The sequence below is a fragment of the Pelobates fuscus genome, chromosome 3 (assembly GCF_036172605.1).
Source record: "Pelobates fuscus isolate aPelFus1 chromosome 3, aPelFus1.pri, whole genome shotgun sequence".
Lineage (NCBI taxonomy): Eukaryota > Metazoa > Chordata > Amphibia > Anura > Pelobatidae > Pelobates > Pelobates fuscus.
This window is the reverse complement of record NC_086319.1, coordinates 71,065,061-71,137,149: the sequence shown is the minus strand read 5'-3', so window position 1 is coordinate 71,137,149 and position 72,089 is coordinate 71,065,061. Positions and strand designations below refer to the sequence as shown.

General features: G+C 42.8%; 1 protein-coding gene across 1 annotated transcript; it reads left to right on the top strand.

Moving 5' to 3' along the window:
• Positions 1–34,917: 34,917 nt before the first annotated feature.
• SLC5A8 (solute carrier family 5 member 8) lies at positions 34,918–66,026 on the top strand. Its single transcript, XM_063447174.1, has 15 exons — positions 34,918–35,713; positions 38,260–38,325; positions 45,667–45,718; positions 46,666–46,733; positions 48,050–48,204; positions 49,709–49,849; positions 50,228–50,357; positions 50,854–50,942; positions 51,639–51,751; positions 57,973–58,040; positions 58,689–58,775; positions 61,597–61,790; positions 62,461–62,564; positions 63,232–63,326; positions 65,476–66,026. Exons 1-15 carry the CDS (start codon positions 35,363–35,365, stop codon positions 65,614–65,616), a joined length of 1,854 nt encoding a protein of 617 aa, XP_063303244.1. The 5' UTR covers positions 34,918–35,362; the 3' UTR covers positions 65,617–66,026.
• Positions 66,027–72,089: the final 6,063 nt, after the last annotated feature.

The following is a 72,089-nucleotide window of genomic DNA, read 5'->3' as shown; positions in this document are numbered from 1 at the left end:
CACTGAACTTTCCTCATAGAGATTCATTGATTCAATTAATCTCTATGAGGAGATGCTGATTGGCCAGGGCTGTGTTTGAATCATGCTGGCACTGCCCCTGATCTGCCTCGTTGTCAGTCTCAGCCAATCCTATGAGGAAGCATTGTGATTGGATCAGGCTACCACTTCTGATGATGTCAGCAGACTGCTTGTTTTTTTTTTAGGCATACAGCATGCAGATCTACAGCTTCTGGCTTGAATACAGTAAGATGTTGCTATATTTATGGAGGCATGAGGGGACCAGGGGGGCGGGGGGGGGGCTAGATGGTGGTTTTAACACTATTGGGTCAGGAAAACATGTTTGTGTTCCTGACCCTATAGTGATCCTTTAATCTTTAAAGATATCTAACATTGTGAATTTAAATTGCTACATGAACATCTGCTTTGTACCTGGATATTTCTACAGCAGTTATATGTGGGACACATCAGGCAGGCTACATAGATTTCTCTTTTTTTAAGTCACTTGCACATTTTTTTTATCACTATTTCATGTAGTTTCACGTATTATTGTCTAACATATAGTATTGAATAAAGATGTAAATATTTTAAAAATTGTACCTTTTAACCTCTTAATTAAGTTGTTACTTCTCATGTGGGTAAATCTTTGGCAGTTGTAGAGAGTTGATATCTGTTTGCCTTTGGCACTTGGGTCCTCACTCTCAATATACCCGCTTTAAATATTCCTTTTTGTTGAATACTTTATTTGGATTATGCCGATTCCACCCACCTAGTCCATTTTTTTACTTTAGGGCCAGTTTGTCCTGTCCCTTGAGTCTCTTTTGACTTCTGTTGGCAGTAGTGAATACAGGGAGCAGCACCCAGTGGACACTAGGTAAGAAGTTAAACTAATAAATTTTGACTACTTACAATGGGAGGCATCAGGGTACTCCTGACACCATAACCACTTTACTGTGATGTAGTGGTTATGGTACCGGTAGTGTTACTTTAATTAAAAGGACAGGAACTGACTTGTGCTGTGCTGTCTGTCTTTGTTAATGTAAATCCTATCTGTTCAATTCCTTAACACCATGTACAAAGCATTGTTGATTTTGTCTTTCTTTATTCTTTTTGATTCTTTGACTTGCCGTTACCATGTCTTGACATATGCACCTTCGTTATTCGGCAGGTGCTACCTTAACTTTAACTTAAATAAACACTGACACCGTTTATCCTGTTGGAGTATAACGTCCACAGCTTTATTAATTATCAAATATAAATAAATTAACATTTAGGGTCATTGTCCAACTGACATTATATTACTATCCCCCCACACAATACCCTTGACAATGACCCTATCGTTTGAACAATAATTAACATTCAAATACCATGTAACTTGTAACGCACGGCCTACCAGAGAGGCCCCATAACCATATTGTTAACTGTAGGGGTGTACCCAGACACCCCTACCCCCTAGGTTCGTAGCCACCGAAGAGCTTGAACCTAATAACACTCACTTCCATCTGGCCTATTCCATCCTAGGCCTTGGCCTGTCCATTTCCAATTCCAGCCAAATCCTTACTTTAACACGCCCTGTTCCGCCATAGCACATGACTTGATCCCTTAAGGACATGTGCGCCCCCCACCACCTTGAAACAGGGCCAGGCTAATCCCATCTTGGAAACCCAGATTGAGAAGGTCACACCCTACGTATGACAAATGTACACCGTCTCTTCTAAAGTATCCAGGTAACATACCCTCCAGTTCCCAGTGACGCACCACAATGCCACCCAAACGCCGAATGAAAGTTGCCATGGACCTGTTAACCTTGCCTCTGCATCGCGCCACTGCAGCTGGATCCCTAGCATGTCGCCACGTGAAACGGGGCACCATTTCAGACCAAACCACCACTACGCCAGGGACCAGCTCCAGCAGACGATCCATATCCCTCTTCATCCTTCTGACCAGCTCCCGCAGCGGAATCAGACCCAGGTCGTTCCCTCCCCCCATGAATCACTACTATGTCCGGTACGGACCCTTGTGCCACTTTGCTAAACAACACGCTACTAAGGCAACTGCCAACTAAACCCCCTAAAACCAAATCATGAAATCGCCACTCTCTCTCGAAGAAAGCCCAGCTGTGTTCCACTTCTCCGAACTGCAGCCCTCTTCTGAGCCCAATAGACATACGAGTGCCCCAATATCCACACCTGTCGACCTGCAATGAGAGAAAAGTTAGAGCCATAGTACCGTGCGTTCGAGACTTTCCCGCTTCAACCACCGCCCCCGTTACACCAACCCATCAGGTCTCACATATGATCGGAAGCGTAAAGATTCCCATCTCCCTATACGTTTGATCTTCTCATCCCCGAGTCCCAAACGCGCCGCTTCCGTTGCGGCCCCAATTCGAAACAAGTGCGTCCCGAAATGCCTCGGCTCCAAGCCCAGCTTCTCTATTCCCAAACGGAACACCCTCGCAAACTGGAAACGTGACAATGACGTGCCGTCCGCGTGTAAGAAGAAGCAACCGCCCCCTACCGGGCGCAATGCCAAGTACTCTGCTCCTCGCTTCACCGGGGCACACCCCCGACCCCGGCAACTCAAACAATACTACCGAACAACCCTTTCCAAAGATATCGGTCTTCGATCGGCACAACCTGATCTGTACCCTGTCCCCGCGAACAGCCACGTCTGCGAGCTGCAACCCTCCCACGCCCACCTTGTTGGCGCTCACCAACTCCCCAATCTGAAAGGCCCCGAAGAAGGCCCATATGAATGCCCCTGCGAACAACGATACCTCGTACGGGGAGCTGCAAATTACCGGGAGTACACCCACCAACTTACGCAATAGCTCGAAGGACACCGGTCTCCTCGTATCCACAGACTTCTTCCCCCTCTTGAAACCCTTCACCACCTGTTGGACCATGAAGTGCTTCGTGCTGTCTACCCACCCGTTGAACTTAAACAGAAAAGCCAGGGCAGACAAGTGTCTGTCAACCATGGCAGGCAATGCCTGTTTAGCAAACAGCCGGCAAAGCAACCACAATAACGCATCCAACCGCTGCCCCTCCGAGAGATCACTACCAACCTGAACAACCGTCTCGTCTCACAACTACCAAACCTTCACATACGAGGACCATGTGTTTGGTGCCAGCGACTTCCTTATGTACTCCCCAAGCAAGCCATCCCGAGCTGCCACATCGCGTCCGGGCACTCCTGCCCCCGAGTCCGCGCGTCCGGCGCCGCCTCCTGGAAGCGTTCCCACTGTGAACGAGACAGAGAGTCAGCCACCACATTCTTGAACCCTGGGATGTGCCTAGCCCTGAACTCAATGTTGAATGACATACAACAAAGCACTAACTGTCGCAGTAAACGCACTACAGGTAGCGACGATGCGGTCAAACTGTTGATCGCTTGCCATATTGTCGGAGTAAAATACCACTTTCTTATTCGCCAGCTCCGCACCCCACAACTCCACTACCACCATGACAGGGAAGAATTCCAAAAAGTTCCTGATCAGAGGGCTTGCCTTCCACGTCTCTGGCCACACCTCCGCGCACCAAGTAAGCCCCGAAGCCAATGCTGCCGGACGCGTCTGTAAACAGCTCCATATCGTCCGACGACACCGCCGGTTCCCTAAAAATGAACTTCCCGTTAAAGTTGTCCAAGAACCGATCCCAGACCCCCAAATCTTCCTTCATATCGGCCGACACCCGTATGTAGTGCGATGGCCGATGCACTCCACTTGTCGCTAGGGCCATCCTCCTACAGAAGACCCGACCCATAGGGATCACCCTGCACGCGAAGTTAAGACTCCCTATTAGCGACTGAAGCCCCCTCAGCGTCACCTTTCTCGCTCTCCTCACCGTGTCCACCAAGTGCCTAAGATGCTGCAGCTTGTTGCCGGGCAGCCTGCACTCCCCGCGTTCCGAATCAATTTCCAGCCCCAAAAAGCTAAGGCATGTGATAGGACCCACCGTCTTATCTTCCGCCAAAGGCACTCCGAAGGCGTGTGCTACCCGCTGGAACACTCGCAGTACCTGCGCGCACCGCTCCGAGTCCCGAGGGCCAACGCATAAAAAGTCATCCAGATAGTGAACCACAGCGCCCCCCGCCGACTCCCTGCGCACCACCCATTCCAAGAAAGTACTGAACCTTTCGAAGTAGGCACATGAAATGGAACAGCCCATAGGCAGACACAAATCGACGAAGAACTCACCTTCAAAATGACACCCCAGGAGGTGATGGCAGTCTGGGTGTATGGGAAGCAGCCGAAACGCTGCCTCCACGTCCACCTTGGCCATCAACGCCCCGGGCCCAGATCTCCGAACCAGCTCGACGGCATTGTCGAATGACGTATAGGAGACCGAGCACAGGTCCGCATCGATGTCATCATTTACCGAATTCCCTTTCGGGTGAGATAAGTGATGGATCAAACTGAACTTGCCTGCCTCCTTCTTAGGGACTACCCCCAGAGGTGAGACCCGCAAGTCCGCCAATGGCGGGGTGGCGAATGGCCCCGCCATCCTCCCCAACAGGACTTCCTTGGCCAGTTTCTCCCGCACCACCCCCGGATGTTCCCTAACCGACTTAAGATTCGCACATAGAGTACCCGGCCCCGTAGCTTTGAAGGGGATCTTAAAACCCTCAGCAAAGCCCCTCCATAGGAATTCAGCAATTACCCGATCAGCGTATTGCCTTAGCCATGGCAACATCGCGCCTACTCTCACCGGCCAAGTGCCCCCCCTGTTCCCCCTCCTGTTCTTACGATACCTCCGCCTTTTCTCCTCCTCCTCTTTTTTGGCATCCTTTTTGTCTTCCTCCTTAAGATCCAAAAATTCCTCCAGGGGAAGAAGGGAAAATATTTCCACAAATTCCCCTTTAGCAATCTTATCTTTAACCTCCCCTTTCAAGTGACACCCAAGGGGCCCTGCGAACGACACGTGTACGTTCTGACGCGCTGAGTCGGTGATGTCCCCGCACACAACAGTTTGCTCCCCATCCCCCACCGGCGACTCAACCGGCGCAGCTGCGCTCCCCGACTCCCCCCCACTAGGCCTTTTCTCTCTGGTCATCGTCCTCCCAAACCCCGACCCCTGGATGCCCTGAGGGGACCAAACCCTATCAAACCTAAGCAATTCCCCTTCCCCTGACCATGAGTCTAGGAATGATTTTAAACTATGTATGAATGTCCCAGAGTGTGGTGTAGTTGAGGACTCACCACTGACGCCCCCGGCCGCTCCAGGCCGCGGGGTTGCTGTCCCTCCATCCGCCTTGTCAGGCTCTGGAGCATCCAAAAGTCGCCGACTCCTGCCCGCCTGGTCCCGCCTCGGGACCGCAGGTGTGTTATTCCGTGACCTGTAAGGAGAAGACAACCTGGGTAGTCTGTTCAAATGACTCCCTACCCGCCCTTCCTCCCTATGCTCTTCTCTTTATTCTCGAGCTCCCCTCGTCCTCGCTGCCTGACTTCCCCTGCTGTAAGCTCTATCCTGCCGATCTCCGAAGCTCCTCTCCGATGAACCCGATGCACTGCGCCTCCTGCTCCTCCTCCACTCATCAGATCTGGACCTCCTCCTCCTCACCCTGTCGCTGAACCTTGACTCGCTCTGCCCCAAACGGGAATGGCTCCTGTGGCCTCCCGCCACGCTCCTGTCACTGCTGCGCCTGGCGCTGACACTGCGCCGTTCACCTCTGCACTCCCCTAATGCCACATCCCTGCCGGATGGCTGAACCTGGGAGCAGCCCGACGGGCCCTCCGCTGCCGCTCCTGCCCACGCCTGTCCCAGCTGACCCTATGGTCTCTTCATGGACCGCAGAGCCTGGCCTCCCTCTGGCCATCCCGTCTGACCTTGCCCTGACCTCTGATGCCTGGCAGTCTGCTGCCTCCCTAGCTCCAGATGTCCCCTGAGCTATCCGGCCGTCCCTGCTGCACTCCCTCCCTCTTCCATTGCGCCCTGCATTGGCTCCACTTTCCGCTGCTCCTCTGTGCTCCCCGCTGTCCTGGTCCCCTCTGATAGTCTGTGGGACCGCCTGCGCGTAGGGGCCAGCAGCAGCAATTCCCCCATGCCCCTCAGTGGCTCCCTTGGAGGTTGACTCACCAGGACGTTTCTCCCCCTGCCCACCGTCCACGTGGGCGATGACCGCTGTGTCTGCTGTCCTGGCTGTGCTGGGAGCCGCTCCTCCACCCGCCTTCCTGCCGGCCGCCATTGCGCGGGGCGCCCTCCGACCTCGTGGCCTCTGTTTCACGACTGCCGTTGCTTGCCTGGCAGCCGCGCCGGACGGCACCTGCCGCAATCCCGCTTCAGCTGTACTTCCGGATCCAACGGCCAACTCGCCGACCGCAGAAGGGCTCCTCCGCCGCCGAGCTGCAGGGGCTACTCCTGGACTCAGCCTCTGGGGCGGTCTTGTCCTCCGTGCCGGTCTCCTCTCCGGTCCCTCCGCATGGGTTGCCGCTGCACCAATCTGCTCATGAAGCCACGCCAATCCCTTGTCTCGGACAGCCTCCCGGACTCCGTCCAGTATCTCCTCCAGCTACGCCATGACCTGCAGAACAAAAAAGAAAAGAACTTCGCTGACCCGTCACAAGTAACAGGTTAGTGAAATTCTGGTTAAACTGGCCACTCTACAAAATGGCCGCTATTTAACTGCCCTTACTCCTCCCCCACTTCTTCCTTCCCTAAACCCACCCCTAAATCCTTTGCACCTGCCCACTCCCTGGCCTTGTCAAGGCCCACTCCCCTGCTTCTCTGTTCCGTGGGCTCCAGACAATTTGCAAACTGTAACCCACAGCTCTGTAGTGGAGTGATAGAATGGTGATCTGACAGTATTAGGAATGGGAGTTCATGGGTTCTCTATTCCTGGCCCCTACATTTTCTCAAGCCTTTCCTGCTTGAGTCTGAGATCTAGCGAGTCAAACAGAGTCCATTTTGTGTCTATATTTGCTGATCTCAGTAATTGTTTAATAGGCCAGTTAATGATGATGATAACAGGTGCCTCTTATCTAACTACCATTGTGTCGCCTCTGTGACTTTGATTTACACAAGAAAAACTGTTTATTGTTTGTATCTCGTTGACTGATTGCTTTTACACAGGTTACTTAAAAAAGTATTTAATTAAAATTAATTAATTATATAGGGATGTGTTGACTAAACTCAGAATTGTGGAAAACTGATAAGAAAATGTAAAATAGCTTGCCCAAGTATTCAATTTGGAAAACAATTCTACAATTCCTCTGTTTCATACTTTCCTGTCATGGTTATTTTGGCCAACAGTTTGCAATAACCTAGATATTTTTCCAGTTTAATGAATAACCCCCATGTTTACCATTCTTGAGGAAGATTTATCAAGCCAAAAACAGGTGCTACTCTGGGGCAAAGACTTAAATAAAGTGAAATCACCATAGAAACCAAAGAAATATGTCAACATTTAGCAGTTTGTACTTGAGATAGTACCTATATTACCATGATACACCTGCCCCATATTAGGCAAAACACATTTTAGGTTCATTCACTAGCATGACATGTCAGAAATTCTAAGTAAATTCTAGGAGAATTTCCAATTTTTGACCAAGATGCCAAACTGAAAAATAGCTAACTTGGGGAATAATTTTAACCTGACTATTTTGGACTTAAATTAGAATTTCACTTCAAATTCACATAGAATTTCCAGCATTACCAACATGCTACACACTCTCCTTTAGTAAGCAAAGTCCACCCACTTTTTGGGCAGTCCTGTCCATTATTGGCATCACCAGTGGTGCTAGTTGCATAATTGTTGATGCTCTCTGAAGGCCTGTTCTCCAGCATTCCAATTCCATAACTCCCAATATTGGTAGATATGCACAGAGAATACAAATCTACGAGTCTGTGACATATTCTTAACAAGTTTTCTCTTTATTTAATTTTTTAATTCATAATTATTCCAACAGATCCCCCATGCTTTATTCCTTTCTAATTACCGCAGATACAAATCATTGTGTCCTTTGTTGAACCCTTCTCTGGCTATATACAGGAAAAATAGTCAAAATATCATGTACAAGTAGAGTACCAGAATTTAGTTGGTTCCAATGAATAGTAGTGACAGAATCATTTTTGTCATTTTTCAACTACAATAAGGTTATCATGAGCTCATAAATACACTCAGACATACAGTCACGGGTCAGCCATGTATAGTAGATATAATTTCAAGAAAACAGATAAGTGGTAAAAAAAATATAACAACGCATTACATTGTTTATAACACCACATTCCATTGCCTTAATCAGTAATCTATTTTTAGGATCTTATAAAATTTGGACCTGGTTGGTTATGCCATAGGTCTTGTTTGATGGAGCAAATTAAGGTGGTACTAGCACATTTGGGTTCTTAATATTTTGCAGAAAAGAGAAAAATGGGTTATTTTGCACAATCCCATTAAATACATTAACTTGCACCAATATAATGAGATGCCATAGGCATCTTTTGGGCATCATGAAAAAAAATGCCTGTTCTAATCAGTCATCTCAAGATGGAAGGCTCTGCCCATGGCCAAACCATTGTCAAACATTATGTCCTACACAAGCCACCATTGTCTCCAGTTGTCTCACGTGTATCTACATTGTCTTACACTTGGAATATAACTACCATAGCGGCTTCGTACTGACTTTCAAAAGCAGTAAGAAAAAATATATGGATATTAGGATAGAAAAAAAGATATTAGGATTGATCTAAATCACAAAAAAATCAACATGGTGTAATCAAGTGCTTGTAAAGTGCAAAACTATTGGGTCCCCATAGGTCAGCTGATAATATGGGTATTCGAAAACTACAGTTGTAGAGAAAAAAATCTGTTACAAGTTGATACAAGTAACCAAATAACCACGTAATTAAATCGGCAGCATTGTAATGGGAGTGTAGTATCGTATCTAACTGATCAAATTGTTAAACTTTGCTGCACCATACACAGTAACTGCAGACTCCATTGTGGGAACTGTTTCAGAATTAATCTCAGCTAGGCTGGTAAATAGGTTCAGAAAAATTGGAGGTTGCTGAAAGCTAACCAAAAGTTCCCAGGCAAAACTAACAACCCTGGGAAATGATCTGAGACATGGAGCATATCTATGATCTTAATTTCCAAGCCATTTATCAGAGCTCAGGGGGTGCAAGGTTCCAATCAACTACAATGAGGAGAAAAAGTATTTGATTTGAACATTTGCCCACTGACAAAGAAATGATTGGTCTATAATTTTAAAGGTAGGTGTATTTTGAAAGTGAGAGACAGAATAACAAAAAGAAATCCAGAAAAACACATGTCAAAAAAGTTATAAATTGATTTGCATGTCAATATATGAAATAAGTATTTCACCCCTTCGACTTAGTACTTGGTGGCAAAACCCTTGTTGGCAATTCTCTGAAACTGCTATGTTTTCAGCTGCAGGGTTAAAACTAGAGGGACCTGGCACCCAGACCACTTCATTGAGCTGATGTGATCTGGGTGTCTGTAGTGGTCCTTTAAGTGTGTGTATCTGCATGCACTGGCGTACATACCGCGGTTGCAGGGGTCGCAGCCCTGCAACCCCTGTGACCATGTCCCCGAGGCCATGTGTTGCGGCCCTGGCCCGCACAGAGTAAGCGCAGAGGGGGGGGGAACCACGGATCAATTTTCGCTCTGGGGCCCCATGGGTCGTGTGTACGCCACTGACGGGAGCAGTGTGTGTGTGTGTGAGTGGGGGGAGGGGAGTTAGTGTGTGTGTGGGGGGGACATTATGTTTGTATTTGTGTGTGTGAGGGGTGTAGTGTGTGAGGGGTGCATAGGGTCTATGTTGTGTGTAGGTGGGTGAGATGTGCAAATTCAGCTTAATGTCTCCCCCTCCCTTTTGCTTACCTTTTTAGCACATAACGTTGTAAGCCCTGGTGGTCCAGTGGTGGCACTTTCAGTTTTGCCTGCATCTTCTCCAGCTAGCACAGCACTGTATTAGAGCGTTGCCATGGTAACGTGCGGCAATGCTCCGACCAGCCTGCTCACAGAGCCTACCAAGCCCTTCCCTCCCTCTGCTGGAACTAAGTGCCAGCGGTCCGGTGAGGGAGATGTTTGATCTTCTCACTGGCCTAAGAGGGCTCACAGCAAGGTTGGCTCTGCATGGGCCGGCAGGCACTGACAGACACACACTCACTGACAGACACATTTACTCTAGCTGACAGACACACTCACACGTTTACTCATTCTTGCAGACACATTTACAAATTAATTGTATTTTGTGTTGATTTATTTATTTTTTTAGGCCATCAGGTCTCCTTACCTTCTGGAGTCTTCTTCCTTCAGTCCAGTTGCTTCGATGTTCTTCCTGCTTCTCTCTCCTCCTGACGTCACATCTTTACAGAGGGCACGCGAGGGAGCCAAGAGGAGCACCTCACAGCTGAGAGAGCTCCCTCGCCGCCGGCTGCCTCCCTCTCCCCACTGTATGTTATTTATAGGCAGAGTAGGCACCTGCCCTGTGGGGTAAGCAGGTGCCTACTCTGCATTGCTGAATAGGCACCGCTCTTGGCCACCTCTTGGGTAACTGTCACAGTGATTGGTGCGCATGGAGCCCCCACCTCATTGCGCCTGGGCCTGGGCCTGTGCACTTGTCCACTTGTAGTGGCGCCCATGGGAGACATGCAGGGGCGGCATCTGCCCCTATCTAGGTACCTGCCACCACTTCCTGCCTCCTCTGAGTCAGAAACTCTCAGTTCTGAGCTATGCCTGGCAGTGCAGCATTAAGATCATTGGCTAGAATCGATCGTTTGATGCTCTCTGCCAATGAGCTGGCTCTGCCCTGCAGGGGAGCTTCCACCTGAAAAGAGGGAGGTAGCTGTTCCCTGTAAACTTGTAGCAAGAAGTCAAGCCATAACTAAATGGTTTGACACTCCTGGCACCATACTCTACAGTGCACAGTTATGTTTATGGTCCTTAGAGCTCTTCTTTAGGCCATCAAGGGAAAAGAAGAAGAAAGAAAACACACTGTGATTAAATTATTTCTAAGACCCCTGCTGAGAGGTAGCACCGCCTCACAGACAAGTGATTATATTGTAAAATAGTATATGTCTGTAGTTGACAATGGATGGTCAGCTATAAAAAATGTTCTTGTTATTTTGCCAAATACCCACCTTCTTTCCTGGGGATATTTAACATTCAAATCTAATTAGAATTGCTTACAGAATGCCATAAAATAACAATGTGTATGTAAATAAATTAATCATCAAACTGTGTACTACAACAATGTTGGAATAATGTCAGGGCAATCATCGTTCTAAATTAGTGATGCAACCACCTGCATTCCATGAGATGTTATCAAGGTAGCTTGAAAGCACATTGTATGTTTCAAACATTATTAAAATTTGTAAGTGAACACTACCGGCTTCGACACAGCATTGCATTGCCACATCAAAGCATGGGCGAAGCACCAACGGACGCACCAATGGGGCACAAATCACAGAGGCTCTCCACAACGGGGAACAACCAAGATATCGGCCTGATGCTGGCCTCCACTTCTTGACCACGGAAATCACCACCCCCTCAGCCTGAAACACCCCAAGACCTTAATGTCAGGAAGGCTCATGTGGCAGAAGCTCCAGCACTAAATGGAGCCGCAACACCAGTTGCTAAACAGGACATTAATGATCTACTAGCACACTTTCAAGACATGTTTTCCGCCGAATTATACCTGGTGAAAACTGAGATGCAGACCGTAACCAACAGGCTCCAGGCCCCAGAAGAGGACATGATTGACTTGAAACAAGGCATGCAAGCTCACACTGCAGCACCTGCAACCCTGCACTCAAAACTAACCACCAGAGTGGACCTCCTGGAAGATGGGGATCGGCAAAAAAATGTCAAGATCAGAGGAGTGGTAGATTCTATTCCCACAGATGAGCTCCCTCACTTTATCAGACCCTTCATAGCCACAGTCTTACCAGCCAAATTCACCAAGCAATTTGCCTACGATGGGCTGTATCGGATCTCAAAATCCTCCCAGGCACCTAAAAATGCCCCACGGGATATTATCCTCTGCTGTCAGACCAATGCGGAAAAACAGCCCCCTTCCCCTCCCCCCCCCCCCCCCCCCCCCCCATGCCCCATACAATAGGGGACTTAATCGGGGAGAGATTTTGAGATCATTCCTACCCTCTTACAGTGGCCAACACATAATCTGCCTAGAATGACTCTCATGGGTTCGTGCCCTCTGGAGCTACCACCTCCATTTCACAAGGTCTACATACTAGGCCACCACATCAACCTTTTCACAATTGCACTGTGATACTGTGACACGCGTCTTCTTTCCTCTTTTACCACTACACAAAACAAACTTACATACTTGTTTACCATGTTGTTTACATTTTTTTTTTTAAATGTGCAGTTCAACACGTGTTCCTCGCAATGTTAAGCCTATACTTAATGCTAGTCTCGCTATTGCTGTTGGGGCATAACAGGACCATGTATAATGTCTATGCACAAAAAAGAATAAAAAAATAAAATAAAATAAAACATTTGTAAGTTGAACATGCAACTGTTTGTTTAAAGATTGCTAGAAATATCAACTGTATATTTCTACAAAGCAACGTAAGATTAAAAATAAGTGTGGGTCAATATGCAATGTATATATTAATTATAATAAATGAGTGACATCATCTCCAAAATGATGGATGCCATATTGAAATAGAGAAACAAGCTGAAAATGGGTTGAAAATTTTGTGATCCGATTTGATCACTGGGCAGCGAAAATTTGTGTCCATAACACCAGCATCATTTTGATGTTCTGGCAGATCATTTGATGCAGAACACTGGACCATGCGTAATTTCTTGGCACTAGACCCTTCTGTGCAACACTCAGCGGCTACTAGTGACTCAGCTAGATGCATGCTTCACTCTTTACACTTAAATTCTGGTAAAATCCCAAGAAGCGTGAAACAGTGGGAGGGGTGTAGAAGGTGGGCCAGTGATGTAAATGCATCACTAGCTACATCCAAAAGGGGTAGACCCGCCTGAAGAGTGGGTGGGTCTGCCCAAATTATTGGTAGGTCAACCTGGAATGGATGCACAACTGTCTGTTTGCCAATCAGCCATTCCCGGAGCACTGTTTCAGTGTTCTCTGCAGAGTCTTATTGCACTTCTGATGTTCTCATGCTACACTTTTTGGACACAGTTCTCTGATTTGTTCCAGTAAACAAAGTTGGGACGGCTGGACAGGACTCAAAAATTGGAACTGTCACGCCACAATCGGTATGGTTGTGAGGTATGCCAATGACAGTCAAAAATGAAGACTCTATCATTTATAAACACCTCAGTCTGGCAGCTTGGTCAACCCCAGATACTACAGTTGACTGGGAAATATTCCTATAGGGGTTGGTGTTTGTAATCATGTGAGGACTTTTACAAGAGTCAGAAGTCTACTACACAGTGATGTACCAGACCACACCATTGGCACAAGCTAGAATATAGGTAGGAGTATACATGTCATTGTCCTAATTAGTTTGTTTGGTAGCTGTCTGAGTATTTTTCAGTAGATATTGTAATGTGTGATAGTGCAGATATAAAGGTGAGTAGGTGTCAGTATATGTGTTTTTGTATGAGAGAAGGCACCAGATCATGGTGTTAGGGTTAGGTATGTCAGAGTGTTTTATATGTGGGATGACATCCATATGGGTAGGTGCACAACTCAGTTTCTGTATGTTTGTGTGTTAGATTAGAATTTGCTAGATGCTTAGTGTGTGAATGTTTAGAGATAGCTGGTAAAATATAAGTTGTTGTTGGGAGGGTTGGCATAAAACTTTATTATCGCAAAGTCCATGGAATTCCAGGCCCATAGAAACTTCACTGTCAGCCATGAGAGAAACCTAGTAGAGGCCATCATCCAGATAAAATAAATAAAACTTGTTCATGCTCAATGTCATTGGCATGGGCGTTAAGCCATTAAATGCTCGAGGGGTAAGTTCACCTATTGTTAGGATTCATTAAGACTTTACAAGAATTGAGGTTTCTGGTGGAAAACTCACTTTGAGCATTCATTGTAAGCAGAAGCAATTTCTTGGTCTGCATTCTGGTATTTCCTCCACAGGAAACATTTGACAAAAACAAAATAAATTGCTGTACAATAATGTTAAGCTATCACCCTTTTCCCTGTTAATGAAACCCATCAAGTCTTTTCATACTTACCTGATTCCCTTTACACCTTGACTATTTAAGTTAAATTACCTTTATCATTTACACCTTTTACGCTGCTTTTAATTATCCACTTCCCATAAACCACTGATGATTAACTTAAGCACCACTGTGCGAAATAGATTTCACGGAATGCTCAGACTGCTTCGAGGAACACTGAAGCAACATAAACACTAAGCCTTTATGTAGTGATTATGGTGCCATGAGTTCCCAGGGACCCTTGCCGTGTAAGGAGTCAAAGCATTTTTGAATGGTTTGACATCTTATCTGGTGTCCCCAAGGCGGTGCTCCCGACCTACTACAAATGCCAAAGAGACAAAAGGTCTGCATCTCAGATTTAACCAGCTGTACTGGAAACTGTTTTGTACAAAGAGTTGCACTCTCAAATGACATGCATTGGTATACTGGGAACCGGAGGACACTGTACTTTGTTCTCTGGACTTTCACTGAGGTTTGCAAGCGATGCAGACTATTTCCAGCATTGGATACCCATTCTGCATATTCACTCGTGATCAAGTCTGGCCGAGCCAAAACTAATCCAGTGCCTCCTCTGTTTGGAGCACTTGACAACATTGAAAGACTTGTAACTCAGAGTTATGTACTCGTTATTTGCGCTCTATACCTTTGATGTAAAGTTGCACTGGGTGTCACCACTTATGAGTTTATTTTCATTGGTATATCTTTTAATATATGTGCAAAACTCCCCTGTGAGATTTTCTCTATTTTAGGTTAATTTAGACCAATAAATATTGCCACTATATTTTACAAGTGTTGCTTTCCACTTTTAGTTTTGTGCTTCAGTTTTTGCTAACGGGGCCCATCAAGTGGACTATGCACTTGGGGCCACCGTATGGGTATTGCTCAACAGGGGCCAGGTCGGACACCGCAGCCCTTTAACAGTGCGTCAGAACCCCTTTAATATTGGCAGAGGAAGTGAGTGCAGGTCACTTCCATACAGCTACATACAGAGCTGTGCAGAAAGCAGGGAGGAGGAGGCAGGAGGAGGGGAGAGCAAGGAAAGACCCAGCTCCAGTCAGTCCTACAGTCCTATCACCCTCAGCCAGCAGCAGGAGCCCAGGGGAGCTATCCTAATGCTCACTGAAAGTATGTTAACAGGAGGCTGACTAAAAATATAAAAATATTATGGCATATAAAAATATTATGGCAATATGTTTATCGGTGTATTAGTGTGTGTCTATGTCAGTCTGTGTATCTATATTTGTCAGTGTTTATATCTGTGTATCTGAGTGTGTGTGTATGTGTCAGTGTGTGTCAATGTGTATGTTTATATGTGTGTTAAAGTATGTGTTAATGTATTTGGTAGTGTATGTGCATATGTGCATACATCTTACTTCATGCATGTACCCTTGCATTGAAACACAAACATTATATACAAACACAATCCTGCAATCAAATGCCAAAAGTATATGCAAACGCAAACACTCTGCAATCAAATACCAACACTACACACAAAAATAGACCTTCACGGGGGCGGAGCTAAGCGGCCATGCCAAGCGGTCGCACTGGACATGAGCTCCGTGCAAAATCGCTCTCAAATCATCAAAATCAGCGCAAAATCTGACCAAAGCGACGGCTGGGCGACCCGGAGAAGGGAGACCTAGCATTATAGAGCCAAGAGCCAAGCATCCCGACCGTAATTGGAGGCTCCTACCCGGGGATAGACCTGAGGCCTACCAGAGGTCTACCCAGATAAAGCGAGGGACTGCAGCCTCTCACCTGGAAGTCTCCCCGGAATACGTCTCCCCCCCCCCCCCCTGCCGGAGAGGGATATCCCGGCACCTAAAGCAACGACTAAAGCACAGAGGTGACTGTCCTCCTGAGCCAGCATGGCACCAGTAATCACCAGGTCACTAGGAAGCAGCTAAGATGGCTGCCCAGCGAAGCACACAAGCCCAATCAACCCTGAACCCCCTCGGGGACTTCGACCGACTTTGTGCGAACTTCTGGTCAATGCTGAGCGATCGCGGAATGGCTTACCATCTGGCAGTGAAATTAGTGTCCAAATGGATCCGTCCAGTGACCAGGCGGCGCCATTACAGGCATCTCCTACAAGCACCCAGACAGGCAACCAGACCCCGCAAACACCGTCAAGCCCAAGGGCGGGAAACAACGCCATACTGCATGGGCAAATACAATGGCCCCCACACTCGAGAGAACATGACGGCTAAGTTGGCTTCCCACACAAGCTACTCACCAGCTCCAAAAGCCGACGCCCAGCAAGGGTCACATCCATCCCACCACAGCACAGCCGCAAAACGGAGAGCTGATTCACCGCCCAACGCATACCTACGAGACCCAGAGACGCCAGGCTTCCGCACACCGGGGAGATCGCACCAAATACACCAACCAACGCAGGGAGCACACTCTCAGCCCCAACACGGCATCGGCTGATCCAGCAGAGACTTGGACTCAATACCAGGCATAGTACTCGCTGTAACCCAGCCTCATATGCCCCACATGAACTCCCACGAAACTCAGTTGAAAACGTTATTTTCCCCCCAGTTTTATGTTTCTCTTTTCTTTTAGGCGGCCAATGTTAGCCCTTGACACGCAGCGTGCGGAAACAGCTTACCGTTTAGAATAAAGCTTACCCATAGTATGCAAATACATCACGAGCCCCGGCATAACATAAAGCTTAAACCTGTAGGCACATGAGAAGGGTTCCCTACTACTAGATAAATGCATTTCATATATCTTTCTGCATATCATGCTATGCATTGGCCATAGGGCCGCATGGCTCAACCCAAGGAGTGTCTGCACTTTAATGAGGCGACCGAGGGATGTCTTGTGGTAATCAACGTACTGCAACAACGATTACAGGAATATAGCCATAGGGGTCAACGGTTTATTTACAATACTACCTTTAACGGTGATCGAGCTGATATTTGGGACTGGACTTGTCCCCAGCGGTTTAATGCCTGGTGATATACTGTTGTATTTAGCGATAACACTTAGGGAGAATAGTAATGTTACCTTATGGTGTAAGCTAGGCCTCCTAGCCTAAACAATCACAGCATAACGTCTCTAGGCAATGTATTGTATCAGGATACTGCTTTAAAGCGTGTTTACATTATACCCACTCTGAAATAAGTGACCTAGCAATGTTCAACATTTAGCATCTTTGTTTTGCTTGACTTTACTCTATTTTATTCAAACCTACTCTGCTAAATAACCGTTTAGTTTAAAATAAATATATATGTGCATTTCATTTCTTTGCCACAACTGTTACGCGCTGTTTCCTCCAAGCATGTTCCTGCCGTTGTGGCATGACATGACTGATTGTAATGTTTAAACTTATGCACGGGAAAAAAAAGAATTAAAAAAAAAAAAATAGACCTTCACATACTGCATGTAAATGCACAAACTGCTTTCAAGTAAAATCCTGCAAGGATGGGCACATGTTCTATATATTTATTACTGGCATTCATAAAGTGCCACCATATTCTGCAGCTGGCATAGCATGGTGGAAGTTGTACGACGTTTGGCCCTCCTGCGCTAGAGGAGGGCCCAAATGATGTATCACACCAGTGCCTTCTCTGTTTTAGTTCTGCAACTGGTGTTCTGGGTACAGCTAATCCTGACAAAGTCTGTACGAGTTGCATCAACGCAGTTTTTGAAAAAAATCACATGCTTTGGGAATAAAATTGGAGGCAATGTGCATTGGGTGTAGGGAGATTGGACTGTGCAAAATGATTGCAGGCTTTAAAGAAGCATTCCAAACACCATAACCACTACAGCTTGCCCTTGTAAGGAGTCAAAGTATTTTTGAAAGGTTTAACTTATTATTTGGGGTCAGCTGGGCGCTGCTAAGAGCTTCCACTTTCATCACCAGAGAGCTCTATGTAGCTATGCAGGGACTCCTGTTAGAACTCCCCAGCTGAGCCCTGCATTACATGACTCAGGAGTAGTGATGTCGCGAACATGACATTTTCCATTCGTGAACGGCGAACGCGAACTTCCGCAAATGTTCGCGAACGGGCGAACCCAGCGAACCGCCATAGACTTCAATAGGCAGGTGTGGCGAAACCAACCTCGCCACTGGGCCCTGGAGAAGCCTGTTTGCTAGCCTCCTACCTACTGACTATGGCCCCTGGGTTATTTGGGGCATATTGTACTGTATATTGCTGCTACTGGCCCTTTTAACAGCATCTATGGACATATTGGGACTTTTGGGACTACTGTCCCTTTAAGACTGTGCTACATATTCTAGTGTACTGCCTGTAATATTATATGTGTATTTGTGTGTTAAGTTTAACCTGGGATATGTATGCAGCATTCCTCTGATTGTTCGGTAGAATCACTCCATTCATTATATTGAGTGAAACTACCGAACAACCAGACCACCCAGGAATAAGTGTGCCTCCAATTACCGTTTGCAACAATGTTGCAAACGGGTAATTGGCAATCAGTGTAATGTATTCTTTGTCCTCTGGGTGGCCGCCATTCGGGAAACAAACACGTGGCGGCGGCCATCTTAAACTACCGAACAGCGGTGTTTTGCCGTCGAGTGTCTGGAACTAAAATCGGACACTTGACTAGGCAAACACCGCTGAGACCTCCATACTTCCAGAAATTCGTATAGAAACTACCGAATGACCCGCCATTCGGTAGAAAGAACCCCACAAACAAGGGAATTCATTCAAACCCTCTCCAGGCTCTATAACACAGGCAATTCGCCTGTTTTCATTCCCTTGTTTGTGACCGACCGCAGGGCCAAAATGCATGGAACTGTTTTCGGATACTTTACCCATGCGGTCGGTCAAATCTTTGGAACCCCATATCTCACGAACCGTTCATCCGAATGACTTGAATTTTGAATATGTTGTCCCTCTGAATAAGGGCTATCCAGCGATGCTGGATTTAAAGGTGTACCCCCTGTTTTTGGGGTACATCCAGAACTTGGCTGGAAAAGTGTACCAGATAATTGGGTTTAATGTTATCTGAGGGGAGGGGATGTGTGGGCTGAACCATGTATGTGATTGGTTATTTTATGCCTCCCCCTGGGTGTGGCCTGTATGTGTATTATTGTAATAAAAGCCAGGCTGGATGAGCCAGTCCGGAGTTCCTGTTTTACCCTCAAAGTGATGTGTCGTCTCATTATTGGGGGGAAGGATTTATGGCATGCTGTTCCAGTTGACTGCTAGGAGTACAAGCCTATTCGTATGGTTCCTATTCAATGGTCTACAGCATTCCTATGCTTGAGAAGGTTCATATGCTGCATCGGTTCGGTGATTGTGGTGTCTGCCAGAGTGCTTGGAGTCCTCAGGAAGCACTAGGAGCATCCATTAACGGAGGTACCAAGTCGGGGTGCCAGGTGATCCGTTACAGCAGGCGAATTTTAAAACCCACAGGGACTCTTTCTGGCCACAATAGTGATGGTCCCCCACCCACCTGAGCGGTGGGTGGGGGCCCTAAACAAGAATAAGGGGGGGGGACCTAATGTCCTCCCCCTGGCCCCCACCCCTGAGCGGTGGGTGGGGGCCCTAAATACAAATTGGGGGGGGACCTAATGTTCTCCCTGGCCCCCACCCCTGAGCGGTGGGTGGGGGCCCTAAATACAAATTGGGGGGGGACCTAATGTCCTCCCTGGCCCCCACCCCTGAGTGGTGGGTGGGGGCCCTAAACACAAATTGGGGGGGGGGACCTAATGTCCTCCCCCCTGGCCCCCACCCCTGAGCGGTGGGTGGGGGCCCTAAACAAAAGTAAGGGGGGGAGGACCTACTGTCCTCTCCCCTGGCCCCCACCCCTGAGCCGTGGGTGGGGGCCCTAAACAAAAGTACGGGGGGGGAGGACCTACTGTCCTCCCCCCTGGCCCCCACCCCTGAGCGGTGGTTGGGGGCCCTAAACACAAATTGGGGGGGGACCGAATGTCCTCCCCCCTAGCCCCCACCCCTGAGCGGTGGGTGGGTGCCCTAAACACAAATTGGGGGGACGACCTAATGTCCTCCCCCCTGGCCCCCACCCCTGAGCGGTGGGTGGGGGCCCTAAACACAAATTGGGGGGGGGCTAATGTCCTCCCCCCTGGCCCCCACCCCTGAGCGGTGGGTGGGGGCCCTAAACAAAAGTAAGGGGAGGGAGGACCTACTGTCCTCCCCTCTGGCCCCCCCCCTGAGCGGTGGGTGGGGGCCCTAAACACAAATTGGGGGGGGACCTAATGTCCTCCCCCTGGCCCCCACCCCTGAGCGGTGGGTGGGGGCCCTAAACAAAAGTAAGGGAGGGAGGACCTAATGTCCTCCCCCTGGCCCCCACCCCTGAGCGGTGGGTGGGGGCCCTAAACAAAAGTAATGGGGGGAGGACCTAATGTCCTCCCCCCTGGCCCCCACCCCTGAGTACTACAGCACTTTTTTCCACACTTGGTGTACCATTATCTCCATCAAAAAGAATCGGCCCCACAACTAAATTAACCTTTTTGGGGATAGAGCTAGACTCTGTTACCCTCCGAGCTAGCCTTCCCCACGACAAACTGATCCGCTTGAGAGGGGAGATAGACATGTTCCTGCGGAATGATGTTTGCACCAGAAGGGAACTTCAGTTCCTTCTGAGATCCCTTAACTTCGCCATGCGCATCATCCCGCAGGGAAGGTCTTTTATATTCAGGCTTCTTTGCCTGCTCCACGGGGTACCGGACTCTTGCCCAGTTTCATTGGACCCCCACGCCAAGGCTGACTTAGCTATGTGGGGGAAGTTTTTGGCAGATTGGAACGGTATCTCCATGTTTATCACCCCTCTCTCCATTTCTTCACCCATCATTCACACAGACGCTGCAGCCAACACTGGTTTCACAGCCATCTTCGGGAACCACTGGTTCAGGGGTCACTGGCCCGCTGAGATGGATGCCTTGCCAGGATTCAGGGAGACCTCAGCCCTATTCGAAATGTATCCCATTGTGGCGGCCGCACACACCTGGGGTCATCTCTGGTCCGGCAAGGCAGTAAAATGCTATTCTGACAACTCGGTGGCTTGCGAAATCATTAACAAGGGGCGCTCATCGTCCCTGACCATCATGCGGCTGATTCGCAAGCTGACCTGGCTGGCAGCAACCATCCAGTTTCACTTAGTTTGTTTTCACATCCCGGGTATCCACAACACGGCCGCTGATGCTCTTTCTCGCTCTCAATTCCAGTTATTCTTCCAGGCACTCCCAACGGCTCACCACCAGCCATCGAGGACAGGGCCGCCACCAGAAATTTTGGGGCCCCTAACTCAGCTCAGGGTCTGGGCCCCCTGGGGCCCGCCTCCAATCCCGCCCACAGGGTCCGCCTCCAAATCCCGCCCACAGGAATACACACAGACACAAAAACACACACTGATACAAAAGGACACAGACACACACACACACAAAAAAATACATACTAACAGACACACATACTGAAACAGAAATACACGCATATAGGCATACGTACTGACACACACATACTGAGACATACACACATATACAGACACACAGGCATACATAGTGACAGACACATACTAACATACATACATACAGACACACATGCATGAGGACTTACACACACATACACCGACATCACATAGTACACACAGACATACATTAATTCATACTGGCATACATACATATAGACATACTGACATACTGACATACACACACAGACAGTCACAGACATTCTGACATACACACAGACATTCTGACATACATACAGACATTCTGACATACACACAGACATACTGACATACGTACAGACATACTGACATACAGACATACAGACATTCTTACATACATACTGACATACGTACAGACATACTGACATACGTACAGACATACTGACATACGTACAGACATACTGACATACACACAGACATACTGACATACACACAGACATACTGACATACACACAGACATACGTACAGACATACTGACATACGTACAGACATACTGACATACGTACAGACATACTGACATACGTACAGACATACTGACATACACACAGACATACTGACATACGTACAGACATACTGACATACGTACAGACATACTGACATACACACAGACTTACTGACATACATACAGACATTCTGGCATACACACAGACATTCTGACATACGTACAGACATTCTAACATACATACAGACATTCTGACATACATACAGACATTCTAACATACATACAGACATTCTAACATACACACAGACATTCTAACATACACACAGACATTCTAACATACACACAGACATTCTAACATACACACAGACATTCTAACATACACACAGACATTCTAACATACACACAGACATTCTGACATACACACAGACATTCTGACATACATACAGACATTCTGACATACACACAGACATACATACACAAATACAGCTAATTTTTCTTACCTTTTTTTGCAGGTGGAAGGCTGTGGCTGATGGGAGTCGGCGTGGCTCCTGCGGGCTGCAGGCCTGTCCTTCTTGCCTCCCGCGCGGTGCTGAGGGGAGGGGAGGGGAGGGAGCTGGGAGGAAGTGACGGCCACTTCCTCCCAGCAGTACTTTGCGGTTGGGATTTTTTTTTAAGGGGCCCGGTCGCGCTATTGCACGGCCGCAGCGCTGACCGGGCCCCTGAAGATACAGGGCCCATGGGGTGGCCCTAAGTGAGTGGGCCACCCGATGGGCCCCATCAGCATGCGCTACACGTGGGGCCCAGGGCCGCCGGGCCCGTGACAACCGTTATGGTTGTCACCCCCTGATGGCAGCCCTGATCGAGGATACCATGATTTCACGAACTAATCCTGGATTGAGCACACTAATGCATCACGCTAGGACTCTCAATCACCAAGCACTATCACCTAACACAGCTATCTCATACAATACGGCACTTACCATTTTTAACAAATTCACTGCAGAATTCGGTTTACAAGGCGACTTTTCTACACAAATCATGGTGGCTTTTGCCTCTTTCTGCCACTTACATCTTAAACTTTCTCACAACACCATTAAACTTTACCTCACCGGGGTTCAGCACCATAGCCTCACCAATTTTCCTAACAAAATCCCCTTCTTGTCATCATATCTCATTAAAAAGGTCTTGAAAGGTATATTAAAGGTTTCGGTTCCACTCACCACCACAAGACTACCTATAGATAGGCCTATCTTTAGATCACTTAGCAATCTCCTTGACGAATCCCCGTTCGATCCCAACACAAACCTGGTGATCAAATCTGCTATTTATCTTGCTTTCTACGGTTCCCAGAGAGTTCACCGTTGTTTGTCAAGAAGATATCATGCACAGCCTAAAAACATCACACCTCACTAAGGTGGAGGATCACTACCTACTTGCGATCCCATCAACTAAAACTAATCACTCACAACACCCCACCATAATTCCTCTCTTCCCTACCAATAATGCCTGGTGTCCAGTCAAGGCGCTAGACCACCTACGGTCAACCCATCACGCGCACTTACCAGACTCTCCGCTCTTATCACTACAAGGGCACCCGCTCACCACGGCTAAATTCACGACACACGTCCAAACACTACTAGCCAAACTGGGTTACAATCCGGCTTCATTCTCCGGGCACTCCTTCCGCATAGGAGCCGCTTCATCAGCCTCTAGCACAAACACCCCGGTCCACATCATCAAGAGACTGGGTCGTTGAAAATCCTCCATATACCATACATATACACCACGACCAGAAAAAGAGCTTTGTCAAGCTTTCAGGAACTTGGTTATGTAAAAAAGGCAATAAAGTGTGTATTTTCTCGAACTTCTCTTTTGCCCTCTTTTATTTACAGGCCCACTCGTACGTTGGTTTCGGCACACCACAACCAACTTTTACCTTTCAGATACTATCCATTACGTATTAAATTCCAAGCACAAGTAGAAAGGCCATTAGGCCTGAATTTGTGGGAGGAGTAAGTCCCCTACTTAAACTCCCAGCCCCTACTCACCTCTGCCGTTCCAGTTGATTGTCCCCACCCACCTACACCCTGTTATCATTACATTCTCCTTGGTGGGCCCTCTTTTATTTACAGGCCCACTCGTACGTTGGTTTCGGCACACCACAACCAACTTTGCCCTTTCAGATACTATCCATTACGTATTAAATTCCGAGCACAAATACATATTAGTGTCCTTCACTGATATTGGCACCTTTGCTAAATATGAGCAAAGAAGGCTGTAAAAAATTGTCTCTAGGGGGTGGAGCTTGACCGCCAAGTCGACCAGACGTGCAGGGAAAGAGCTCCTGGCGGGAGAGCGAAATAATAAGAAATATCAATGGCTATACAGCCCAACGACACCCCAAGGTGTACCACCCACGTGGGGGGTGCACGGAGGAATCGGGGGACACCCTTTGGAAGCCTGTTGGGGCACATAGACTGAGGAGCAATCTGAGGCCTGCGGGAGCTGAAGCCGGAGAGAGGCGGCCGCTCTCTCTGACGCCGGAATCCCCAGCAACCACAACTAATCTAACCCCCCCCCCCTCTGGACCGGTGGGGGTCATCCCGGTCCCCGCAAGACAAGCGGGCAAACGGCGGCAACGAGCGAGCAGGCGTACATACTTGGAAGAGGCGCGAATCAGTCAGAGTGTGTCCAAGATGGCCGCTCATCACAAACTACAGAGTGGAGCCAGGAGCAACTGCTCACAGCCTTCCTCCCTAGAGGCCCTCGACCGGCTCTGCTCAGCCTTCTACAAGCTGCTGCGCAGCAGGGGTTTCCACAGCCTCTCAGCGGCCCGGGCGATAGCCTCGTGGATCTGCCCCGCGACCCGCAGACGCCACTATGCTACCCCACTGCAGGCATTCCAAGCGTCCGCCCGAGTAAGCATCGGCAAGCGTACAGGCGGGAGCCGGAACGCGCCAACCCGGGTACACGCACACGCACCCACAAAAGTAGAAAAGAAAACGCTGGACAACCCCAAAGCCTCAGCAGAATACCCGGGACCGACAGCGACACCACCAGCGACAAAACCCACCCACAGCCAGCTGGGGAGTGGGCACCGAAGGGGCAATTGCCCCACCGCGTCAGCATGGACACCACCATCCCACCAAACGAGCGTGCCACTCCCGGACATGATGAAAACAGATGGTGCTACGGACCAAGCTACAAGGTTTGGGGCCTTATTGGGGACTTTGGGGCTCTCACCTATCCACTGCCGAGATGGTGTGGGCTAAACTGAACTCGAACTACACAGCTTTGAAAGCGACAGGATAACTCAGCTTGCATATCTGAGCGGTTTCCCGTTGTTTTGAGAGACCCCAGCAGTTTCTAATCTCACTTTACCCTACCTAGCTCCTGCTAAAGAAATCTGTTCTAACGTAGCGTAGTTACTCCAAGTAGATAACCCAGTTATCATATGTTTTTTTTTTTGTAAATTCTTTATTTTCAAGGTTTTGTAATCATTAGGGTTGGGATACAGAAGGTAAGATAGGGATAAAGGGTCTTGTGATCGAGTTCATAGAGATTACATGACAACATTTGGTTATGACAATCATATGCTCGAAGCCTGTTTGGTGTGTTGCGTTTTATATGTCTTCTCTTAGTTGTGTCTTGGGTATTGCTCTATGTATAACCATTGTTACGTCACAAGTTCTAATGGTTGGGAATAGGGTACAGAATAGAAAGGTTGGGGTTAGGGGTTCCTAGTGGGGTCTTCTCCGCCCCCCCCCCCCCCCCCCGCTCGTTTGGTTCTCTTTCTCACCTTTCCCCTCAGCTCTCCCCCCCAGCTCCGTGTTCGTTTTGTCCCCTTGTGGGGTTTCTGCTGGCAATCGTTCGGGAGACTGGGGTGTGGGAGGAGGGTAGTGGAGGGCAAGCCTGCTTGCCTGTTTGGATTCCATCTCCTGGTAGTTCTGGAGGATGGTTCCCACCTATGCGTGGGTGCCGTGTGGTGGTGCTCTCAGGTATCTGGTACTTGTGGTTTTGCTTATTTGTGCAGGCGTGCGGCGGTCTGCCGGCCTGTGAGAGGTGAGTGTTCTTTGTAGTGCTTTTGTGATTGTGAGGACTGTTTCCCCTGGTTGCCCCTGTTCGTGGCGGTTGTGTGTGCGATTGTCCTATTTGGGGCTAGTGTCCGTGGGGTGGTCCTCCCAGTTATCATATGTTAAGTTACATGCCAGCAATTTTTATGTAATTCAATTTCACTATTATTATTATGTGGACAAACAGAAACCCAAAAGGCTTATATGCCCTATACGCCCTATATGCTAGGCTAAGTTTATGTCTTTGTTTCTCTGTCAGGCATATATTTCCACAGCATGCATTGCCTTATATCGGCGGTTTAGACAGTAAGCTGAATATGTATGAACATGTCTTTTCCAACGTGCCTTATCTTCTCACTGTCTCTTTCCTTTATTATTATGAGCTAAATTGTGCACTGGCTGCTTACATACGTAATCACATCTAGAACGCCTGCCAGGGCAGTTCAGAAAGTCTATCCTACTATGTGTTTCCACACTAGCTTTGCCATTAGTTCTAACATATACTCTAGACTTATACTGTTTAGCTTGTTTAGTATATTCCTGCTCAAAATTCTAACCTCGCGACACCTATTAGCTTGTTATCTCTACATGATATGTACAAAAAAAAAAAAAGTGCATTGTCTATGTACCCCCCACTGTGACTAATGTCTTGAAACTTGCATATGGAATGCCGTTGGGGTACCATATGTATGCCTGTGACTAATATACGCACTGCAAAAATAAAGAATTTAAAAAAAAAAAAATGTCACTATTGTTTAACCTTTTGATTGTTTACTCAAAAAAATACTCTAAAATACTCTAAAATACACTAAAATACGCTGCTCGCATGTATATCAAAAAATTGCAAACACAGGTTATAAAAAAAAACACAGGTTTATAAATATTTTAAAAAAAAAAATCTTTGTGCACAATTATTGACACACCTATGAATTCACATGAACAAAAAAAAGTATTTGAGTTATACCTTCATTGGTATTTTATGTTTATTAGTACACCTGAATGACTAAGAAAAGAAAATTGTTGACTATCACATTAATGGCATTTTATTGAAGCACTGAAATTCAAGAATGTTTGGGTTGTGCACAACCAGGGCCGGATTAACATAGGGGCTGATGGAGCTGCAGCTCCAGGCCCAGGCCCATGGAATAGGCCCATTTAAAAAAAAAAAAAAATTTTTTTTTTTTTACACACTACTCTTAGCTTTGCCGTCTGACTGGTATTTTACTGGTTTGTCACCTGACGGGTATTTGAGGCTGCCTGGCCGTGCCAGTATTGCAGTACTACCGGCAATACAAATGCAGGTATTTTTCTCAGAATAAATGGAGATTACTCTGCAATACCAGCACCGGCCAGTAGGGGTCACTGTGTGTGGAGAGTGGCAGGGATAGGAAGTTACAGCCTATCCCTGCCTCTCTCTACTACTTACTGATCCGTGGGGGAGCAGCAATACAGCACAGAGTCCAGACAGCAGCTCTACAGCTCAGGTAAGAGAGGGATGGGGAGAAAGGCAGCAGGGACGCATGGGGACACTGAGACACTAGGGGACACTGAGACACTAGGGGAAACAGACACTAGGGGACAAATGGGGACACAGACACTAGGGGACACTGAGACACTAGGACACATGGGGACACAGACGCTGGAAGACCTGGGGACACAGACGCTGGGAGACCTGGAAACACTGAGACACTTGGAGACACTGGAAAACATGGGGACACTGAGACACTAGGGGGCACTGGAACACATGGGGATGCTGAGACACATGGGGATGCTGTGAAACATAGGGACATTGGGAGACACTGGGACACAGAGACACTATGTCCCCATTTCTCCCAGTGTCCCCATGTCCCCCATCCAGTGTCGCTAGTGTCTCAGTGTCCCCAAGTCTCCCAGTATCTGTGTCCCATGTCTCTCAGTGTGCCTAGTGTCCCCATGTGTCCCAGTGTCCCTATATGTCCCAGTGTCCCCATGTCTATGTCCACAACTGTCCCCATGTCTCCCAGTGTCCCCAAGTGTCTGTCTCCCAGCCAGTGTCCCATAGTCTTCTGGTGTCCCCATGTCTGTGTCCCTAGTGTCTTAGTGTCCCCAAATGTTTCAGTGTCCCCATGTCTCCCAGTGTCTGTGTTCATAGTGTCTCAGTGTGCCTAGTGTCCCCATGTCTCCCAGTGTCCCTATATGTCCCAGTGTCCCCATGTCTATGTCCACAACTATCCCCATGTCTCCCAGTGTCCCCAAGTGTCTGTCTCCCAGCCAGTGTCCCCTAGTCTCCCAGTTTCCCCTAGTCTCCCAGTGTCTGTGTTCCCATGTCTCTGTGTCCCTAGTGTCTTAGTGTCCACAAATGTTTCAGTGTCCCCATGTCTCCCTAGTCTCTCAGTGTCCCCATGTCTCTCAGTGTCCCCGCGTCTCTCAGTGTCCCCAGTATCCTAGTGACATGGGGACACACTGAGACATTGGTACACTGGGAGAAATGGGGACACTGAGACACTGAGAGACTAGGGGACTGGGCGACATGGGGACACTGACACTGTGATACATAGGGACACTGAGACATTGGGTGACTTGCGAGACTGAGACACTGGGAGCAATCCATCTATACAGCAGAATCAAACTGTGAGTAGTCTGGTGATTTTACAGAATTTTCTCTGATGTCACTCCTTGTGATTATACAAATGATTAAGGTTGGTATTTTTTTCCAACAAAAGGTGGCAACCCTAACTACTCTTCACATACTCTTGTTTAAAGGAGCACTATAGGGTCAGGAACACAATCATGTATTTCTGACCCTATTATGTTAAAACCACCACCCTGGCCCCTTCTTGCCTCCTTAAGTATAGTAAAATATAACTTGTATTCAAGTCTGCAGCTGCTGGCTCTGCCTCTGAACTGACTGTCTGCTGACATAATCAGAAGTGGTGGTGGAAGTGGAGTGGCCAGTGGAGTTATTTTCTCTGAAAAGACAGTTTACTGCAAAAGGCCTGAATGGAATGATTCTACTTACCAGAACAAATACAATAAGCTGTAGTTGTTATGGTGACTATAGTGTCCCTTTACGTTTGGAAGCTTAAGAGGGATGCATGGGAACAAAACTTGTGTGGACTGGCTGACAATAAAATTAGTTTAGGTAATGCAGACGCTGGTCTCTGTAACACTGTGGCATGTCCCCTTTCTTTTACACTCACTACATACACCTTTTCTCTGTCTCAGACTATATACCAGGAACTTCTGCCTGCTAGTAATAAGGTAAGGAGACAAGTGGACATGTGAGTGCTAGGGGACAGTCCTTAGAAAGCATGGAGTGAGCGCATCATTAGATGCATTTATGTCAAGCTCAGGGAGCTGCCTGCATAGTATGCCCTTAGTTGGACAGCCTGCAGGATTGGCTGGCAGCCTGACATGCATTCATGCCAGGCTGTCCTTCAAATTCTTTGGACAGACATGCCCCCTTTTTGGGAGGTATGACTGTTTTAGTGTTTTTGGTCAATAAGATTCTGTAATTAGGCCCATCATAATTGTCAGCACCAGGCCCAGTGTGCTCTTAATCCGGCCCTGTGCACAACTATATTCTAACATAAAAAAATGGCTAGCCTACATAAGCCAATTGGATCTCATACACAATACAGAGTATTTTGGGGTATTTTTTGTAACAAAATATCAAAAGGTTAAACAATATCCAGTATCAGTTGAGGGAACTTTATGTGGAAATGCTCAGAAATTGTAGCAAATAAAAATGAAATTACTCATGTTGCAAAAACAAATTAAAAATGTTATGTCTTTTTGTCCACTTGTGTATTTGCGTGCTATAATTTAGCAACACATTAGAGGACTGGTATAAAAGATTCAGGTCTGCTTTTGATCTCCAGTCGGGTCCTGCACAGGATTTTTAAACTGACCTGAAAGCGTAACCCATTTTAGCTTCAGAGCAGTTCTTAGGAAATCAAGGTGCTACTTTTTTTTTTTTTTTTTTTTTTTCAATTCAGAGCTAAACTTTACTTACAAAGTATAATGGTAATAAAGACAGCACAATAAAAATAAATTCTGTCTGCAGTCATGACATGGTGTATGCACAAGCAGTTATTTGTCATCATTTTGAGACAATAATGAGACAACCCAAAGTAAGACAAAACGTGCATTAGGGATATAATGAAATGGAAAAAGAAGGTGGGTGGGCCATGCATTCGGGTGTAGTTATGGTCCTGTACCACATATGGAGACAATGGTTGTGATAATGTACAGATGGGGCATGTCAATAAGTCTTCTATCCCTTAACATAAAATCAGGCTCTATTTCACCTAGAAATTGCAACTTCCTCCCATGGGGTCAGTACAAGAGAAAAGAGAGATGCATAACTTTTTAAAACTTACAAATAATCTCACTAACATACACTAATTGTGCACAATGCGGCTACATATCCTACATCTTTTTTTCTGGAAATGCTTTGGCATGGTAAGGAATTTACCTCCAATCACCGCAGAACAATGCAGCGTCTGTTGTCAGGTTGGTCCTTTTCAGTACAACGATGACAAAGCAGGTCAATGGGCATAGTGCCACCCCTTACCAACAGTTATTATAGTTATTGCTAAATTGCTGTACCTTTCTTACCGATCTTTGAAATGGGATATTTTAATGTAAAAAATAATAATTATCAACTTTTGCATTCCTAAGTTACAGTTTAAGATGATTGCACAGCACAGCTCAAAGACCATATCTTCTCTTTTGAGTGTTAGAAGGGGATATCCATCTGTTTTCTTTTGTAGTTCATTATTACCAATGTCGTAACAAATATTAATCTTCTGCTGGTACACTTAAATGTATAAGTTCTAGGTAGGAAATATCATGAAACCAAAAATATTTTTTTATAGATTGCTGTGCAGAGTTAACAGTAATTAGCTTTAAAAATAAAATAAAATATACAACGCAAATATATACAAATGTAATTTTTATTTATTCATCTTTCTTTACAGGAAATATTGCGATAATAAATATTTGGAGACTAAATAGTATCTCTTATCTTGCAATATTTCAGGCAGGATATACAATGTACGTACAGAAGAATAAATACCTTTTTGGCTTCTGTACATAAAATGCATTGTGGATTTATTTTGCAGCCAACATATAATATGTGTATTCCCAATACTACAGTGTTCTCCTCTGCCTTTAGTAAGGGCCTAGAAAACGAAATTAAAAAATACAAATTTTAAAAAAGTTTTATTCACCTTTTTTTCCCACTGTTAAGATCCAGTCCCTGCAATCATTTAAACCGCCCCCACGATTTCACCCCGACTCCTCTTTTTCGTTCAACCCAATGTATGTCAGCATTGCATGTATCCAGTGAAATGGAGGCTATCTTTGAGAACTGGGTTTGACTGTGAGAACCAAGTTTGACTGTGAGAACCGAGTTTGAGTAGCTCTCACAGTGGAAGTGCCTCTAGTGGCTGTCAGGAAGACAGTCACTGGAGGCGTATTTAACCCTGCAATGTAAACATTGTTGGATTTACTAAATAACAATGCTTTGCATTGCAGATGTAAACTAAGGGGCCACCTGATTCATCTCATTGAGAAGAAGTGGTCTAGGTGCCTCGAGAGGTCCTTAAAGGACCACTCTAGGCACCCAGACCACTTCAGCTTAATGAGGTGGTCTGGGTGCCAGGTCCTTCTAGGGTTAACCCATTTTTTCATAAACATAGCAGTTTCAGAGAAACTGCTATGTTTATGAATGGGTTAAGCCTTCCCCCTATGTCCTCTAGTGGCTGTCTCATTGACAGCCGCTAGAGGCGCTTGCGTGCTTCTCACTGTGATTTTCACAGTGAGAGCACGCCAGCGTCCATAGGAAAGCATTATGAATGCTTTCCTATGTGACCGGCTGAATGCGCGCGCAGCTCTTGCCGCGCGTGCGCATTCAGCCGACGGGGAGGAGAAGAGGAGGATCAGAGGAGGAGAGCAGGAGGAGAGCTCTCCGCCCAGCGCTGGAAAAAGGTAAGATTTAACCCCTTTCCCCTTTCCAGAGCCGGGCGGGAGGGGGTCCCTGAGGGTGGGGGCACCCTCAGGGCACTCTAGTGCCAGGAAAACGAGTATGTTTTCCTGGCACTAGAGTGGTCCTTTAAACATCAAAATATGCTTTGATTGAAGAAAAGAACACGACAACATGTTTTGTTTGCAATTCTTTTCTGATATGGATGTAACAAGTAGAGTTCAAAGTTTCCATTCTCCACTAGTGGCAGCAAGTGCAAATTTAGCCCTGGTGACCGGCGAGTAGAAATTCACCTCTGGAGGGTGTACTATGACTGGCAGTGGGGAATACATTTTAAGGCCTGACTAGTAACATAAGGAATCAATTTTAATTCCTGTATTAAATAAGAATTTTAAACTTTGAATTTCAAAGTCTTACCTACTTATACATGAAGCTAAACACATAGGGTTATTTAATGTGAATTGTTTGAATTCAAAGTGAATTTCAAATTTTAGGCTAAACAAATCTGAATTGGAAACATTCTCCAAGTCAGCCATGTTTTCAATTTGGATATGAAGGCTAACCCCCGGACTGCCTAAGGAGGAGGGAACATGACTGCTGTCCGGAATAGTTGGCATGGTAACAGAATTGCTACAATGTATGTGACAGGAACTAGGTGCTGGGAATTCTGGGCGAACTCACCAGTTCACTGTAGCACAACCAAGGGATTCTGGTGGTGCTTTTTCCCTGCCCACCGTCCCCTTTAGGTGGGATGGTAGGATGTATTATTGGTTTGTTTGTTTGTTTGTGTGTTTTTTTTCTTCTTTTTTTACAGCTGCCGGGTTTTCCTGCGCCAGAAAGTTATGAAAGGACACTGCCCGGACGGGCTTGGGGAGTCGCAGCCTGATTTGGTGGATCACGAATGACAGGCTGAAGAGGCTCTGGTTACAAAAGTTATGTCATCTGTCTCGTGGGTCAAACCAGCAGCTGACAGTGGTTGTTTGCTGGTTGTCGGAAAATAAAGCTATGGCTGTTGCCCTTACCCACTTATATGGTGTTGTGTTATTTATTGGTGGGAGGAGACAGCGGGAATATTTTTACGGATGTATCAGCAGTCATGGCCTGCATTTTGAAATTTACTTTGAATTACTGACACTTCGCACTTTGGTAAATAACCCTGGCAGATGCAACTGCTTTTGGCTCATCAGTCCTAGTAGGTGAGGTAATGATAGAAACACACTCATTCATGGTCTGCTGCTCACTTAGCTGTGTTAATATATAACTCCCGACACTCAAGTAACAAATATCCTTTTAAATCAGATGTGCAAACAGATTTCTGCTCTTTATAACTCACCATATAGTCATTTAGGCTGGTTGACAATCCTACTGTAGCATATGCAGAATATATTTCTAGGATAAATCATTAAAATGTTTAACAATGCTCTGATTCAGGCATAGGCAACCTTCGGCACTCCAGATGTTTTGGACTACACCTCCCATGATGCATTGCCAGCATTATGGGTGTAAGAGCATTATGGGGGATGTAGTCCACAACATCTGGCGTGTGGAAGGTTGCCTATCCCTGCTCTGATTGGTGCTTGATTAGCTTTGTCAGATTATCCTTGGTTAGAAATATATATATTATAAACACTCCAGACTCTTCTACAGAGTCCTGTAGTGGTTATGGTGTCATATATGGCCCTGCTCCCCCCCCTTCCCCCCCTCCCCCCAGTGTAAGTAGTCAAACTATTTTGTAATAGTTTGACTACTCCCTTGTTTAGGTCCCTTTTGGAACTTTTCCATGAGTTTGAGATATTTTGTTACAGTTTAAAGAAAACAAAACATAATTTTCTCTATAACCACCTGGTTCTCACTAACTATAATTTGTAAAAATTTTTTAAAAAAATAGTATTTTAATTAACGTTTGGATAGTAATTTTCTCTGGCTGTGTGCTAATTACCGCATTTCTAAATTTGATCTTAATGGTGTTTATTTCACCTTTTTGTATACTAAAAATATTTGGAGTTTGATCCTATTCGGAGTCCCGTGTACCTTTCAGCTATTCCGTATTGGAAGGGAGATTACTAGCCCCCCACACCATCAGGGGCGGCACCCTATGAGCGCTTTTATCTACATCATCTCGTGAGTGCATTTATTATTAGCGCAAGATATATTGTATTTACTGTATCACACTGTTGTGTTTTTTTGTATGTTCTCTTTATAGAATTTACAGCCGTATCCCGATTTGGTTGTGGTTTTTTGTATTTCATATTGTGTACTGTGCATTCCGAAGGCAATGTCATAAATTTTCGTATTGCTATATATGAGTCATAATTCAAGAGAAATAAATATAAATGTAATATGTTGGTGTAATAGACAACCGCAGTAACAGTAAAGTTTTATCTACTTGATCCCAATATAAAAAGATTATTTGTTTGATTCAATGTAGGGTTATTTGTGGTAACCAATCTCTCTTACAGTAAGGGATATGTTTTGTTTACTCAAAGCACATGACATGTATTTACTAATGTGCCTTAGTCATATCATTGTATTATTCTCATTAAAGTAATATGTCCTTCCCATTGCTGTTCGTTTCCCTGTAAAGGTTGTAAAAATCACAGTAGGTTGAAATCGTCCCAGAGAAGGGCAGTTTCCTATTAAACTCAGGTTTAGCTATAAATACCTGCATGATAAGGTACTGAGCATTTAAACACATGGAGGTTTTTTTTTCTCTCTCTCCTGGGGATGGATAAGGAAACAGCTCTCTCTTTCATTGGAGGAGAGGAGAAGATATTAAGTTTCACCTGCTGAGTTAAGCCCTCCCCTGTCACCCTTAGTATTTAATAAGAGCTGATCTCAACTCAGTCTCTCTATCCTGAGCACCCCCCTTACCCCGTCACTCTCCACAAACCACCCCAGCTGTCACTGCTTTCCACTGCTTGGGGACAGGGGTTAGCCTCCACTATTCTACTCCATCACCAGCCCAACTCACATATTGCTTCTCATCTAGAGCTTCTATTCTCTAATTCCAGCATGTACCAGAACATCTCTCCTGTGACCTTCTCAACCTGATACCCCACACCAGCCAGCACTATCTCACTTTAGCACTAACTCTGCATTGTCCCTGTGGGTGCCACCCTGATACTCTTATAGTGCATGGTACCTGGCCAGGCAGGTGTTTGGGAACCACCATCAGGGCAACTTACTGTGAACACCCTGAGCCACAAGCCACCCTTAAGCCTGCACCTTCTCACCTCCACTCATCCTGTGGCTGTTCCTGAGGATCTCCAGTCCATACCTGACTCAGTGCTCCCCTGACACCCCACCATGGGCACCCCAGGAGACATTGGCTCCTTCACCGTTTGGGACTACCTGGTTTTCGCTCTAATGCTAGTCATCTCTGCTGCCATTGGGATCTATTATGCTTTTGCGGGGGGCGGACAGAAGACCTCCAAGGACTTCCTGATGGGCGGAAGAAGCATGACTGGTGTACCGGTGGCGTTGTCTCTGACTGCCAGCTTCATGTCTGCTGTTACAGTGCTGGGTACACCGGCGGAGGTGTACAGATTTGGAGCCATGTTCAGCATTTTTGCTATCTCTTACGGTATCACTGTGCTCCTCTCTTCAGAGATTTATCTACCAGTCTTCTATAGGTTGGGGATCACCAGTACTTATGAGGTATAGTAACTTGAGCACTTGTCTTCACAGCCATAGTCAGGGCTTTATTCTTCTGATATATGGGGCATTTACCTTCATTCCATCCTGCATGTGAAAATTATCAGGATATTCTGGAATCTGAACAACTTGTAGAATGTTCAGTTGATTCTGGAATTGAAAAAAGCTTGTAGAATACTCAGGAGATTATGAGATGAGGACAATTTGTAGACTGTCCAGGTTATTATGGAATCAGAATAGCTTGTAGAATGTTTAGGGGATTCTGGAATCAGAACAGCTTGTAGAATGTACAGGGGATTCTGGAATCAGAACAGCTTGTAGAATGTACAGGGGATTCTGGAATCAGAACAGCTTGTAGAATGTTCAGGTAATTCTGGAATCAGAACAGCTTGTAGAATGTACAGGGGATTCTGGAATCAGAACAGCTTGTAGAATGTTTAGGTGATTCTGGAATCAGAACAGCTTGTAGAATGTACAGGGGATTCTGGAATCACAACAGCTTGTAGAATGTTCAGGTAATTCTGGAATCAGAACAGCTTGTAGAATGTACAGGGGATTCTGGAATCAGAACAGCTTGTAGAATGTTCAGGTAATTCTGGAATCAGAACAGTTTGTAGAATGTACAGGGGATTCTGGAATCAGAACAGCTTGTAGAATGTTCAGGTAATTCTGGAATCAGAACAGTTTGTAGAATGTACAGGTAATTCTGGAATTAGAACAGCTTGTAGAATGTTTAGGTGATTCTGGAATCAGAACAGCTTGTAGAATGTACAGGGGATTCTGGAATCAGAACAGCTTGTAGAATGTTCAGGTAATTCTGGAATCAGAACAGCTTGTAGAATGTACAGGGGATTCTGGAATCAGAACAGCTTGTAGAATGTACAGGGGATTCTGGAATCAGAACAGCTTGTAGGATGTTCAGGTAATTCTGGAATCAGTTTGTAGAATGTACAGGGGATTCTGAAATCAGAACAGTTTGTAGAATGTACAGGGGATTCTGGAATTAGAACAGCTTGTAGAATGTTGCATTTTGCATTTTATCTTTGTTAATGTCTTGCACAGCCTGGTTATTTATTAATACTGAAGCATTGCTTTTTGGCCAGGGATAAGTTTAATCATAGTCCAATTAAACGTACCCACGACTAAGGTGTAGTGATTCATTTCTCACCTTGACAATTATCACTTGTTACACTATATTATTTTATCTCTAAGCAGCTACTTACGTATAACATTGATTTATTGTCTGCTTCAGTTTTAAAGTTACATTGGGTTATTATCTTAAAAATATAAATGACTTCAGCCTAAAATAAACCCACATCAGCTAGAATCCAATATATGATTTCATATGTAGAGCTCTTAGACACATTTCTGAAATAAATGGTGACTAGGAATATTATTATTATTATTATTATGATATTTATATAGCGCCATCAAATTCCGCAGCGCTTTACAATGGAATATGTTTTATTCATAGTAATATTGCAGATCTCATGAGCGCAATACAAATTGTTATAGGTTAACATCTATTGGCGTTGCAGTTGCAATTAAAGGGATACTATAGTCACCAAAACAACTTTAGTTTAATAAAGCTGTTTTTGTGTATAGATCATGCATCTGAAATCTCACTGCTTAATTCACTGTCATTTAGGAGTTAAATCACTTTTGTTTCTGTTTATGCAGCCCAAGATGTTAACTCAGATGTTAACATGCTTTAAACGTTTTTATCTCCTGCTCCATAAATTTTGCTTTAATTACACACAGGAGTCTGTTGCAGGGTCTAGCAAGCTATCAACAAACAAGTAGATAAATAATTCTAAATTAAACAGAATTTGCAATAAAGGAAGTGTAAGCATTAGATCTAACGTTACAGGAAGTGTTTAGCTAGGCTGTGTAGTAACATGCAGGGAGGTGTGACTAGGGCAGCATAAACAAAGTTCATTAACTCCTAAATGGCAGAGAATTGGTCAGTGAAACTTCAAAGACATGACCTATACACCAAAACTGCTTCATTAAGCTAAAATGTTAGTGACTTTGAAAAATCTCAGTTAAAAAGTTGAGTTGGGAACAATCCTTAACTTGGTTACATTTCTTTATAAATGCATTGCTTTAATTTTTGCAAATTTAGTTTTCAGTTAACTATTTCGTGACTTGTCCCCAACTGTGCTGATGATCTCTGCATGTTATTGTATAAAGTCTGAATGCTTTTGAAGAAATCGTAATGTATCAAATAGAATCTCTTGGAAAAACATAAGGATCTGTTCACTAAACATGGAATCCCAAGGGATTTACAAATATGGGCATATGTTGTAATTTTCAAGTTTTTTTGCAAATATTAATCCAAAAATATCCCTGTTGAAGAATTATTATTTTGGCCTAACATTTGCAATTCCCTTGATCAATATCCACGATTTCTGATTTAGTGAATAACGTCTGTAGGTTATTTTCTACCTACCAGTAGACCATTACATTATTACATCTTTACTGAATGTAGGGTGGAAACGTAAGGTTACTAAGATAAATTAATAACTAGATCTTTCTTTCACTTTTAGTACCTGGAGCTGCGGTTCAATAAATTTGTACGTCTATTTGGAACAATCCTTTTCATCATACAGATGGTATGTGGAAGTATCAATTCATAATCTGTCTATTCCCATTAAATATTATTCTAGAATTCTTATATTGTTGTAATTAATCCCATTACTACCAACTCATTTAAAAAATAAAATAAATAGCATAACATTAATTTGCAACATAGGATGTGTATGTAGCCTATGAAAATAAGTGAGCTCATTGCTGTATTCTATTGAATCAGAAGCGTGATTAACATAAGGGGATTGCCATAGACATTACAATTAAAGGGAATAAAAGTGATTTGCAGAAAAAAAAAACATAAACCTTGCAGATTTAATTTTTACTGCAGGTACTCCTCAAGCACAGAGACAGCTCCTGAGCATCAGATTACAAAAAATTATAGCTGTGCTTTGCAGCATTACAATGATGAATGACAGAAACATTTTTATAAAATTTGCCATAATTAAAAAGAAAAACATAATAAATCATAAATAATTACAAGGTGTGTTCCCTAAATACAGTAACAGGTTTTGAGAGTAAGATTAAGTCAGATTATTACTGTATTCTATGGAATGACACTGGTGAAATACAGAAGGGAATGCCTGTAGACCTTATTAGAAATAAAATAAAACTGCTTTGAATTAAAAACCCCAAAATAGACTATACAAATGAATACTGTGAGCATTCTCCAAATACAGTAATAGTTGTTTTTTGGGGGGGCTTTGGTGGGTTTCTTATACATGGCGATGCCAAAAGAAAAACATTGGCAAATATACACAGTGAGTGAGTCACAGCATGTTACAGGTATAACAAATGCTTCGAGTGTTACACCAATTTTTAACATTTTCCTTTAAGAGTGAGAAGCCGATTAAGGCCAGGAGCCTGGATATCACTGGGATCGATTTTTTTTTTTTAATTATAGACAGAGTACTATATTAATGAAAAATAAAGAGCAATAATATCACAAAGAAAAAAATACAACAGATTTAATCGGGCAATTAATAAGCTCTCTGCATTTGATACCCCTTACCAGGAGGGCTACATGGGAGTTGGCAGGCGTGAGACTTTAAATCAAAAAGACAGTGAAATATATTGTTGGCTATGAGAACTTTATGCAATGAGAAGAGATACATGTGTTGAATATATGAAAAATGGTAGAAACAGAAAACTGAACATGTGGACAAAAAATGCCTGTATCCATAGAATCCCCAATCCTACTCAGGTTCCGAATTATCCTTCCATATTTCCTCTAGAGACAAAGGGGGATGGATATGTTTGTCGGGTCCCAGACATGGGTGTCGGGTTGTCTTTCTGAATCCTTAGCAGGTACAGGCAGTCCCAAAGCCCTAAGGAAGGCAGTTGCCTCTGCGTTTGAAGATATGCAGTCCTGTTATGAGTAATTGCTAGGAATATTGGTGGCATCCATCCAGCTGACCGCAGTTGGCGTGTTACAAAGTTAAGAGACCTTTGCCACTGTAGAGTGCACCTTGTTAGATCTTGATAAAAAGTAAAGTTGAATTCCTCAAAAGAGTAAGGTGTCTTGCCCTGCAACGTTGACATGATGTGTCTCTTGTGATGTCAAGGTGAACAGCGGATGATAACATCTCTTACTGTGGATGGTGGTGGTCTGGGTGACTTAAGCAAATGGTATATCCTGCCGATGGTAAACATCTTAGCCAAGCTAAGGAGGTAATATGGATGCCATAAGGTGTCTTGTGTATTGTAGGAGCTCCTTTACACTGATGTTGTCCGCAATGCCTCTGATATCATGGTTATTCTGGCTAGACCTATCGTCTCAAGCAGTTAATTAATCAACACTCATTGAAAATCAGGTTTATTGTCAAAATTTACAGACTTTCAGCTGCAATGAAAAATCTAACAAAAGCAAATATAATAGCTCTACACATTGAATGATTCTGTCCCTTCATGGCAAGCATCTTTAGTACTTAGTAGACCACCCTTTTGCTGTTATAAACTGCTGCAAGCAAGATGCATAGCCAGACACCATGGGCTGGAAGCGTTCTTGAGTAATCTTAGCCCATTGCCCATGAGCACTGGTCTCGATTTCAGTAATATTCTTTGATTTGTGTGCTGCAACCGCCTTGTTCAAATCCCACCAGAGATTTTCTCTGGGGATCAAGGCAGGTATCTGTGATGGCCACTGCAGAATTTTGAAGAATTAAAGGTATGCTTGGGATCATTGTCTTGTTGGAAGGTCCAATGACGCCCAAACTTCAGCTTCCTCACAGACAGCATGACGTTTATTCCTAGGATTGCCTGATATTTTAATGAATCCATCTTGCTTCCACACACTGCAGGTTTCCAGTGTCAGCGGATGCAAAGTAGCCCCAGAGCATCACCGAGCCACCACCACGCTCAACTGTAGGCAAAGTGTTCTTTTCAGCGTATGCTTCATTCTTCTTCCTCTAGACATACCACAGATTTATTGGGCATAAAAGATCCAGGTTTTTTTTTCATCGTTTCACAGAACAGAATCCCAAAACTTCTGTGACCTATTTATATAATTTTGAGCATAGTGGAGCTGACTTTTCTTGTGCTTTTGGGTCAGTAGTGGTGTACATCTTGGAGTTCTGGCATGGAAGCCTTCTGCGTTTAGTATGCATCTTACTGTGCTCACTAAAACCTCAGTGCCTGTTGCCACTAAGTATTGCTGCAGTTCTTTTGTAGTCACTTGAGAGTTTTCACAACCTGCCTTCTCAGAAATCTAGTTGCAGTCAAGATTGCTTCCTTTTTCAGCCACGTCCAGGTAGTGTAACCACTGTTCCTTCAACTTTGATTTGCAAACTATGCTTCCAACTGTGTCCTTAGGAACACTGAGTGCCTTTGCTATCTTTTTAACCCCTTATGGACACATGACATGTGTGACATGTCATGATTCCCTTTTATTCCAGAAGTTTGGTCCTTAAGGGGTTAAATCATGGTACTTGTTTGTGAAGGGCGATGTTCTCTTCTCTTAACTTTGTAAACCATTCTTTTGACTTACCTATATTTCTAATATGCATCAAACATCATTCAACAAGCCCCTAGCCAGTTTAGTTCATTTAGGTGTTTAAGCTCAAGTACATCTGGTGCAACTAATGTGGCCCTTAATTAGTTATATCAGGTGTGCTGTAGACAACACCTGTTTTGCATATTTGTGCTGTTGTGAGGGATTCTTTTTAGGGGGTTGAATAATTTTGAGACTGGAGAAGTCATTATAAGTTGCATTTTCAGTTGAATTTGGGGTAACCACTTGAAGCATTCGTTGTGTTGAGCTATTCCAATTGCTTTTGTTTGATTTGTTCATTGCAAACAGTTGAAAGTCTGTACATTTTAACAATAAATCTGATTTTCAATTGGGGTTGAATTATTTTGATTACAAATGTATGTTGAGTAGCCTGAATATTCTGGATAGAGTCTCTCACAGGGTCTCACAGAAGCCATACTGTGCTAGGTCAATAATGTCCTCCTCCGAGGTGTGCACCCTGTCTGTAATCGGTTGCAGATCAGCTTTAATCACCGCCAGCCGATTCTGTATGTCTAATAAGAGATTCTGGATGTCTTGTTTGGTGGCTGGGGCTGCCCCATTCAAGATTACTGGAGGTGCTTACACATACCATTGAGGCGAGGACTGCATGGGTGGGTCATTGTGAACGCATCTCTGTGATGTACCTGAGGCATAAGGGTCTTCTATAGTAGCCATCTAGGGCTGGGTCACTAGAGAAGACACACAATGTCTCTGGTGTTGGTAGGTGTATCAGCTGATGGTTTCTGGGAATGATTTACTCAATTTAAGACATCCTGCACAGCAGGCAGAAATATTGTTTTTTGCCATATACACTAGTTATTCTTTTTATTAGTTATTAAAAAATACCCTATCAAACAATTCACACACCCTACTTATGGGTATTGTAAGAAACATGATGGTCTTATTGTAATAAAGTTCCTTAAACTGCTGTGGAGACCCCCATTATATTGTCAATCCAGTTTTTAACTGCAGTTGGTCCATAAAGATTCTAAGATGGAGCATATTAAATAAGCTACGTATGAAGTAACAGTTCACTGCTACGAGAACCTACCGAAATGTTGTTCGGAAATGTATCAAGTGTACATGCTGTTTGTGCTCATTTGCATACATGTCATTGGATAGTGGGAGTGTTATAGAAACATAATGTTTCAGAGCTGAATAGAAGCAGCTATATTGGTCTTCCCTAATTGTGACTTCTAGGATCATGAATGGTTTCCCTCTGATCTATGAAAGATCTTGTATAGATTACTCATACAAAGTATGCATGTTGTAGAGCTTCAGTATGATTTTTATAGCACACATTCATCATTTACTATGAGAAAACTTGTGCAGCCACACAGTGCATAGATGTCTGTGAGTAGATTCATTCATAAAAAAAAATGAATGAAGCTACTCTGCAAGTTAACACAGGTCATTTGTGTGTCTTCTTGGCTAGTTGGCTGGCTCGCTGGCTATAAATACAACTGAGAATCACATTGCCTGTTACACAACTTCTCAGAAAGATTATTCTTATTCAGCAATGGTTTTCCCATAAGGTCATCTAGGCCATGGCCTCGAGGCGGCAGGCATGAGAGGGGCAGCACGGCCAATGGGGAGATCAACAATCTACCTCCGCAGACAGAACATTCTTGGGATTCTTGGAAATTCAAGGATTTTTGCCGCCCTAGGCAAAAGTAAAGTTTGCCGCCCCCCCTCCATGTGACTTCACAATGCCCCACCCATATGATCTGCCATGTTAACTAACGCCAGTGCTGCAGTGCCGCCGTGTTTACATTAAAAGGCCTGCAGGGACAGGCTATAGACACCATAACCACTACATTAAGCTGCAGTGGTTCTGGGGACTATAGTGTTTCTTTAATGTGAGGTAAATTAGAGATTAGTGCCACGAATAATATACTAGATTGCCTACTTACAACCAGATGAGGATGATGATGGGCTCTAGCTGCAGTCTGGCTCCACTGGTCTGGTGTAGAACAGGCTCTCTGGAGGCTGTTTGTAACTGTGGTCACAAAAATCAATGTTCTGGGAGAACGGGAAGCAGCTCCATTTTTGGGGGGCCCTTTACACAGCTCAAGGTCTGGGTCCCAGGGTCCACCTTCATGTTCCACCAATGAGTTTGTTCACAGGGGGTGGAGTGTGTAGGGGATGTCCTGATATGTGTGTAAGGAATGCATTGTGTGAATCTGTGTTTGTATGTGTATGGTGTGCAAGGTGTGTTTCTGTGTATGTACGGGATGCAGTGTGTGTGTCTGTAAGGGGTGCATTGAGTGTGTGTAAGGGGTGCATTGAGTGTGTGTAAGGAATGCATTGTGTGTTTCTGTGTGTGTAAGGGATGCATTGTGTGTAAGGGTTGCATTGCTTGTGTGTGTGTGTCTGTGTGTGTGTGTAATGCATTGTGTGTTTTTCTGTGTGCAAGGGGTGCATTGTCTTTGTGTGTAACGGGTGCATTGTGTGTGATTGTGTGTGTATGTGTGTGTGTGTGTGTGATGGATGTAAATCTCTCCCCCCTCCCTTGTCACTCTCTTCTCCCCCCTCTCCCTCCCTTGTCACTCTCTTCTCCCCCCTCTCCCACCCTTGTCCCTCTCTTCTCCCCCCTCCCTTGTCACTCTCTTCTCCCCCCTTGTACCTCTCTTCTCCCCTCCCCAATCTCATCCCCCCTCCATCCCCTGTCACTCTGTCAATTTCCCTCTGTCAATTTCTTTCTCTCCCCCGTCCCTCTCAATTTCCTTCTCTCCCCCCTCCCTGTCAATTTCTTCCCCCTGTCAATTACCCCCCCTGTCAATTCCCCCCGTCAATTCCCCCCCCCCTGTCAATTTCTTCCTTCTCCCCCTCCCCTACCTCTGTTGTAGCGTGGCCGAGCTCTGTATGGTCCGCGGGTACAGGGAACTTTTGTTTCCTGTACCCGGCCGGACTAACAGGAAGGGCACACTCAGTGTGCACTTCCTGTTAGTCCGGCCGGGTACAGGAGACAGATGCTCCCTGTACCCGTGGACCATACAGAGCTCGGCCACGCTACAGTGAGGGAGTGACAGGAGGGAGCGCTGAGCGCTTCCCTCCTGTCAGCCCCTCTCCTCATGCTGCGCCCGGGCGGTGCGCCCTCATGGACGCACCAGCCCGGGCAAAGCTGCAGCCGCCTAAGGCTCTCTACAGAGCGCTCGGGCGGCTGCAGCATGAGGGGGGCCGGCGCTCCTGGCGGCGTCCCTTCCCAAGGGGTGCCCTAGGCAGCTGCCTAGTCCGCCTAACAGGTAGCGCCGGCCCTGACCCCTGGTGGTTGCAGACAACATGTATTGCTCCTGCAAGTGTTACAATTGGTTACCATTGCAACACTCCTTGGGAACGAGTACCCACTTAACCATGAAGGGTCAGTATTTCCCCCTCCCTGGCTATGTATATGTATATTTTATATCACTCCATCAAGACATACTAAAGCTCATTTCTCCCCCTCAAAACACACAGCCACTGTCTTCCCCAACACACAAAATAGTCCCCAAACACATGCTACAGCACTTATCTCTCATAAACACAAGCACTACAGCCTCTATCCACATACAGCTCTTAGTCCTGTGCACACACACACATACTACACCATAAACAGTCTTGCTTCCGCACATGCTACTGTACAAGAAGCCTCCCTCATTATACGCAACCCCACTCTCAGCATCCCCACAAGCAGCTTCCCCCAGAAACAAGCACCACTACAAGGAATTTCCCCCCACACACACCACAAGCAGCCTCCACACACACACACCCTCTCCCAGCCTTGTCCCACTTATCCTCCAACTACCCATCTAGTCACATTCACCATCCAATTTAACCCCAAACTAGTAGCCTGCACACATCCAATCAAATACCCCCAAATTACATAACCCAAATGAGATGCATTCACCAATCTACTCGAAAGTACTAAAGTTTATGCATATATCCATTTTTGATGGGATGTGCATTGAGAAAACTGCCCTTCGGTAGCAGGAAGGGTAAATCTGGTATTGTTCTTATTTTGTACTGCCATTATCTATACAGCAGTATAAAGTGTAACAGAGTGGTGTGCAGACTCTTCTTGCATGTGTATTGTTGCACCTGAGTCAAGCTATTTACCCTCAGAGTTGTACTGCCATCTAGTGGTATTTGTGCTACTTACTCCAAATATTTATAGTTTTATTTACTGAACTGTTTTGTGTATTTTATTCACAGGACATAAAAAAAAAGTATGTATTCTTTAAATAAACAAAATGTTATCTTGCATATATTGTCTTTACTATTGTCATAGTTGGAACTGGCTGGAAGCTCATCAAAATGACGAAGAAGCTATGATACACAAATCTGATTATTCCATCTAATGTTTGTTTTCCTTCTCTAGATTTTATATACTGGAATAGTTATTTATGCTCCCGCTCTGGCATTAAATCAAGGTAATCTGTCTGTCTGTCTATATCTTTTTATCTATCTATCTATCTAGCTATCTATCTATCTCTATCTGATTCATAGCTGTCTCAGATCTAGGCATGGCAGTCCAGACTTCTTTTAGCTATTTCTAATTCTTATATTATGTCAGATCTACTCTCCAAATCTGTCCCCTTTGTTTATGCTAACACCCTATCACTCGACTTGATTGTCAGTTGTTCTTCTCTCTTCATTCCATGTCATCTCTCCCACTTTCTTTACAATTCCCATTATCCTCTCAGCAGATTTATTGCTACCTTTATATTGCCTCCCATTGTCTTTCTTTTGTCCTCCCTTTTGCCAGCTGCATTAATTTCCCTTCTCTCCCAGGTGATGTCCACACCTTCAACTTAATGTCTGCTTCCAACTCTTTTTCTGCCCTCCATTTCTTTGTCTAGTACTCTTAGTTCTCTTCCTCTCCCCTATTACATATGCTTCAATTTTCCGGTTTCCGTCTTAGCAAATTGTTGTCTTCGCTCTCCTGTCCTCCATCCTTGGTATGTTCGAAGAATTTATATACTTGTCTGTGAACAGTTTCTACATTATCGTAAGCAAAGTTATGGTCTTGCAGCCACCAGGAGACACTCGATAGATGTCACATCAGGGTGAGGCCATTTCATGTGACCTGATATGACCAACCTCTGATGTCCTTAGCATCAAGTGCCTCTGGTGAAATCTAAGTTTCAGCAATAAGAGAGCAAATAATCTGCTATCTACTTCATAAAGGATACACCGGTTCCCCCTCTGACTCAATCCCATAAACGGGTACCTAGAGGACAAAAAATATTTATATTGTTTTGTTCTTTTTTTAAAAACTCAAAAGACAATCCTAGGGATTAAACATCATATAGAAGAGGGCCTACTGTGAATTTAATTGTTTGGATTAAATATATTTAATATTTTGTATTCTTTATAGTCACCGGCTTTGACTTATGGGGTGCAGTTGTAGCAACAGGAGTGGTGTGCACTTTCTACTGCACAATGGTAAGAACTTATTTTTAAAGATCATAATGTTGTGCTCACTTATCTATGTATGAATAAATTCACCTGTCTGTGTTTTTATTTGCTTATGTAATAAGATTGTTAATATATTTACACATTTGTTTTAAAGAGGGACTAACGTCAAGTATTTTTAAATCCAGTACTATACAGGCCATATTTTGGTAACTTGTTGTTTTTCAACATTATAAGCCTTGATTTACCATAGCAGAGTAATATTAGTTATATTTATTATGCTTGTTTCATAAGGCAGTTCAGTACATTTCCCTTAATGGCATGAGTAAAAATGAGTAATGTACACTGATAAGGATGATCTAGGTGATAAGGATGATAAACCAATGTAGGTGTCCACTGTTGACAAGATCTAAATGACTTGATCAGGAGGTATGTGTGGGTACTTCCATTCTTCTTGTCAACACGAGTTGTATGGACATACATTACACAAGCATGTACTAAAAATATTCTACAAACATTAAATGTTCTCAGTCATCTGACACTACTGGAATATTGTTGATTCATTATCCAACCATCGGTTTCTTTCAGATAATTGCTTTTTTACGCTATAATTTCTTTCCTAAACTTTTTTGATAGTATTAATATATTTATGGATGTGCAATATTAAGTAATTCTCAAAACCATGAAAGTGACTGTTTTTATGTTAGCTACTATGACACTTTAAATTAGCGTTGGCTTCCTGCTACGTTTCGTAGAATTGGAGTACAAAACACTTTGGTTGAAAACAGAAGAATTTAGTTCTGATTGGAGGAGACCAGGTTTGGAGATTGTTAGAAATAGGACAAGAGTTTTGTTCTGGGATGTCATTTACCAGTGATTTCAGTGTAGACCTGTATAGGGAAGAAAAAGGTTTGCTCACAGATGGAAGAGCTTGCATTTGGAAAATCATCAGGAACAAAAAACAAAAACTCCATCAGAACACATGAGTGAAAAGTGAGTGCATATGAGGAAGGAAAGTGTGAGGACCTCTATTGCTTCTGCTAGATCATCTACTGTAGAGGTTCTACTGCCACAACAGCTGACTCAATTACTACTAATTTCTAAAGGTTAATTTTCACTAGTTTATCAGATTATGAAAATCTTTGGTGAATTCCATGTTTTGACAGTGCACACGTTATACAGGTTATTTACTAGCCTGGAAATTGCAGTCAATTGACCAAGACATTGGATATTTTTAGCCTTAAATATCCGAATAAGAATTTTTTTTAATGTTTCTAATTTTAGGCAAGCCACGTTTACATATCCAGTTTATTAGATATTTATCTGTTTTATTTATTGATCGCTAGGGTGGCCTGAAAGCAGTGGTATGGACAGATGTATTCCAAGTTGGAATCATGGTTGCTGGATTTTCTTCTGTAATTATCCGAGCGGTAGTTGTTCGAGGTGGAATCGAACCTATCTTGAATGATTCTTACTATGGAGGCAGACTGAACTTTTGGGAGTAAGTCTTTTTAAAAACATTTATTATTGTCTCGTAGTATTTCATGCCTGTGGAAAGCGACCACAGATTATCAGCATTATTAATTATTATTAGAATCGTTATTATTAATGTATTAAAGTGGCTTTGTCACTTCATAGTATTTCATAATGATATAATCTTTATGAAATAATCTTGCAATCTCAACACAATAGAAAGATACTGTGAGACAAAGTAGGGAGCTCCACTGTCAACTTTTGTCCAATCCCAGCAGCTGCTTGAAGTTACAGCTGTGGGATTTAGGCATCATCTTGCTTATCACAAGATGTGATCTATGGAGGCTCCCGTGTTCTTACAGGATCCTCCACATACCTCAGTGTTGTACACTCATCTATGCACAAGAGTGCAGCACTGATGTAGTTCTTGGCAGAAGAAGCTCCAGTAGCTGACGAGGGTACACCGAAAAAGATGGCAGCAGGACAGACACCTTCAGGTAAGCATACCTATCTTGCACTGCACCCCATAGCCACCAGACTCTAAGAAGAGATGTCACCGCCTTAAGTGCTAATATATGAGATATATTGGAGGGAATGCAGCAATCAAGATAACAATGTGACAATTTAAAAATAAGAAACAACACAAAATTTGTGATGGAGAGGAAAATAAGGTGGGGGTAGCAAAAAGGAATTAAACATGATGACAATAAAATATAGAGTGAAATGAAATGGCTGTCAGGAGATTGAGAAGGTGGAATAATGGTCTTAAGGAGAGAGAAGCTTAGTGGGGACAGACGGTTACAAAAAATATACGGGACAAGGGAGATGGGGAAACAGCTATTGTAGGACAAGAGTTTGTAAAATAAATTTCCTGGAGAAGGAGTCAGAACAGTTCCAGAATTGATATACTTTTTACCTACCTTGTACCAACTTATTCCTCCACTGACTTTGAGCAGTCTTGTTAGAAATACTTATTGAATGTCCAGCCATATTTTATCTGGTGAAATTTGTTTCTTTTTGAGGCATAACTTTGTCATCTAATCTTCGCATAAATTCTAGGCCAAAACAATTGAGCTGGAAATATTTCGAACTCCAGAGAATATATTGTGCAGCTTCACTTTTCTTCACAAATGCACGTGGGAGCCAGGAGCAAAAGGCTTTCTAAAAAGATAGGTTTGCATTACTGGAGATAGCCTTGAGTTTCCAGATAACGTATTATTGTCACTGCAAGATGTCCCGGCCAAACCTAAACTGCAATACATCATCATCTGGTTTCACTTACATGTGCCATGTCTGCTCACCACGAATGCGTTGGTGAGACTCCATGTATTTTCTTGTATTTAAAAGTGTGTTAATTATGAACTTGTGTTTTGAATAGCTACACTTAGCACTGTGTATGTCCTTATTGCAAAAAGACCTGAACGATGTAATGCTACAACTAATTGAAAAGAGACAAGTTTGGTAAGATAAACAATCCTGAACTACAATGTTTGTCAGTTTCAATCAATATGCACTTCTTTTTTCCTGTTTAGTTTTAATCCCAATCCACTGCAGAGACATTCCTTTTGGACTATACTCATCGGAGGAACCTTTACGTGGACCGGAATCTATGGTGTCAATCAGTCTCAAGTCCAGAGATACATTTCATGCAAATCCTTATTTCATGCAAAAATGTGAGTTTCTCTATCCATTCTAAATCTTTATTTTCTGATATATAAGAGCATTCTCTGCGTGATTGACAGCTTAATTTCTAGCTCCTTATTTTAACATAACACATAACACTATACCACAGCAGAGATTGAAGTGGTTCTTTTTATTGAATCAAGCTTAAGTTGTATGAAGGGGGTGTAAGCAATATAAGGAATATCTTTATTTCCATCTGTCTGTCCGTCTATTCATCCATCCATCTATCTAGAGATAACTAACTAAAGAAAGAAATTGAGAAGTCTGTCACTGTTTTCTTGCAATATGTGAACATTTTACTAGGTTATCAGCCAGGAAATGCACATTGATTACTTGTTTAATTTACTTTGCTGTTTCTATCATCACAGGTCTCTTTATATTAATCTTCTTGGACTCTGGGCAATTCTGACCTGTGCAGTATTGAGTGGGTTGGCTATGTACTCAATATACAAGGATTGCGACCCATTTACTGCCAATTTTGTGTCAGCCCCAGATCAGGTAAAAGCAAGACATGTTAGAGTCCTAGATACATTCTGGTACATGTTTATAAATAGGCACATGCACATATACATATACACCATTTGCAAATCCCATTGTAGGCTGGATATTATTATCATATATCTGCATATCTTACAATATTGGTAGGTTGGATAGGGAGAGTTAAAAGATACACAAGTGGTGATTGGAGTTAAGAGACACACAGCTGGTGAGTGGGAATTAAAAGACACAGAACTAGTAAAGGGTGGTTAACTGAGACACGTAAGGAGGTAAGGGGTCTAGGAGAGACACATAAGAGTGGCCAGGAGATACACACAACAGGAGTGGGTGACAGAATATCTACTGCATACAATTCCTGCAAAAGGTTGCTAAATGTCCTGCTCCAACTGACAACAGGTACAAACAATTTCTTTCTAATGATGTGTACAATTGTACTTTTGAAATGCTCAATTACTTTGATAACATGCATGTAAAATGTACATGTAATTACTTTTAGCTGATGCCCTATCTCGCGTTGGACATTCTAAGGGACTATCCTGGACTTCCAGGGCTGTTTGTCGCCTGTGCATACAGTGGAACCTTAAGGTATGTCACTGACCATTACAATGTATTAAAAGGTTATTGCAACCAAAAAACTGTGTTTTAATAAAATACTATTTTAGACAGAGTAGCCCTTACTGTCTTGCCCCCTTCCTCCCCCTTACTTGCAATCCAGCCCCAATTTCTCATGGCAGCCCCAATACCCCTTCTTTCAGGCTGGGTAATGACGCTGCCAGGTGTGAAGTTCCACCTCCGGTGGCAACGTGCTATATGTCTATCTGTGCATCTGTGCAGAATGTCATAGTGAAATGCTACAGATGCAGACTTCAAGCACCATGACCACTTAAAAACAGTGAAGTGGTCATGGTGCTTTGAGGATCCCTTTAATGATAGATATTGAATTGCTTACGTATTAAATCAAAAACTGTTTTGGTGCTTTGAATATTGTGGCAAGATTGTATTTACTGCAATAGAAAGAAAATATAATTCTAGTTCCATTTGTATTAACAGTGTTCTAAAACATATAGTAGAATAAAAAAAGATCAGTTTGGAGCGACGGATGAGCCACTGAAATATTTTTTTCAAATCCTGCTCACAATTTAGCAAATTGTTACCACGATATAGGTATAATATTGTACATATGATACAACCCTCTAGAGCTCCATAGATTAAATGTAAGCTTGTAGGTCAGCCATAACAATGTACTGCAATTTTAGAATGTATGCGTTTGTTACTTTACAGCACTGTGTCGTCGAGTATTAATGCTTTAGCTGCCGTTACTGTAGAAGACCTTATAAAACCTTACTTCAAATCGCTCAGTGAAACCAAGCTATCCTGGATTTCTAAAGGAACAAGTAAGATTTTCAATGTTTGCTGATCACTTCGCGAGAGCAATGCTATCTGTTTGTTCTTATATTTTTCTAACAATTGGGTATCACTTGTTCAAGCATTAGCAAACATTTCACAATAACGAGCGCTGAGCCAATGAATCCATTGTGAAAAGACATAAAGAACAGCACACAGCAATGTGCACAGGTACACAACTCAGGGGAACAATTAATTGCATTTGATAACAAAGAAAATCTAACTGAGCTTTTTCCATGCTGAGGAAATGACCTTTAAATGTGCTTATATTTATAGAATATTTCCTTATAGTGTGTAGGGTTGGATGGGGATTAGTGTGCTCTTGTGCTTAGCCAAATTATGCTAGGAAATGTCACTATACTAATGGTGAAATACACAACAATCAACAATTTGTGTTCAAGTTTAAAGCAATTCTTTCATTTTTTGTTAATACCTTTCTAAAAGGGACACTCTAAGTACCTAAACAACTTTAGATTAACCCCTTAAGGACACAGCTTCAGAAGCTGGACATACCCTTAAGGACTCAAGCAATTTTTGCATTTTTTGCTGTTTGTGTTCAAATGCAATTTGCATCTCTCTCATTTACTTTATCAACACATATTATATACCGTTTTTAACTCAACAAAAAGGGCTTTAATTTGATGTGACATATACATATATAAATTCTCATTTATTACAAAAAAATGCAAAATAATGTGGAAAAAAACAAAAAAAAATTTTTTCCCCAAGTTTTGGCAATAATAATGTGTGTGTAATATGTCCAGCTGAGGAAAAGTAATTCAAAATAAATTCATTTATGTGTCTTGATTTACAAAATGCATAATATGTTTAGGATTTCAGTTTATTTTGAAAGTTACAAGTCACAAACTACAAGGTCTAAAATAAAATTTCAATGTGAAACAATTTTAGAAGTTGGTATGTTTGTCTTAGAAGTTTAATACCCATTACAGGAAGCAAAATTGGCACACAAAAGTATATATTTATATAAAGTAGACATCACAGGCTATTTACCTAAGGTTAGTTTGACACTTTTTGCGTAGCCATTTCACCACCAATCTCTGCTAAATATTGGAGTAAAATTTTATTTTTTCTCTATTTTTGGTATATACACACATTACAAGGTTTTTGTAATGTGTATTTCGCAAAGCTAGTGTGTGCTATCCCTGTACAGAACCCCATATTGTGTTCAGCTACATGTGCTGAGTAAAACGATAACCCCATTGTATACCTTTTCTGTGAAGCTACAATGCCATATAAGAGACCATGCTATTTCAGTTTCTATAGTTGGAATTTTCATAGATGGTCATATGTCTGATTTTGTGGCATTTGACTGTTCAAATAACCCCACAAAGGCCTTCCATTTGAGAAAGACACTCCAGGGTATGTTACTAGGCATATATTATACCTTAATTTGCCACTATTTTTTCACCAATTTATTTCAAATGTTGTGGTGAGAATTTTTTTTTAATTTTTTTGCATACATGTTGCATTTTCGCTGCTTATTTCTTACATTTGATAAGTGCCACTGTCATAAATTCCCCCTAAGTATGCTCAGTTACCTCTTCTGAGTAAAACAATAAGCCCAATGTATGACCTAGACACTATTTTGTGAAGTTACAGTGCTGTGAAAGAGACGTGACAAGTTCAGGTTTTTAAGTGTGAATTTACATGGAGAGTTTTAATGGGTTAAATATGTAAGCAAGCTGCTTTTTCCAACTACCCCAAAAAGGCATACTATTTCTTAAAGAAGACGCCCGAGGGTATTTGAAAAGGCAAATTTTGAACCTTAGCGTGGGATAATTTTTCCGTTAGCTTGTATCAAATGTAGTGGTAATAAGCATTTTTTTCTGCCTTTTTGACACACAGTGAGTTTGTACTGTATATTTTGCAAACCTTATGTGTGCTACGGCTTTAGAATACTTTATATGTTGCTCAGCTATGTTGTCTGAGTACAGCAATACCCCTGTATGTACCTTTGCCAGGTATATGTGGACGTTGAAGGGGCACATTTCAGACACAGCCATTGCAGTTTTTTTCAAACTTTGAATTTTTACGCTGTGTTGTTACCCCACTTTAGAGTTTTTTAGCAGGCTATATATTCCAGCTACCCTATAAAGGCATACCGTTTCTTTAAGACGACACCCTAGGGTATTTCAAGACGTATTTTGAACCTTAGCGTGAAATAATTTTTCCGCTAGCTTATAACAAGTGTAGTGGTAATAAGCATTTTTTTATGCCTTTTTGACATACTCAATGAGTTTGTAATATATATTTTGCAAACCTTATATGTGCTACAGCAGTATAATACATCATATGTTACTCCGCTATGTCATCTGAGTACAGCAATACCCCCGTGTGTACTTTTACCAGGTATATGACAACGTTGAAGGGGCACATTTGAGACACAGCCATTTAAGTTCGAATTTTTACGCTGGGTCCATGCCCCACTTTGGAATTTTTTTAATAGGTTGTGTATTCCAATTACTTCACAAAGGCATACTATTTCCTAAAGAAGACACCCCAGGGTGTTTCAAAAGGCATATTTGAAACCTTAGCGTGGTATCATTTTTCGCTAGCCTGTACCAAGTGTAGAGGTAATACGCATTTTCCCCCTTTTTTAACTTTTAAAAAGTTTTATTTAGCTTTTAACAACTTATTTTACTATTTTAAAAACTTTGTGTAAACTTTTCAAAAGTTTTTTTTCACTTTTAATTGTTTTTTTTTACTTTTAACCCCTAACTAGCCTAACCGTAAATCCCCCAATTTCCCCACTAACTTCTACCCACCCTAGCTAAATAAATAAATAAATATTTTAAAATATTTAAATGAATTAATTAAATACATTTAACCCCTTAGGAGTAAAAAAAATAAAAGTTAACCCTCAGGGGTTAAAAAAAAAAAATCAGATCACACTGAAATACAGGGAAAGGAAGGGGTTCAATTTTATTTGGAAGAGGTGAGGGGGGTGGGATTTTGTAACTAACTGTTTTTTTTTACAGCCAGAGACAGATCAGCACTGATCTGTCACTCTGCAGTTCACAGCTCACACGGAGCTGCAGGGAAACAGATCGGGTTTCACTGCAGCACGTGTGATCCTTCTGACTCCCGGTCAGAGCGATCACATGGGCTGCGTCAGTGAAACTGCCCATGGTAGTGTGCCTCCGATATGGAGACACACTACAGGAAGATTAACCCCACGATTGCCGCGATTGCAGGGGAGTGCTGCAATGACGGAAAATTTCCGTCCAGCGTCCTTAAGGGGTTAATGAAGCAGTTTTGTTGTATAGATCAACCCTCACACACACAGCACCCCTCCACAAACAAACAGCACAGCACACACACCGCACAGCTCACACACACAGCACCACTCACACACACACAGAACCCCTTACACAAACACACTGCACCTCACACACACTACACCTCCTCACACACACTCTGGACCCCTCACACACTACACCCCCCTCACACACACTACACCCCCTCACACACACGCACAGCATCCCCCACACAAACAGCAACCCTCGCACAAACAGAACCCCTCACACACACATTGCACCTCTCACACACATATTACACCCCTCACACACTGCGCCCCTCACACACACTGCACTCCTCTCTCTCACACACACACACTGCGAGTAGCAACATCATCAATACCAGCTAATATCACACATCAAAGAGGAGCAGTTCCAGCCCTCACATTAGGAGTGAGTAAGTTAATTGTTTGACCAAATACAGCAGGCTAATTTTCAAGTTATTTTGTATGGCCCGCGAATGATGTTTTAAATAATCAAATGGCCCTTGTCAGATAAAAGGTTCCCCACCTCTGGTTTAAAGGGACACTATAGGCATCCAGACCACTTCAGCTAATTGAAGTGGTCTTGGTGCAATGTCCCTATTTCCAGAGAAACTGCAATGTTTATATTGCAGCTCTAAGTCTGCCTTCAGTGGCTGTTTATCAGACAGTCACTGGAGGAGCTTCCTGCAGCCAAACGGACCTTTGTCACGCTCTGTATGAGGACATACAGCGTCAGATTTTTCCCTATAGAAAAGCATTGATTTAATGCTTTCCTATGAAAAGGTCTAATGCGCGTACTCCCCCATCAAGCGCCATCAGAGGAGGAGGAACCATGACCAAGCGCTGAGGGACATCGGGGCTGGGATAAGGTAAGTAAATAAAGGGCTTTTAACCCTTTATTCCCATGGTAGGCGGGTGCATGAGGGAAGGGCGTGGCAGAGCTTTGTATTCCTAGCACTTATAGTATCCCTCTAAACTTTATTACTAAAGGCAGTAGTATTACAAATCCTCACTAGTTGGCGCACTTTTGTTTTCATGTAACATGTAATTGTGATTACTTTGTTCCACATGCAACGAGTAATACAACTGGATCCTTGTATGAACCAAAAGGCGTCTTGAAAAAATATATTATCTCACAACATTTCTTTCAAAGGAAAGAGATGGCATCTTCACAATCACATTCTTAAGAAGCAGATGCCAAGATGGAATATCATACTTTATTGTTAAAATCTCTGTTTGCATATACCAGATAATATGGATCAGATTGTTATGTCAACATAGTCTGTCTGCTCGGCTTCCCAGAATTTAAAAAAAAATGTATTATATCATCTTTATTAGAGTCTGATGCATATAGAGTACAAAAATAAAAGCTTGTCATTATTATAAATATATATGTTTTGACAGCAGTCATAATGCATCAGAAATATTTTCTAATAAAATCAATCAACATTCCATCCACATTCATAGTACATTCGTCAATCATTCGAACGCGGAGTAGGTCATTGATAAATCAGGGATAACTCTTAAGGTCAACTAGGCGTGAGATTGACAGTATAAAGGTTTTGTTTATACTTTCTAGAAGGTATTAGTAGAGGAAGGTGTTAGCCATTTCCCCCAGATTTCTTTGTATAGGTCCCATTAATTATTCATCAAAAAGTAACCTTTCTCCATAGAACCTTGGTAGGTTATTTAAGATGTTATTTCATGCCAATGTTGATATCCTAGCTTTTTCCAATTCAATTTCTGACTATGCATATTTTAGCTGCCAGCATAATATGGATCATTAAATTAAATACAGATTTGTCCATTTGGGGAGGGTATAAATATCTTTTGATTTTTGAAGTATTTTTTGAGAGATTCTGGGTTTCTTACTGGCCCAAATAAACTTAGATATAGCTACCTGAAAACAATCCAAGATTTTGGATTCAAGTGGGATCATCCTAAATAAGTACATTATCTGTGGAAGCAAGTAACCTTTTGTTGATTCTATCCTACCTAACCAAGATAGTTCGCCCCTACTCCATTTCTTAAAATATGTACTAAATTCTTCTAGTAGCTTTAGATAGTTTGTACTGATCAGAATATCAAATGATTTAGTGATCTTCTCCCCGAGTTAGTCTATGAATCTGCTATTTCAATTAAACTCAAAGCTATCCCTGAGCTGTTTCTTCTCTAAGCTATGAAGCCCAAAAGTTAATATCTGTGTTTTGATGATGTTAATTTTTAAATTGGAAAATTCACCACATTCCGTCAACAGTTTGAATATTGCGGGAATAGACTCAAGGGGGTTCGTCAGAGTCAGAAGGGCGTCATCGCCAAATAAAAGGATCTTATGTTCTGTTTGGCCAGCCTGGATACCCTGTACTGTTTCTTTTTGTCTGATTAGAGCCGCTAGAGATTCCATAGCCAAAATATAGAGCATTGGAGCCAGTGGGCAGCCCTGCCATGTTCCATTTTTTTATATAGAAATATTCTGATTCCACAGTAGGCTTCCCAGAATTATGAATCTAACAGTTATATCAAAGCTGGCACATTGGAGATAATAACCTATGTTACTGCTTATCTGAATGAGTTAATTGATGATGAACAAAGATCGATTTAGTTCAAGAGCACAAATGCAAATAGTGTAATGTTGTAAATTGAAGGGCTGTACACATGACTGTACAAAAGTCCAACTGTGTCCATCACAAGATGCCAAGCCTCCCACATCAGTAAATGGACACAGTAAATTTAATTATTACAGCAGATAATTTAAAACAATATCAAACCAGCATAAGCGTTAAACTTAACACATAGTTAAGCTGAAGCACCCGCACTTGGCTGCGTGGAACAGGCTATGAATAGGTTTTTGCTCTTGTCATTGTTCCTGATTTGATAATGTAACGATATGGCATGATTTACCCTGCACAGGTCTCTTGTATGGAGCTGTATGCATCGCCATGGCTGGCGTGGCTTCCCTGATGGGTGGGTTGTTGCAGGTAAGGATACCATGCATCATGCACAGGATTTTCAGTTTGGAACAGCTAGCACCTGTTGAAAGTGCTGTTTTCTGATGGAATGTTGAGAATACATTGTTTAACCCCTTAAGGACACATGACGTGTGTGACACGTCATGATTCCCTTTTATTCCAGAAGTTTGGTCCTTAAGGGGTTAAAGGGATTCTGTAGTGTGCTAGTGCGCATGTGAGACAAAATGCCATTCTGCTATTTTGTCTGAAGCACCCCTGGTGGTTGTCATAGTGACAGTCACAAGAGGCATTTAAACCATGCAATGAAAATATTGCCATGTTTCCACGTCCAGTGTGAAACAGGTTGGGAGAGAAATGAATTGAGATGAGAGCGGTCTGAGTGTCTATAGTGTCCCTTTAACTCCCCTGTGTCTCTTAAACCTAATTTTGAGTTTCTTAATCCCCTTTGCCCCCTTTGTGTGTCTTAATTTTATTATAATTTATTATTATTATTTAGATTTATATAGCCCCCACAGATTCAGCAGCGCTTTGTGTTTCACTCAAACCCCTCTTACCCCCTGTCTGTCTCTTAACTTCCTATTCATGTAAAGGAATACAGTAAGTGTCTTTTCCCTAAGCCTAGAAAATATTCATGCTTTCTCTTTGTTCTCCTTACAGGCAGCACTCTCTATTTTTGGTATGGTTGGAGGACCGTTGTTGGGGCTTTTCACCCTAGGCATTCTGTTCCCATTTGCAAATTCAACAGTAAGTATTTTTCAAGCAGAATGTAGTTATGAAAGACAAACAATCTGAGGCATTGTTTGCCAATTACTGTTGCTACATAGAGTAAGACCAATGCAATTCTAATTTTTGCTGTGTAAATAGAAACCACAACCACAATATCAGGAAACAGGTAAGGAATAAAAATAGTGAAAGAATATCAAATGATCTTTAAAAACACTTCTAGTGTTTATTTTCCAAAACCCAAAGTGTAGTAATTAGAAAATCCAGTTGCACAATATTAGACCATAGCAGCTGATTTGGAAAAAGCCTCCAGTTCAGCTTTAATTTGGCAATTTGTTTTTCCGTTGCCTATAATTTTGTGTTTAATGACAGAATCTTTATGCCAGCATGATATTCAAAGATTCCGATATGGAATAAAAACGTAAAGGTAAAGTGGTTCTGTCATTCGATATTTTTTTCCAATGACCTATATGGTGCAGAACATTTAAAAAATGTTTAGCAAATATTTTATTAAAATTGACGGAACTAATTGTAGTTAATTTTGACTTCCTAATGACATGAATGGCATAGGCATCATCAGTCATGGCAAGCAGCCATAACTTCTTCTACACCCTGTGGAATGCTGGAGGTTAAACAAATCATCTATCTGAATCTCTTGTTTTGATTGGCTGCTGAGATGCAATCAGTGGCTTTCTTTTTTTAAATTGGTAATGGTTATGGATGCACTTGTATATTCAGCTAAACGTACTAACGCTTGGTCACATGGAAATAATATTACTCACTTGTTAAAATGCAATTTGTTTTCAGACAATATTAGGTAACTGGCATGCTTTAAATATCAGAGCGTGATCAGCAAGACTGCGATGTGTGCGCATGGCTAACAGCTCCGTGTTATCAGGGGAGGAGAGAAAGTCCGTTCCAACTGCATGTAGAACGTACGCAGTGTGGACAAATTAGCAAGGATACTCACAAAAGTGCGAATTCAAGGTGAATTTCAAATGTAAGATTAAAACTGGAAACATTTTATAAATTCAGTTCAGCTCTTCTGACCTTAAATTTGAAATTCACTTTGAATTCACTCTGAATTCTCAGTTTAGTAAATATCCCTGTTAAAGGGATCCTATAGTGTAAGGTATCACTTTTCCTTGTTATTATTTTAGCACAGCTCGCTTTGTTTTCACAATGGTTATTTAGGTAGCTAGTTTCAATGGGAGATGTTTTATAGACTCTTAACAATTAGAAATATGGACGCAATTGGAGGGAACCTGGTTGTTTGATGGGGGTTTGAAGGGATAATTTTACAGCCTACTCAGTCTGGGTTTTTGGCAGCATCAAGCCTTCCATTTTTTCTAATTGTTTCTAGTTAGCGACCTGGAAGTCGAATCTCCATTTAGCCAGTTCATGGAAGGCTGTTGCATGATGTCTTCAAGGTGCCCTTTATAACCCATTCTCTGTCATTTATGTAAAGCGGTGTGCACTGATATACTGTTACACTGAAGAACGCTACATTTATACAGTTCACTTATAATAGTGGTTTTTGATCCAGAGGACTTGTTTTTTCTTTTTGCCCTTTTCTCATAAACCACAAGTGATTTAAATAATATATAGATCAGTGATGGCTAACCTTGACACCATAAATTGTTTCTGAACTACATTTCCCATGATGCTCAGCTAGCTTTTAGACTCTAATAGCTAGCTGAGCATCATGGGAAATGTAGTCCAGAAACAATTTATGGTGTCAAGGTTAGCCATCACTGATATCGGTCATTTTATGTCATCTCCCTATGTAACAGTCAATAGTGTGACACTGCTTCATTGGATACATTGTATTTAACACAATAGTGGCATTGTTTCATAAGGATTTATATTGCCTCTTATTATAGCCACAACAGGTTAACTGTAGCTGATACAAAAGATAATTTCAGGCTCATTTACTTCCACCCCTATCATCCTTTACCAACATCCCATCCAGTCCACTGTAGAGTCTCCCCTTCCCCTTCCTTGTTACTACATAGAGCCTTTATTTGTCTACGGCTCTTTTTAATGGGTTTATGTTATATGTCTTATTTCTAAAGATCTGATAAAATGTATCTTATTGTATGTAATCTAATATCATATTACTCTACATTTTACAAGGAACCTTTAGTGTCCATTGGACAACTTCCTCTGGATATTTATGTATTGCTTCTTTACTATAGTGTAAGGAATACAAACCCTTGCGCTGGGTAGGGGCTCCGCCTCCTCCAACGTCACCGGACGCGGGGGGTGGGGTCTAATGCACATGCGCGGCAAGCAACGTGAGCGCAGTAGGCCCTCCCCATAGGAAAGCATTGCTTCATACTTTCCTAGGGGAATTTACTGACGCTGGATGCCCTCATGCAAGTCGCCTAGCAAGCAGGAAGTGTCTCTAGTGGCTGTAAATCAGGCAGTCTTAGTCTTAATCAGGCAGTCTTACTACTGCAAGCTAATCATTGCGGTTTCTCTAAAAGTGCAATTATTTACATGGACTAAGTGGAACTGGGACATTGCATCCAAACCACTTCAATGAGCTGAAGTGGTCTGGGTGCTTATTGTGTCCCTTTTATCTAGGCATCCCTTTTAGAACTGGCATTTGTTATAGGATAAGGAGAATGATGTGCACACAATAGAATGAAGAAATATAAATGTAGGATTTTTAATATATTCTTATACACAGCTCTGTCTATCACACTGTAATACATTGAAATATATTTTGGTAGTAGAACAAGAAAATAAACAAATACAAGTCTAAATCTACACTAACAAAAATGTTTTGTTTTTTTAAATCCTTTTTTTTCTTTTTCTTTTTTATAATTTGTTCCAGGGTGCTATAGTTGGTCTTCTGTCTGGATTTACGATATCTTTGTGGGTCGGCATTGGTTCTCAAATCTATCCTCCTCTTCCCATAAGAACTTTACCCAAACCTTTTTCAATTGACGGTTGCAATTTCACCATCTCGAATTTCACCACAATAATGCCGTCACTAACGACACTATTAGCAGATGAACCAATCAGCAGGTGTGTAACTAATATTACTTCATTGCAAATGGCTAATATGTACAAAGGGTCACGACTTGATTCACTGAGATATAAATTATCATGAGTTCAAATTAAATTTTAAATTTTAGACATCAATAGCTGATTTGGAATAATAGTTAACCTGGGGATTTTGACCAAAAAATGGACATTTGAAATGATAACCTGGCACAGGTTTCCTAATGACAGTGGAAATCTGTTCGTTAAACACCAAATTGTAGTGAGATGAAACCCTAAACACAAAAATGTAGAAAAATGTTGATTCATAAAACAAATCTCCAACTAGTCTATTGCAGTTTAATGATTATAGCTGAAATGTTGGAATATCGTTTTCTGTATTGTTTTAATATTGTTTTCTGTATGTTGCTAAATAAACCTCAAATGTTTTTCTCAGCCTAGCAAAAGACATAAAGATAATTTTATACAATTAATTTGCAATTCATATTCTAGATATAATTTTATCACATCTGAATTGACATCAATCTACACCATTTGACTTGTTATGTGCTTAAATAAATTGATAAAATAATTTTAGCATCCCTTTAACGTCCTACGTTGACTGTTCTTATGCATGGATCACCGTCAATTATTCACTTATAGATAATTTTCTGAATTTACCTTGTAAAACATTAAACTTTTCTTTTTCTCACAGACCTGCCCTTGCTGACAACTGGTACTCCATGTCCTATCTATACTTTAGTACTATAGGTACTATCGTTGCTGTGATTGTAGGTGTAATAGTCAGCTTGTTAACAGGTAAGCAAAGATTTTCAATATTTTCAGAAATAATCGAATATGGACTCACCTCTTACATTACACAAGTCATATTCTTGTATAGTACTTAAAGGAACACAATCGTCACCCAGGTCACTTGATGTCAGTGGAGTGCTCTGTGTGCATGTCCTGATCCTTTTAATCCTGAAATGTAAAACACGGCAATTTGTTTTAGAAACTGCAATGCTTACACTGGTTAAGTCCACCTCTAGTGGCTGTCAGTATAATAGCAGCCACTAGAGCACTTCTGCTTCACAGACATAATATAAACTAGGTCATGTGATGTGAAACCATAGGAAAGCATTGATTCAAAAGTGGTTATTTATACACAGACCATTCTAATAACACATATTAACCCCTTAAGGACAAATTATGGAAATATTCTGTCACGATTCCCTTTTATTCCAGATGTTGTGTCCTTAAGGGGTTAATAAATACACATTTATAAAACTATGGTAGTAGTTTCGATCAATGGTGTGTTGGGAATTTAATTCCATGCTGGATATTTTGATATTTTCTTTGGGTCTCGCGGTTTATTATCATATCTGCAGTACCCCTCGATGGTACTATTTTTCCATGATGTATGGTTCACTGTTATGAATCCTCTATATATCATTCATTCATTAATATTTTATTTTTATTTTTTCAGGAGGATTAAAACAAAATATAAATCGTGATTGTTTGTTAACATCTAAAGACTTTGCTTACCTGAAGTCGCTATTTCCATGCTTCAAAAATGAAGAAGTAGGTTTCTTTCTTTCTAATAGACATTATTTTTTTTTTTTTTTAATTCTTTATTTTTGTTGTGCGGGGGGTTACAGACATATCAACATACGCCACAACAGCGTGTCACAGTTTGTACACAGAGTAAACAATGGCTTGATGTTTCGCACATTTTTGTAGAGTTGGTATGTTAGACTAAACAGTTATTTCAACATAGTGAAAAGTAGATATAGAAGGTAGCGTAGGAAGGGCAACCTATTGAAGTTTAATTACGAAAATAACATAAGTAAACGTGGTTCATATGAAACATCATATGAGAACATATCTAAATTTGCTCTAGGTGTTGTCCTGATACAATGCACCTTGTGTGTCTTCTGAACCTAAAGTTAAGTGCGGCTGGTCTTTAAGTGGCTTTAAACTATATACAGTAAGTTGGTCGGTAAGAGATAGGCTTGTATGGTATAGTGGAGCAGCCCCTCTCAGGGCATCTGTATTTGCCGCCGCTGTGTGTTGTTAGTATAGTGGTTACATCGCGTGTGTATGCCTGTCTTAGTGTGTGGAACTATAGTTGCCTCACAAGCTGTTAGTTGCATAGGGTGTAATAGACAAGCATTCGGTAGCCTATGAGTATACGCTAAGTTTAAACAAAAGAAAAAGATCGTGAAGCTTGCAAAAAGCTAGTGCATTCAAGTTAAATATGCCCCCCAGAGGGTGACCTGTGGAAAATTGGGTAAGCAACTTGGTCTAAACATGTCAGCTATCTGGTAATGGGCTGTGTTCCTGGAGCATTTAGGTGAAAGCTGGCTATTAAGCATTTAGTGGCTATTAAAACAATAATAAGTTCGAAATCAAAACAAAACAGTAACAGTGTCCGCATGGTACCAGTGGGCCGGGCTACGACTGCAAGTCCGTGCCCAAGGATGTGCGGTGTTGGCAGTCTATGTCTCGGTGTGGTAAGTCAGTCAATGGCAATGTGAGATGTGGGTAGCGTCCGGTTGTATTCTTGTCATTGGCTGCGCTTGAGGGTGATTTCGTTGTGCCCTGGGTCACTGGTGTCGTCAGAGGGCTTGGGTTCTTCCGTAGATGGGGTCATATTAAAGTATCCAGGCAAAGTTGTAGAGCCAGTCTCTTGGGTGGTATAAGAAAGTGTTTTGGGTGTAACGTAGGTTAAAATAGGCTAATGGCCCTGTGGGGTACGGTCAGTTGCTGCTCCATTCAGGTAGTTGCTGCTGCGTAGGTATCTGCGGTACTCCGTCGGGGGACAAAAGGTGGGATGTTAGCAGGGTCCCAGGAGTGAGAGGGCTGTTCAGGTTGAGTAGCTCGAGTGAGTGCATCCCGGGGGAGCCCCAGGGCTGGTAGTATTGCGGCAGCCTCTTGGAGGGTGGTCACTGTGTGCGGTGTTGCTCCCTGGTGCACCAGCAGTGTGCGGGAAAGTCTCCACTGGTAGCGGATGTTATGCTGCTGGAGAAGTGTCGTGAATGGCCGGAGTGTCTTTCTCCATGCAAGGGTGCTCCCCGAAAGGTCGGCCAGCATTGTAAGCTGCATGTTTTCAAAGCGATACGGTGTTTGTCCCCTCAGGGCTGTAAGGAGTGCATTCTTGTCCGACCCGCTATTAAAACGGACCACCAGGTCCCTGGAGGCGGTTTTCGGGGCTCTGGCGGGTTTGGGGTCTAATAGACATTATTTTACCCTAACTTCCAACAGCTTATTTTGACTATCACGTTAAAGGACACCCCACTGCCCCAATAAAAATATAAATAAATCACTATTTATTAGATATACTCCAAATGAAAACATGCATGCATGTAATTGTGCAGGTCTCTTGTCTACAGCCTTTGCAAGTCCTTCCCCTTTCCCTCAGCTCAGACTTTCTGTGGCTGTCCAATCACAGACTTTCTAATGCAGCTCAATGAGAAGTTTTCACAAGGGAGGTTTGCTAACAGGTTTGTTCACAACAAAATCAATCTCAATGGACACCCCAGCAATCAGAATACTCTTTTAGTATAATCTTATTTCCATTCATGGACATATCTGTATGCTTTATATCTATATATCTGTATGTGATATGAAAGTTAAATGTCAAGAGTTCATGATTTAACAGATGCTTTAAAAATAGCAAAGTGTAGATTGGCAAAATATTCATATAAAACATGTTTTTGTTTGTTTTCAGGATGAGAAAATTGATGTTTTGAGTAATAAGTACATTGGGACAGATCTCTATATTGATCACGGGACAGATAACCCTACTTTTAACCATCTAGAAATGAACCATACAGAAAAAAAGGACACAGCGAATGGAATTCATTTATAAAAAATATTATTTTACGACTTTTTTTTTAATTGACCGAATGATACAACTGACATGTATCATTTGAATAGAATATTGAATAGAATATTTGAATGGAATTTCCCCTGGGTATCTGAAAAAGATGCGTCTCTGAAGACAGATTTCATATCGCTTCCAAAAACTGTAAAGTTGTAACAGAATGCACATTTTTGTAATTATGTGAAGGTTTGTATATAATGATAACTGCAATAACTTTAAAGAACCCTTCCATGCACACACTTTTTTTTGTAACATATTTTTTTACGTACTATATAATCTAGTGTAGAATAATGATGTTTTTTAAAAAGGAGGTGAACTCAGTTTAATAACATTATGGGAAAATTGACAATGAAATTTTAAAATTTAGGACAAAAAAAATCAACATGCAAGCAATTATGATTAAAATAAAATGACTTTTTGACTTTCTTGTAGATCTTTCATTATAGGTGCTTATTATCAACTGTTATTGTTTAGGAAAAATTATGTTCTACCATCAGACCAATACAGATGTTTTTATTTTTTTTATTAATCTAAACATAGATGTAATAAAACATTATTACATGTCCATTCAATGTGTTCGTTTTCCAGTGTACTAACAGACAGGGGAAGCATACAGACAGACTGAGAGAGCAGGACAGAGAGATTAGGGGAGAGGGAGAGGCAGAAAGGAGGAGAAAAAGAGTCAGAATGGGGGTAGACAAAATGGAGGGGAGAAAGAGAATATGGGAGATGATGAGACAGACTGGAAAAAGGGAGAGATAGAATAGGGGAGGGGTAAACTAGGGACAGGGAGAGACAAACTAAGGTAGGAGAGACCAACTGGGGGAGGTGGAGAGAAAGAATGGAGACTGGGGAGAGAAACAGTAAAGAGATGATATAAACCAAATGGAGATTGAGTAGAGACAAACGAGGGCCTAAGGAGAGGCACGATGGGTTAGAGAGTAGAGACACAATAGCGAGAAAGTATGACACACTGGGAATAGAATAGAGATATTGAGGGGCGCTAAGAGGGAGACACACCCAAGAGGGCTAAGAAGAGGTGATACGCAATTCCCGTAATGTTCAATCAGACCCCTAAAGCACTTTAACTCGCTGAAACACTTTATGTGTGAAGAGTGTTTCATTTTACAAAAAGTGCGTATTTCAATACAAATTTAAATAAATACATTTACACCCACCTGGCTGTCATTCAGACAACAGGTCCTGTTACTTCCTGGTTGCTTAGCTCAGTGAAGCGAAACTCGAGCCAGACAATTGCCCAGAGCACCTTCCTTGCAGAAACCTCTCATTGAGCTGCTTTGGGAAGTCTGTGATTGGACAACCACAGAAAGTCTGTGCTGGGTTAGAAGGGGAGGGCTTGCAAAGGCAGCAGACAAGAGACCTGCAGGTTTTGCAAGCTGATTTTAGATAAATATGGTGCACTATAGTGGCACTGTCACAAATTATCTAATTATAAATGTCATTTATCTCTTGTATTACATGGAACTCAGGGCTAAAATGTGAGTGCATATTTAAATACTATATTTTCCCCATCTTTGAAACTGAGTAAACTACACTATATTAGTATCCATTTTGTTAATATTTCATCGTCTCCAGACCACCCCACAAGAGATACACCTCACATCCTCAGGCGGGGATTATACCGCCCAGGCACATAAAAGAAGAACTTACTGATAGTGCATCTCTTTCTTTATTTACAACCAGTATTCAACTTACTACACTATATAGTTGTTCTACTGTTGTTCCTTTGTCTTATTTCATCCTTGGCCATATATGATAATTCCATCTAGCGCTGCTCCCTTCATTATATGTAAAAAATACTATTTATATCCATCCTCTAAACTTTAGCCATGGGATGACATCCCTCTTCCTTAAATTACAAACACCACAAAAAACAAACAATGAACAAAAAGGGAGGGTGGGGGTTAAGACAGCGCAGCTCTTGCACATAAACGCTCCTAAAAGCAGTCCCACACAGCGCTGAAGTAACGCTGGGGTAGACTGATTTTCTAAGTTAAGTATTTAAAAGATTTAAGTTAATGTTGTGTATATCTTGCATATATAGGTAATTTGAAATGAACTGTTCGGAAATTGGACCACTATCTGTGCCCTACAAATTAAAGAAATTGTGTGCCATTATTGTGTCAACTTTTTATTGTTTATGTTTTAACTTATGTGAATTAGTATTGCCTACCGTGTAAATGTAGTGAGGATATAGAGGAGGAAAGGATTGAGGGGAAAAAGTCAGAAAGTGAATGGTCTATTCTAAAAACACTGAATATCTGTGATTTTAACACTAAATTGCAAAGTTTAGGCAAAATAGTTGCTTTGGAAACATTGTCCCACTTAGCAATAGCCAGGGGGGCTAACAGTGGCTGGAGACCTGAGTGGGGTCCGTACACGCTCTCATTTTGACCTCATTTCATTGTTAGCCCCATGTAATACATGAGAGAAATAACATTTAGAATTATACAATTTGTGCCACTATAGTGCATCGTATTTGGAGTAAATTATACAGCCCAGAAAGGCTCTTTTGGAAAGCCCCAGGTCTACTTTTTTTTTAGAATTTCTTAGAAATTCCGCCGGATCCTCATGCGCCGATAAAGTGAGTACTGATTCTCCTTGTTGTACTATAAGGGTGCCCGATGCGCCCCACCTGTATCGTATCCCTTTGTCGCGGAGTTCCCTTGTCACAGGTAGGAACCTCCGCCTCACCAGGAGCACCGTGAAAGGGAGGTCGTCGTAGATCCGGACGGGGTTGCCTTGCACCATAGTAGTAGGGTTGTTCCTGGAGCGGGCCAGAATCGCACTTTTCGTGGAAATGTCCCGTGTCACTGCTATGACGTCCCTTGAGGCGTCAGCCGGTGCCGTCGAGGCTTTTCTAATTCGGAATGCCGCCGTAACGGGTGAGGCTCCTGCTGTGAGTCGCACTCCTAGTGTTTCTGCGACCAAGTTGGCAAAGCCTAGTATGGCCTCTATACCCACACTCTCCGGGACACCGCGAATCCTAACGTTTTTCTTACGGTGCCTCGCTTCCAGCGAGGTGACCATACGTGTGAGTCTAGTGAGTTGCTGGGACATGGCCTCTATTTGGGCCTTCGCTCCTGCCAGCTCCTGATCTCTCTTCTCCTCCCTCGTTTCCACCGCACTGATCCGCGTGGTTATGCCATCCACTTCAGACCGCACTCCCGCCAGGTCGACCTTCCAGACCTCCCGCAGGTCGACCAGCAGTCTTTTAATGTCCCCTTTAGTGGAGGGTGAGGTGTCGGAGTCTGAATCTTCACTCACGTAAACCCAGTTTGGGGTCACCGAGGGCCTGTGGTCATCTTCCTCCGGGGATTCGTCTGAGTAGCTAGAGTCTCGGGTCCGCTCGGGCGCCATCTTGGGCTGCGCCTGTTGTTGCGGCCTGTCGAAGGACGCGCGGATGTCGGGCTGTTTAGAGCTTCCCGAGTGGGTCAGCTTGCGGTTTTCTCTCCCCATTTCACTCTGTGGGGGTTCTGCTGTGTTCAGGTATTCTTTGTGGGTCTTTTAGGACCACTCTTTGTGGCTAAATAGTGTGTTTGTCGATGGGGCCTGCAGGAGCTCCACATCAGCACGTCTGGTTGCTTGCTCAGCTAGCCACGCCCCCCCCCCCAGGTCTACTTTTGTCATCATTTCATTGCTAGCTCTGAGTCTCATGTAATTCTGAAATAGGAACACCACCTCCAATTACGACACTTCAACTCTCTGTATTTGCAGTTAGTTATATATGGGTGTAAGTTTTGGTGGATTAGGCGCTCACTATATATTTTGGGATGATATGGCAGCAGTAACCAATACAAGGAACCCCAACCCTGTAGTGAATAAATGTGAACAAGAAAAAGAAGGAAACCGCGCTCTTAATATAAATACGTAAAGAATATGTAAGTATACGTACACAGTGGTAATAGTAAGTAGTCTTCTTATGCAATTGACCTCAAAGAAAACATAAAACATAAAAGCAATAATAGTATAGTATGTCAGGTATAGTGGGTGGATAAATAGTGGTAAGTGATCCACACTCACATGGCCCAGAGCTAACTCAGAGCTAACTATCCACCCACTATATCTAATATACTACACTATTATTGTTTTTATGTCTTATGCTTTTTTTGAGGTCAATTGATCATCTACTTGTTCCTTGGTGGGGATTATACCACCTATGCCATTAAGACTAGAGCAAGTTCTGCTCTAGCAAATGTGAGTACGATATTTTATTATTTATTCACACATTTTATCTATACATACTGCACTATTTGGAGTTCTCTTATTATTTTTTCATATATCGCCCATCTGAGATCGTGAAAGAAACCCACATATCCTTAGACGGGGATTGTTCCGTCCAAGCGTGCAAACAGCTGAGCTCTGAGTTAGCTCTGGGCCATGTGAGTGTGGATCACTTACCACTATTTATCCACCCACTATACCTGACATACTATACTATTATTGCTTTTATGTTTTATGTTTTCTTTGAGGTCAATTGCATAAGAAGACTACTTACTATTACCACTGTGTACGTATACTTACATATTCTTTACGTATTTATATTAAGAGCGCGGTTTCCTTCTTTTTCTTGTTCACAGTTATATATGGGTGCAGGGGGGTGCAGGGTTAGTTAATATGGCATGGCGTGGTCTTAATACAACCGCTGTAGAGCTTATAGTTATAGATTTATAAAATACTCTAATTCCTATTGTGACACAAAATCCTTGAATTCATTTATAGAACATGTTAGAGCTTAAAGGACCACTATAGTGCCAGGAGAACAAACTCGTTTTCCTAGCACTATAGTGGTAATAGGTCCCACCCTCAGGGTCCCACTCCCGCCAGGCTGAAGTGGGAGGAAGGGGTTAAAATCTTACCTTTCTCCAGCGCCGGGCTCCCTCGGCGCTGGGGACTCTCCTCCTCCTTCCGACGTCATCGGCTGAATGCGCATGCGCGGCAAGAGCCACCCCCGCATTCAGTCAGTCCATAGGAAAGCATTTCTCAATGCTTTCCTATGGACGCTGGCATCTTCTCACTGTAAAAATCACAGTGAGAAGCGGGGAAGCGCCTCTAGCGGCTGTCAATGAGACAGCCACCAGAGGCTGGATTAACCCATTTGTAAACATAGCAGTTTCTCTGAAACTGCTTTGTTAACAGCAGGCAGGGTTAACCCGAGATGGACCTGGCAGCCAGACCACTTTATTGAGCTGAAGTGGTCTGAGTGCCTATAGTGGTCCTTTAAGGTTTAGCTTAGGGCATTGTATAGGACTGGTTTAGGATGGGCTTCAGGCAATATATGTGGAAGGGGCAATAGAATTTACCCTTGGGTTGAAGCACCTGGTCTTTTTGCCACCCAGTAACGCCGTTGCGTGTATGTTATTAAATGTTTGCTTATTATGCACTTATCAGTTTCATATCCTCAGTTGTTATTGTACTCAATAGAACTGTGTTATGCAATATTCTGTATTCTTTATTATTATTAGTAGCAACTTTGCTACGTTGGTATAGACTGTACAATTCCATTTTCAACCAGAATATTCTAGTTAATAAATAAACCCTCATGAACTATAAAGGGCTTGTGGATTGTTTGATGAAAATCCCTTGCCAGAAGGTTATAAACACATTGAATTTTATTTCATTTTAGTCGCACAATAGGAACTATCCACACCCTGTCATTATACACAAACCTTTTCCCTGTGTTAATTTACTTACTTGAGTTAGATACTTTGGCAAATCCTCTTAAATCCTTCATGTACATCACAACTTCACAGTTAAGATCCATATATGAGAAGAAATGTCATTAAGTGGAGCAATATTTAGGTGACAAGCCGCATACCACATGCATATGAAATTCTGTTGCACTTATGTAAATTGTACTATAATCACATCCAGTATGCTCATTGATAGCATTGATGGCAAAAGTAACAATTTATTAGAATACATTAGTGTTTTCCAATAAATTGTTACTGTTACCATCAATGCTATCAATGAGCATACTGGATGTGATTATAGTACAATTTATATAAGTGCAACAAAACCATTCATACAGATCTGCAATATTATCATTTCTCAGTTCCTTTTTTACATGTATCAAACTGCCCTGGCTCTGTGATTGTCAGCTACTGGGAGTATAAGTATAGCTGCTATTTTCAATTCACATGCATGTGGTATGGGGCATGTCACCTAAAAATCGCTCCACTTCTTGAATTTTTTTTCTTAGATGTATTTGAGATGTGGTGAAGGGTATCCATCGAAGTGTTGTAGCTGAAGTATTATAACTTTTCCAAATTTGGTGTTTATTAATTTTATAAGACAAATTGCAAGCTCCTTTGGCCCTTTTAAAAAAATTTTTTAAAAAAAATCTATCTGTCCTTTAGCGCTCCGATATATTCTAATCTTTCGTAAGATACATATATGTTTTACCTTCCAGGTCAGGAATGAGCATCGCGTTTGCA

Coding starts and splice junctions, on each gene's coding strand:
- SLC5A8 (XM_063447174.1), top strand. CDS start 35,363: ATGGGCACCCCAGGAGACATTGGCTCCTTCACCGTTTGGGACTACCTG. Junction 50,943..51,638: donor GCATACAGTGGAACCTTAAG/GTATGTCACTGA, acceptor GTTACTTTACAG/CACTGTGTCGTCGAGTATTA. Junction 51,752..57,972: donor CTGGATTTCTAAAGGAACAA/GTAAGATTTTCA, acceptor TACCCTGCACAG/GTCTCTTGTATGGAGCTGTA.